Source organism: Schistocerca cancellata, chromosome 9, assembly GCF_023864275.1.
Source record: "Schistocerca cancellata isolate TAMUIC-IGC-003103 chromosome 9, iqSchCanc2.1, whole genome shotgun sequence".
Lineage (NCBI taxonomy): Eukaryota > Metazoa > Arthropoda > Insecta > Orthoptera > Acrididae > Schistocerca > Schistocerca cancellata.
In genome coordinates this window covers 358,208,861-358,280,949 of record NC_064634.1, presented here as the reverse complement: position 1 = coordinate 358,280,949, position 72,089 = coordinate 358,208,861, and the positions used below count along the sequence as shown (strand labels likewise).

The 72,089-nt window shown below is 39.3% G+C and overlaps 1 protein-coding gene across 1 annotated transcript; it reads right to left on the bottom strand.

Moving 5' to 3' along the window:
* Positions 1-28,792: 28,792 nt before the first annotated feature.
* Positions 28,793-69,165, bottom strand: LOC126101412 (aldo-keto reductase family 1 member B1-like). Its single transcript, XM_049912074.1, has 5 exons — positions 69,091-69,165; positions 52,942-53,109; positions 42,369-42,485; positions 37,521-37,712; positions 28,793-29,002 (listed from the first exon to the last, which is right to left on the bottom strand). The coding sequence occupies exons 1-5, from the start codon at positions 69,163-69,165 to the stop codon at positions 28,793-28,795; spliced, it is 762 nt and encodes a 253-aa protein (XP_049768031.1).
* Positions 69,166-72,089: the final 2,924 nt, after the last annotated feature.

The following is a 72,089-nucleotide window of genomic DNA, read 5'->3' as shown; positions in this document are numbered from 1 at the left end:
CACTACAGCATGATTTTAATGAACAAAGAAGGTAACATGTTTTGCTCAGTTCTGCATTGAGATATTCAATATGCTTATTCCATCTGATGTTACTCTGTAGCCAAAGTCCTAAGAATTTGGTTGGTTGGTTGGTTGTTTTGGGGAAGGAGACCAGACAGCGAGGTCATCGGTCTCATCGGATTAGGGAAGGACGGGGAAGGAAGTCGGCCGTGCCCTTTGAAAGGAACCATCCCAGCATTTGCCTGGAGCGATTTAGGGAAATCACGGAAAACCTAAATCAGGATGGCCGGACGCGGGATTAAGAATTTGGTTTCAGCATTGTTACCAACTGGTTCATCATTGATAGAGACTGATGGGATAAACATGTCCTTGTTAGGAACATTGTGGAATTTTAGAGCAATGGTTTTTTTACTGTTTATTACAAGCTGATTACTCTGTGCCCAGCTGCTAAGTTGTTTCTTGACCATGTTTACTGTCTGCTGTAACTTTTCATCATCATCTCCTTTTAGTAGAATCGTGGTGGCATCTGCAAATATGCTTGTTTTGTGTGCATCAACATTTAACCTCAGATCATTTATGTACAGAAGAAATAGAAGGGGTCCCAATACTGATCCTTGGGGTACACCACATTTAATTTGTTTATAGTCAGATAAGTGATTAGATACAGTTTTTATTTCAATATCTGTGTGCTTGATGCACACTGCCTGAATACGATTAGTCAGGAAGGAATTGATCCACTTGTTGGACAGACCTCGAATATCATATCTTTCTAGCTTTGATAGGAGAATTTTATGGCCCACCATGTCAAAAGCTTTTGACAAGTCAATAAAGACTCCTATTGTTTCCTGTTTTTTGTCCATCAGGTTTAGGATGGAATTGATGCACTCATAGACAGCAGTTGTCGTTGACCTCTTATATCTGAATCCAAGTTGTTCATTACATAGGATGCTGTTTTTATTTATAAATTTCATAAGTTTCTCATACATAACTTTTTCCAGTACTTTAGAGATGCAGGAGGAAATTTTGATGGGTCTGTAGTTATTTACATTGTCTTTATCCCCTTTTTTATATACAGGAATAACTTTTGATGTTTTTAACACATTGGGGAAAGTGACCAATCACATAAGTTTGTGAGTACTTCAATTAGGTTTGATGCACTCTTCTTTAACATTGTTGCAGGTACACCATCAATACCTGCCAATTTGGAATTTTTTAGTCCTTTTATTGCTTTAGCTATTTCATCTTGTGAAACAGAACTGATGTAGATTGATCCTCTACGTGCACTTATTTTATATTCGTTTGCTGGGGTGCTCTTAAAGTTGGATTGTAACATATTTTCAGCAACACCTGGGAAAAAGTTGTTAAATGTGTTGGCTACTTCTAAGGAGTTTGTTACTTTTTTATTTTTATGTGGTAGTGTTATATTTTTGCAAGGTTGTCTGTATTCTCCACATTCTTTTTTTATAACACTCCACATAGCCTTTGATTTATTAGCTGAATTATAAATGATGTCATCATTATGCATTATTTTTGCTGCTTTTATTACTTTTCTTAATATTTTGGAGTATTTTTTATAGTATGCACGTACTACAGGTGAGGAATTTTTTTGAGTTACATATTTCATGAAGTAGTCTTTTCTTGTGGCATGAAACCCTTATCCCCTTTGTGTTCCAGCTGTTTGTTCTAGAGTTCCCCTGTATGGTTAATGTTTTCAGTGGGAATGCAAGTTCAAGGAAATGGGTTCATGTATCAATGAAAGTGTTGAATTTTTCATTTATATCATTCATTTTGTACACTCATAGCCATTTTTCTTTCTGTAATAAGTTGTTGAAGTAGTTTACATTATGCTGATTATAACTTCAATATGCTGTTCTGAAAGACATGTTGTTAATAATACTGCTTTGTACTTTTATGCTTAATATTTGAGCAAGATGATCACTAAAACCTGCATTGAAAATTTTTAGTGAGGTGTTGTGTAAACTCTTCTTGACTAGAAACTGATCAAGAGCTGTTTGGCAAGTTTCTGATACTCGGGTAGCTGCTTTTACTTCAGCCTTTAAATTGTAGGACATTGCAAGGTTCAAAATGGTCTCCCTATTTCGACTATTCGTGAGGAAGTCAATATTGAAGTCACCATAGACTATCAATTCACAATCCATTTTATTTACTTTATTTAGCAATGACTCCATTTTGTTTAAGAAAAGTTCAAAATTCTCGGATGGTGATCGGTAAACTGTAGCAATAACCAGGTTGAACTGAGTAATTTTTATAGCTGCAATTTCATAATCCTTTTCAACATTTGCCCTAGTTAAGTCAGGTAGTGTAATAAAATCTAAATTATCCTTGGTGTAAATTGCTGCCCCACCCTGCTTGCTGTTTTTCCTGCAGTAGTAAGCAGCCAAGACAAATTTGTTTATTTTCGTATTCTGGATTAATTCAGTGTTAAGCCAGTGCTCAGGAATGCATAACACTGAGATATCATTAAGGTCATGTGTTAATAGTACATTAATTTCATCAATCTTATTACGCAGGGATTCCACATTATGGTGATAAATTTTTAGTTCGGGCGTATTCACGATTTGGTAATTGGGAATCATATTTACAGCATCACATACCTCTAGTTTAAATTAAGAACGTCAGCAGTGTTGTATTTTCATTCTTCTTTCTTGTTTATTTTGTTTTCATCGCAGTTGTTGGAAGGATGTTCAGGAAGCTGATAGATTGTTCTATCCCTTACAAGTCTTTCTTTAATTATTTCACTAACACGATCACAAACAAACCTTTTCCCTTCATAGTTCAAATGCATTCCATGCTTCGTGTGCAGATTTCGATGCAGCTTGCTTATATCCAGTACATCGCACTTAGCGTATTGAGAACACAGTTTTCTTACTTTAATGTTTGTTTTCCGAATTTCTTTGTTTACACACCAACTATAAATCAGATCATGCCTATGAGGAAGTGTGGCAACTACTGTGTTTCTGCATTTATTAGCTTGTATAAAAGGCTGAGCCACAGCAAGGATGAGATGATAAATGTGGTAAAACTCATCATGAAATAGGTGGTAAAAGTGTGCTTACATATCAGTGAAAAAGCAACACCAAATACTTGTTGATAGCAATATCTGAGCAAGGAAACTCTCACTATCTGCAATCAGACTGACATTTAAATAAATGAATAAATTTAAGTATCTATGAAAATGGTTTACCCTACACAGTGACATACACCTTATTATAAAAGAAAATTTAGAAGAATTCAAGTGTTATTTTGGCCTATGAAGTACACTAGGACCCACGTAGTTCACACTCTGGACTAACAAGTAAGATCAATGCACATAACATTATCTTCCAACCAGTTGAGCAAAAATGTGGTCTAGGAGGATGGCTGATACAGAGCAGCTCAACATTTTTGAAAAAATGCTTAGATAAATCCTAAGTCTAGTAAAATATGGTAAAGAATGGAGATGAAAGACATATGAAGAGAGACACAGCATAATGAGAAGTCAGTGACTTAAAAATACATTGAGGAGCAAGCTAATCCAATATCTGGCCACATTACAAGAATAACTGATACCAACTTTCTCCATAGGGCATAGATGCTAAGCCACTGACAGGCACTATAAAAAGACTGTCACAAAATAAACTTTCAGCCAACAAGGCCTTTGTCAAAAATAAATACAGACACCCACCCACCCACCCACCCTCCCTCCCACCCACCCACCCACACACACACACACACACACACACACACACACACACACACACACACAGTCTCTGTCAGATGAAGCCACACTCTGAGGCAAGATGAGAGGGGTAACTGAGTGGGGATAAGAAGGTGGGTGGAGCAGGGAGGAGAAGGATAGCAGGGTAGGAGCAGCAGACAGTGAAGTGCTGTTGAGGAGCGTGCTGAGATGAAATGGAGAGAGGGTAGGGCACATAGGTGCAGTCGGGAGGTTAGATGGATATCAAAGGAGAGGGGGGGGGGGAGAAGGGGGGTAATGGAAAAGGAGATAAATAAATAGACTAAGTGCATTGGTGGAATAGGGGGCTGTGTGTGTGATGATGATGTTTGGTTTGTGGGGCGCTCAACAGCGTGGTTATCAGCGCCCGATGGGGCTGTGTGTGTAGTGCCAGTATGGGATCAGGGAAGGGATTAGATGGGTGACGACAATGACTAACGAAGGTATTGTTACATTCCATCCTGAATGTTCCATTGTATGATACCAATGTTCTCTGGGCTGTATTGGAGCAATTGCCACAAAACCATACAAACTTAGTAAATCAAAATATTATGCTGGTGGGACAAGCACAAAAAAGTCTTAAAGAGTTGGGTACTTCATGAAGATTGTGGCTCTAAATTGACAGAGACAGAAGTAACTCACCAAAAGTGCATGGCCTTTAGTGTCAGTGACTGCTTAGTTATTATATTGATGATTGACAATAGGTAACTTTGAGAGGCATATCTTAAGTAACAAAGGGTGAAAATGAGGATGTGTCAGTGATTGGTTATAACAGTCCATTTTTTGTGGCGGTTTCAGCCAGCAGAGGAAGGTGGGGCACACTGTAAAAGAAAAGATATTTTCTTAAATTTTGAAAAATGTATTTGTGAAAGTATTAATTATTCTTTTCATGTATTTACCTTTTAGGTTCTCATAATGTTCATTTAAAACTCAAAGACATGATGTGGCATTGACGTTGGTGTATTTATTGAAAATATTAAGTTTTAATGCATTGTAACATTGTGCCTCAGTGCAAGAAAACAGACATAACTCATATTTTTACCTACTTCTGACCACAAGTGCAATTAAATGCCAGAAAAAGTCAATATTTACAATCTTTGAAAGTAATAACAGTTTTTTACAATAATCATTTAACATTAACAGTTTTTATTGACATCTAATGTAAGACATCCATACTGCCTTTTGGCTTTCTCCAATCAAACAGGTTTTGGTGGTATACACATTTTTCTGACATATATGTTGTGTCAGCTATGTGAGGATATACAAATGTGCATGTATTTTTGGCTTCAAATGGAGAAATACCACTTCATAGACACCACCATCATTCTTATTCCTGATCAGTTTACCAGTAAAGTGTACTGGATTCTTGCCAGAATACCATAGTAAAACATAATCATTTTGGAACAACTGGCTCCATTTTGATGTTTGATAGTGCCACTGAGTAATCTAAAGAACCACAGATTTTACCTTCCATTGTTTCAGGCAAATCAGATTCTTTTGAAAATGGACTTATCTTGGTGATTTTAGTTTTATTTTCCTTTTCATCTTTTGCTGCCACTTCAATGATTTTCAAACATTTTTTCAACTTGGTTATGTGTTGCAGTGCAACTCATTCGCCTCTTCCTCCCCCCTCCTCCCCCTCGCTGTCCACCACTACTTTCATTTTTTCATATCTCTAAAAATATCAGGACCAACTAAATTCTGACCTGGTGCATCTTCCTCATTGGTGTATTAGAAGGGTCTTCATCTGATTCACTAAAACCATATCATTGTCAGGGGCTTGTGATGTCCATTTGCATGTCTTTTACAGTCACTTTACTTTCTGGCAGTTGGAAGTAGTTACAAAAGTATTGTGGCCCCATTATATTGGCTTCAGACTCCTTTTCCTCTGTTGTGATACCTGTGTCAGCCTGGGAAGTTACTTAAGATACCACCTATTGCTGAATGATTTCAGGCTCTTCTTCTTTGCTACGTATGTATTCACTTTCTGTTTCAAATGAGTACATTGCCTTGTTACAAGTGGTTTTACTCCAAGTTATAAAATATTTGTCTTGTAGAACATCTCGTGTGGATTCTGGTTGTCAACCAGTGGCCATCTTATTTTCATAGAGATGTCAACAAGCAAGTCTCCAAGTCCCCGGAGATTCAGTGAATTAGAGCATATCTCATAGGCAGGACATTAGTGGCTCGGAATAATCACTTACTGCACCATGCCATAATATCATTACCTGCCGCTCCATTTCACAGGTGTGCTGCGTTCACCCCAGCGTATGGTACATGTACAAACCTAACAAAAATCTCAAGAACAGAAGACAGTTAACTGATTTGTTTCTTAGTTTGTTCTGTTAAAGACTAAATTAAAATCATGTACGAATAATGAAATTAGTTTTGTAGTACCTTCTCTGGTACCTCTTCATAATTGCATATAATGAACTAAAGGAGAAAGTTCCTTTTTAAAACTTGCAGACATCATTTTTCAGATTGAAAGGGTGAGGTATAACACATTGTTTTGAGCCAAAGCGGACTGTTATCAGCAGGCTCCTAGAATAGGGATTGCACTGTTCATGTTGCTGCAACAGTGTTACACTGTGCCCCACACTGCAGCTTTATATAATTTCATAATTTTCAAAAAAAAGAGCAAACCATTAAGAATTTTTCACAGTACGGTATAATACACTAATATCTGTCTATGGCCATCATACTCAGATACACAACCATTTTTTATGTCTATAAACAATTTATCAAGCTATTGGCAAGTGTCATACAAAATATCTTTTTTATTATCACTAGTGTCAATAATAATAGGCAACCAGTTTGTTTTTAAGTAATCTAATTTGTCTCACATACTTACTCAGTAAATGGAAAGATCCTATAGTTTTTGTTAAGCGTATTTATGTAGATTATGTCATCACTGATGATCTTAAAATCAAATATCTGGATGTTTTGCTCAATTGACTTCTTGTTGAAGGGCTTTGGGATTGGTACTGCACCCAGCTGAAACTGTAAGAAAAATTCAGTAATATATATTGACTAGCATAGAATGATGGTAATGAGAACTTGTATTAAATAATTAATATATTGTTGCCCCAAAGTGGAAATACAAACATACATGATTACTCACTAAGTAATTTGTATTGTCTGGATACTTGTAGGCATCATAAATGCCAACAAAAATTATAATGTATTATTTCTCATATTGGTAGTGCAGCCAATTAGTAATTAATTTGTTTATTAGTTTGTTCCATTAAAGGCCAAATTAAAATCACATATTAGTGATTAAATTAGTTTTTAGTGCCTTCTCAAGTACTCCTTCATATTTGCATGTGTTTCTTTCCTGTACATTAATTTGTTTGTCATAGATTCATTGTATAATTCACAAACTCATTCTCATCAAATTTACATGTTGATCATAGTGATCGGATGATGACCATTAAAAGAAGTGAACAGTTACAGCAAGACCCACATTCCACCTTGTGAAAATGGACAGTTTGGTACACTGTCTCCATTTACTGCCATATGTGAGATAGCTGATACATTGTCTAAAGTAGATAACTCTACATGTTGCGGAAGTGGTTTTAAGATCTTGGTATTATTCCACTCACTTCTCACTATATTTAATCATTAGTGGTTTTTGCTAATGATAGTAAAAATCAGTTTTAACTAAACTGTGACTTACACAGTCACAACACAAAAACAATTTTTATGTTGACTTAGCCTCTTTGTCCATCATTTAAAATTAAGTTATTTACTCTCTTAGTAAGATATTCAACAGGTTCTCATATAACAAAAATCAAGAATCTGGGAATCCCTACCCATTCAAAAGAAAATGAAAAACATACCTTATTAGCCACTCACTCTACAAATTATCTAAATATCCATATTCAGGAATTAAAGAGTTCTATTAGCTACATGTGTACTGTGGCAGACCGAGACATAACATAACAAAGTGACTGATATCATAGTTAAGATACTACAGAATCAACAGTGATGTACACGTGGTGTGAGGAGATGGGTCTTCACCAAGGGCTCAGGCACAGAAGGGGCTGTGTTACACTGTACTATTGTGACACTGCAGCTTTTCAGCGGTGCATTCAGGCATGACATCTTTTTTTATGATGACAAAAAATTACTGGCAGTGTATGGACTGTTATAAACAATCACTGACATATCCTCATTTTCACCCTTTGTTACTTAAGATATGCCTCTCAAAGTAACCTACTGTCAATCATCAATATAATAACTAAGCAGTCACTGACACTAAAAGACCATACACTTTTGGTGTGCCACCATATCGAACTGCACAGGTGGAGATGTTCATGGAACTAGAGGATATTTGGTAAACAAAATGGACTGCCTATTCCCCTGACTTAAGTACCACTGAGCACTTCAGGGATGTGATGGGGAGATGTATTCCAGCATTGCCACATGCACCAGTGACCACTCAGCAGTTGCCAAACATGCTGGTAGAGTAATATAGTACCCCACCACAAGATGTATATGTAAAATAATGGAAAGGCAACCACTTACCTATAGTAGATCAATGTATGGGGCACATGAACACATAAGAGAAAACAGCATTCACACTAGGTTTCAAGCACTAACTCTTTTTGGGCACACACACACACACACACACACACACACACACACACACACACACAGAGAGAGAGAGAGAGAGAGAGAGAGAGAATCCCAAACGCATACTCCCATGGCCACAAAAACACTAATTATTGATACTTGACTACCGAAAGCAATAACTGAGTATCAATAATTAGCCTTCTCTGTGGCCACGTGTGTGTGTGTGTGTGTGTGTGTGTGTGTGTGTGTGTGTACTATTGGTAGAAAAAGAGCTAGTGTTCAAATGCTAAAGTGAATGCTGTTTCCTGTTATGTGTTCCTGTGCTCGACACATCAATCTGCTACAGGTGGGTGATCACCTTTCCATTACTTTAAGTGTACCTCTATCCAGGAATTTCCATTATTATTCTAGCGCAAGAACTCCTTACCAATTTTGTGGCCAACATAGGAGCATCTTGCAGACCATGCACAGCCATCCATGGTGGCCACACACTCTATTAAGAACCATGTCCTGCCTTTTGTAATACCCAGCTGTAAAGTAGTAGGATGGGATGATTGTTAATGAAAACTGTGATTCACAGTGTATTAAAGCACTGAATTCTATCCTGCTATGTTTATGCAAAGTACTACAAACACATGAACATATATTGCAACACTATAAATTCAATACCCTGGCATCATTAAAATACCTGTAACATAATTATGATAACATATAACAAAAGTGTGTTGAAATATAGCTACTATCCAAAAATATGTGCAACTAAAATAAAAGAACCTTAAAACTTGTTTTTATAAAATTTGTACACAGGAAACGGATTGTAATTCTTGTTCAGCTAAGTGTAAAGATGTTGGATTCATGTTAGCATCAAAATCAAACTTGGTTTGAAAAGTTATTGAGGTTCATAAATTAAACATTATTGTAGAAGATTATTTAATGTTTATTGGCAATGGTACCTATTATTTTAGCTCATTAACCCTTTTAGAAAGATAGTGACAAATTGTAGATCTGCTTGCATCCACATATGTTGCATATATTGCACACGCCTTTTCTTCCCCCCCTCTCTCTGTCCTTCACCTCCTCCACCCCTCTCTGTACATCCTCATCTTCTCCTCTCCTTATGTCTGTCAGTTCCCTCCTCACCCCTACATACACACACACACACACACACACACACACACACACACACACACATACATATACACAGTTTATGGAAGCTGAATTTATGATGAGTCGTGACTTGACTTGTTGATACTGGGAAGCTCCCCTAGCTATATAGAGCAAAAAGTACTGATCATTCTTTCATGAAAGAGGTTTTAGTCAAGGCATTGGGAAAGAAATTAAAGGTGAAGATTACTATTTATGAGGATGACCTATTGATGGCTACCAAAAGGTTGGACCAAGATTGTCACATTCTGTGCAAACTATTTCAACATTTAATAAAAGGAGGACTGATTCTGATGTGGTCAAAACTGAATATGTTAGGAAAGAGTAAATTTTCTTGGAGATATAATGTGTGGTGTTCAAATTTTGTCTGTTCCTAAGGAGAAAAGGGCAATTAAAGAGTTCCCAGAGGAAAACAGCCAGAGATAGCTTAAGTCATTCAGGGGGCTGTTGAGCTTTATAGAAAATTTGTTTCTGGACAAGTGTTAAATAACCATATTGTACATGCACTATTGAACAAGAATGAGAAATGGAAGTGGACCAACAAATGTCAAGAGGTTATTAATAGTGTTAAAGAGTCATTTGATGAAAAGAGAATGTCATTCCATCCAGATATAAATAATTCTTTTTGTCTTTCAACTGACAGTAGTTTTTCTGCAATCTTATCAGAGCTTTTCTAGCTGGTTAAAGTATATGATATGTAGTTCACTGAACCATTTCATTTGGTGACAGAGTACCATTGAAACGTGAAGTAAATTAAAATGTATTGAAGTAAGAAGTTTTAAGTACTGTGTAGAGCCTGTAATAGAACTGAGGATAGCAGCATGGCCACTCTTGCTCCTGGTCCTCTGTGGGAGGCAGACATGCACCCAAGAGACCAGAGAGAGACCCCCTCCACAACATCCACACTTTGTTTACCAGAATCTCTTTCTGTGCTGCTGAGTAGCCGAGAAGTTATTGCTTATCGTACATTTCAGATATGTGAAGTGTATAACAGAAACTGGGGTTCATCTTACTATATATCTACAATACCATTGGTTCTTAGGACAAGGAATCGCCGTAAAGTAAATGAATCAGAGTCTATGTACGTATAGATTAAAGGTGCACTGAATTGTGCCAAGATTGAAGTTGTGGGTGATATGACACATTACTATAGAAACTGAAATAAAGTATTTGTGCTTTCCTTGAGAAAATAATAATAATAATAATAAATATTACATAACAGCAAAAAAGAAACCTATTGGGTCAAACCTATTGGGTCATATTGATAGGTAGAGCTAACAGTTTGATGCTACCAAAGGGCATGAACCACTAATATGAAATGAGTGATATCCCATTTGTTAAGGGGAAATATGGTTGATATAGAAAGCCTTTTAGCAGTTGCGTGTGCAACTCATATCTCACTGAATTGGAAGACGATTTTAGAGGAGCCAGTGGAGGCAACAAATGGCTGGGGCACAGAGTATTTATTCTTAATTGGTAACATGGAGTTTTCTCAGGGAAGGAATCTGTCCATAGTAAGGTTTGCATGTGGTCCTCCCTTCTTACTGTAGCATTTGGGAACTGTGGGCAGTGCAAAAATGTTTAACGGTGATAGTGTACAGTAATGCAATTGGCCAGAAGAAGAATATGATGCAGCCAATTGGATATGTGGTCATGCCCAGGGACATAGTTCTGGAAAAAGAAAAGAGATCTCCTTGGAGGGACAGTTTTTATTGGGACAGCAACAGTGATACTTCCTGGTGGGCATCTGAGCCAGACATCAAGTGCTGGTTACGACAGAAGACATACATCACCTGCCTCATACATGCTGCCAGCCTACAAGAGAAGAGACCAGCCATCTGCAGCATGCCTGCCTATTCCCTTCACAGTGCTATGAGACACCACTAATAGAACCCAGTATGTTGTCAGCATCATCGACAACAGAACAACTGTCACCTGGTAAAATGCACTATACCTATTGCTCTCATGTAAGTCTGCTTCTCCATTTGCTTTATATCTTAGCAACCACAATCTAAATATCCCTGTAGGGGTCCTGAAAATTTCATAATTGTTAATGGGCAAATTATTATTTCTCTTTCTTATGAATAAATAGAATTTGTAAATTTGCTTGAATAAACATGGTCCAAATGCTTTTTGCTTCTATAAATAAATATTTATGACTAATCTCTTTACATTCTTGCAGCTGGCAGTCCTATTCTTTTATGCACTTTCATCATCCATACTCATGTGCAATTTAATTTAATAATATATTGGTGGAATTTTGACAACAACATAAATCGGTGCCCAACATGGAATATGTCTTGTCATTAACTGCCAATTGCACATTATTTTGTTTTTTTAAATGCACAGATCATGTTTCATTGACATTTTGATTTTCTAAATTAAAGCAATTCTTGTTTTATATTACTGTAAATTAGTGAAGTGGTATGAGAATTAGTTAGCTATAGACTTACAAACATAATGCATGAGTGTACACTGTAGACTGCCTGTATATGATAATGATTTCAAGTAGTGGTTCAATTGTGAGTGCCTATGCTTCATATTTTGTGTCGGTTGTGTTGTCTTTGAGTTGTCTATCTGCATTGTATTGATCTTGTTGTCTTATTTTGGAGGAAATTAGGATAAATCAGTTGTTTAGCTTGACAGAGTAGCGGAACTGAGGAGTGAATTTAACTGATATTTAGAAGTGAGTAGCAAATGAAGATAATTTCAGACATGGCAAGGATTGAACTTGATTGTACAATGGGGAGTTTGGAAATAAATCTGACTAAATTTAGTCAAGGCATAATGATAGTAGAGAGGTAAATAGTGAGGGAGCAAGTCAATCCAAAAACTTGATAGAGAATGAAATATTACCACAATTATTTTCAATGTTGAGGGGTGATGTGGATCATAGAGATGAACAACTCATTGTGCAGGTGAATACAATATTCTCAGAGACACCTATAGAATGACTGATGCTCTCAAACAGGTCTGGGAAGAGTATAATCACAAATTTGTAGAAAAATACTGTGACAAGATGAATTGCATTGTGATTTCACACATGAAATGACTAATGCAAAGGAGGAGCACCAACGAAAATATGAGAGAGTGGTACTGAAGCCAGATGCACAAGAGCAAATAATGTGTGACATCTGCAAAAAAATCATGGATAGTGCCAATGAGATTGATGACACTTCAAATCACGTTAGTGTTGTGTAGCTAACGTTAGTAATCAGGAGACTGGTTTGTGACAAAAAAAAAAAAAAAACAGGTATGCTGCAACGTGAAATTGTAACCAGAGATAGCAGCAGCCCTTCAAGAGTGTGCATCACTACTAGCTCACCAGTAATTGATAGTTTTGAGGTACCTGATGTGGGAGAGTGTGATGTTACATCTTTTGACACAGCATCAGAAGATTCATTCCTCATGATCTTCACATCATTAAGTGATGCACAGGACATGAGAAACACGAAATCACATAAATATATATTCAGAATGGATGCAGTCACTCCAAAAACACAATGATAGATTTAAATTAGTAGGTGTCAGAAGACATGAAATTTTCAGATACAAAATTGACCTTCTTGATAACATGTACACTGATGAAACAAAATCACAATGCCAAGAAGGAGTTGTACAACAAAGATAGAAGTTGGTAGGAATGTTTCTACTTTGAAAGACAATGTCTATTCTGATTTTGTGCCAGTCACATAATAGTGGTGCTAGTAATGCTACTATTAGGAAACAAATCAGGTTTGCTTTAAATACACACTGTAATGGCTATGAGCATTAGTTACTCTGAGTTTGGGTGTGGTGAGTTGATGTTTGTCAAGAATGCCTTTAAGGCAACAAAGACGGCATTATCAACACTTCACTGAACCAATACGCCATTATCAATACCTCTACTGAGATTGAACGAGGTCATCTAACAAAGATAAAAGAAGCTGGATGTTCTTTTTCTGATATTACAGAAATATTTGGCATGAATGTTGTCACTTTACATGATGCTGGCAGTGGTAGTCACAAGAATGTACAGTTGCAAGAAGACTGGGCTCCGGACAACCCTGTGGCACTACAGAGAGGGTGGATCACCATTTTGGCAGCACCATAGTGCATCTGCAGCAGCAGTTTGAGATGCAGTTGGCAGCACAGTCACACAACAAACTCTTACAAATTGGTTACTTCAAGGACAGCTCTGAGTCAGAGGGGTGCAATTTAATATGACAGCAGGAACACTATGTTATTATCCCATGCACCCTCACTGCAAATTTGTATGTCAGTCTGGTGATTTAATCTGTTGTGCTACCATTCATGAATAGCATTTCAGTAAGTATTTTTCAACAGGGTAACACTTGCCCATGTGCCACTCTTGTAACCCAACAAGCTCTCCAGAGTGCCGATGTGTTGCCTTGGTCTGCTCGATCACCAGGTCTGTCTCCAGTCAATCACATGTGGCACATCATCGGATGGGTGCTCCTGCCTCATCCACAAACAGTATTAACCATCCCTGTATTGACTGACCAAGTGCAACAGGAATAGAGCTCCATCCCACAAGCTGACATCCAACATCTGTACAACACAATGTATGGACATTTGCATGCCTGCATCCAACATTCTCGCAGTTACAATGGTTATTAATGTACCACCATTTCACATTTGCAATGACTTATTTTGTGCTTGCATTAATCTGTCATCTTGCAATGTTGATCACCTAAATATGTTACCTAGATAAGTGTATTCCAGAATTCTCTTTACTGTACATTAATTACATTTTGGTGTTGTGATTTTTTTCCATCAATTAGGCAGTGAACTCTCAGGTCTGAGCACTGGCAAACAGAATTTGTCAATAATCAAACAGATAACAGAATCAGGCAGAGGTGTGATGATGGAGAGTTTGTCTTAGTACAAGGGTCATCCACAAAGTAAGTTCTGATTCTATTTCTATCCATGGCAGCACTACGATCGCAGTTCCGAGTATACACAACTCAAGGAGAAGACACGTATGTCATTTTCTTACTGCTGCTGCTGACATATGCTTTGTAGTGCTTCTTTATAGTGTCAGCCATAATTGAAAATGCCATCGCATATGAAATCAGATCTGTGATTCGTTTTCTAAATGCAAAGAAAATTAAACCAAAAGAAATTCATTGGCAAATTTGCAAGGTTTACAGACAAAATGCGATGAGTGGTTCAATGGTTAGAAGATGGGTCAGACTGTTCAGTGAAGGACATGATCAAGTGCATGATGAAGAATGAAGTGAATGCCCATCTGTGGTTACTGATGAACTGGTTCACTCAATTAAAGAGAAGATTAGGCACAACCGTAAGCTTACACTTAGTGCCCTTGCTATGGAAGTTCCACAAATCTCACAATCACTAATTCATGAAATTGTTACTGAAAAAGTGAAATTTCGAAAACTTTGCTTATGTTAGATACCTAAAATTCTTACTGAACAACACAAAAAACAACGAATGGGCAGTGCACTTCAGTTTTTGACATACTAGAATGTAGAAGGCGATGGTTTTCTTTCTCAGATATCATGGAGGATAAACTTGGGTATCATACGACACCCCTGAAACAAAACAGCAATCAATGGAATGCAGGCACACATCATCCCCAATGAAGGTTAAGCCTAAGCAAATCTTGACACCTCTAAAAGTCATGTGCTCCATTTTTGGGACAGATAAGGCATTTTTCTGATTGAGTTCTTACCACGAGGCCAAACAATCAATGCACATGGTTACTGCGAGACCATTAAGAAATTGCACTGCGAGGCGGCATTTTCAATTATGGCTGACATTATAAAGAAGCACTACAGCAGCAGCGATTTGAAAATGGAGTACATGTCTTCTTCTTGAGTCAGAGTAACTGCTGTGCATGCTTGTAACTGGAATCGTAACACTGCCACAGATAGAAATAGAAATGGAACTTATTTTGTGGATGACCCTCATATTATGTTAACTGAAACTACTGAGAATGTGGAACAATGTCAGAGAAACAGTGAAAATACTTAAAATTGGTGACTGGGTTTCAGACTGATAGTTAATTTAAGTAGAAGATGGGAACAATTTTAAGAACCTATATTTATTCAGACAGGTCAGCCAGTGAATTTATATGAGATGAGCTATGTTTGTGACCATTATTTTGAGTTACAGACTGTTAAATAAGAGTACTGTTAGCATTACACACAGATGTTAAAATATATTGCCTTAGTTCTTTCACAACCCAACACAGGGAACTTTTGTCCTTTGCAGTGTCCGAAAAGCATTAGTTTACTTTGAATTCTTGACTTTGAAACACAAGAAGAGACATGAGTGCAGCTTATGCATCACATTTATCAAAAATGTTTGATGCTGACTGCCAAATGTTGATTCATGAACAAAAATGAAGATTGGATCTGCAGGAGGACAATGATCTGAAGCACCACAGCAGTCCTTGCAGCAGCTGGCAAAAGGATAAAGGTGTGTAAGAACTGGATTGAGCCTCAGTTACCTGACACTAATTCTATTGAAAATATATGGTCTTACATCAAAAAGAATTTTCAGGGAAGAAATATCTTCACTTTGAAACAACTGACAATGCAGATTTGATAAATTTGGAGGTCTCTTCCATATGAATGTGTGGAAAACTTGGTATCAGGCATGCCTCAGAGATAGCAAGCAATTATAAGTGATGTGGGTGACTGGACATATTATTAATTGCAATTGTATTTTTCTTGTGTTCATATATGATGTATGTATATGTTTCAGTTTGTTGTTAAATATATTCTCTACTGATGAATGTGACATTGATCTTACTTAATAGATTGTATAAATTATGATTGGCTGTGTCAGTGTTTGACAACTAAAGGCAGTGACAATTTTGTAGGGTAATAATACCTCCAATTTGTTTCCAAACATAAGAAATGTGGTAAATTTGTGGTGGTAGCATTAAAAGTCATGCAAAAGAGTCCAGGAAGGAGAAATTAGAAAATTGAATGAGATTTTTACAGAAGTAACTTATCCAGACCATGGGAGCAGCATAGTATTATAATTTGTCATTTTGTTGAGGAAGTATTGGAGGTGATTCATAAGGGATGTAATGGGAAGATAGCTTGGGAACAGAAGCATCACCTTTAACATTGAATGAAAATGGGCCTACATGATGTGTTGAACTGAATTGTTAAGGAGAACAACATTTTGTGAGATAGATATTATAATTTGTTGACTAAAATTATTATACTATTTGCAGGAATTTGAATTCCACACCAGATAAGAAGTTAGTGTGAGAATGCACTGAGGTAACTCAGCTTTGAAAGATGTATCATGGAGAGAAAAGCATGTAAATTCATGTGTATGGTGGGAGAGGCCAGAATCTGAAAGAATATACCATTCCTGATAAGTATATTTAAGTCTTGATGGCTAGGAATTTAATGATTGAACAAACAGATGCCATTTCTTTTGCTGTAAAAGGAGGAATGCAAGGATGTAGGCTGGTTTGTGTTCATAGGAAAAAATTGGTCATAAAAATTGCAAACTAGCCAAAGTATAGAGAAACTAGGAAGTTGCTCCATTTGTGAATTGAGACATATGTTGTTCAAAAGTTTTGTATCTATGATTAGAGGGAATGAGAGAAGTTGAAATCTTCAGTACAAGAAACATGAGGGAGTATAATAGAGGAAAAGTGAAGTTGATCTCAAGTATGAACGAGGGAGCACTTTAGCTAATGGTGTCATATAAGTTACTGGTGTGAATGTTACCTGTTTTTTAATATTAGAGTGATAGATGAAAGAGGCAAAAGTCAATGACTGCTGCATAAAAAGAGAGCAAAAGACATTTACCAGTAGTGTACAGATCAAGTCGTAGTGACAGATATCATGAACAATAAACATTTAAAGCGAAAGTACAATCCAAATGACTTTGAAGGTGAAAGGAATATATTTATGCAGTGAAAATAGTGAAAAGACAGTTACTTTTGATTGTTTTGTGTGGATAAAGGTACAAATGTTTGTAATGGTATAAATCATAAGACATGCCCAAATTTGGCTACATGCTATAAAATGCAGATGATCCCTGTGAGACAAATACAGAGTGAAACTAATTGAAAATGAGTGGAAAGACGATTTAGGTTTTAATTTGAAGACCACTGTGACTTAAATGCAACATCTTTTGGTGCTGTTGAAAATTTGGACCATTTAAGACAGGAGTTGTGTACTGGACCTATGGCCCCGAGGACAGTACGTTGGACATCCCCACTGCCAGTAGAAGGTAGAAGTGGCAAAAGGGTGGGACACAGGATATCTATTCTTAACTGACAACATGGAGCTTGCCCAGTGAACAAATTCTTCTTACCATAAGGTATGGTCCTCCCTGCTTGCTGAGAGAATTTGGCAACTGTGGGCAGTACAAAGATGTTTCACAATGATGGTTAAAAATAATGTGATTGGCTGAAACAAGACTATGAGCCAACCAATAGAATGTATGGCCACACTTAGGGACATAGCTCTGGAGCGTGCAAAGTTATTAGCTTGGAGGGATACCAGTGTTTGGGATGGCAACAGCAATACTTCCTGGTGGGCATATGAGCTGGACATCTGGTGCCAGAAGCAGCCAAAGACACGTGCTATCCACCACATATGTGCTGCCAGGCCATGAGATATGTGACCAGCTCCTGAAGCTACCTGAAACTCACATGCCTACTCCCTTCGTGATGCCATGAGAAGCTGCTAACTGATCCCAGTCCACCATCATCTCTGCCAACAACAGAGTGACCATCACCCAGTAAAACACACTGCAGCTCTCACTGTCATCTAACCCTGCCTGCCAGTTCCATTTGTCTCATAGCAACCACAATGTAAACACCATGGTAGCAACACTGAGAATTATGCAATTGATAATGAATGAACCATTGTTTCTTTCTCTTATTAATAAATGTAATTTGGAAACTTATTTGAGTAACTGTGGCCTAAAGGCATTTTTCTTCTATAAATAGATATTTATGACTAATCTCTTTACATTCTTGTCACTGGTGTTCCTCATCCTATTGAGTAGCTTGCAATTGCTGCACTAAAATGAAGTTTAATTTAATAATATGTTGATATAATTTTGACTATTACAAGCCTTAAGAAATTCAAATGCTTCCTACTTTCTTAATGACTAGCAAATTGAATCATGGGCAGTTAATATATTGTCAATATTTGTTCAACAGTAAGATATAGAAATCTGTGACAACAAAGAGTCAGAGAATGTAGTGGCAGATGCTTTATCATGAGTACCATTTGATTTAGAAGAATGGAGGAAGAAAACAGAAATACATGACCATCTAAAGACTGATATTTTGAAGGGAGTTAAATATGCAAAGGATGTAGTGCAAATTTGCAGATAGTTATGTAGATTCCAAAGTGAAGGTGTGTCTTAAGATTGGATAAGTTAGGTTATGAGAAAGTAGAAAAGTTATACACAGTGCCTCATGGAATTTCATTTAGAAGAAGACAGTTGAATTCATGGAATTGGAAAATTTGTTGGCCTGAATTGGCTTTAGATGTTTTGGTGGATTACATCCATTTAAACTATGGCCATGTATGAGACACAACACATTTAAAGAAGTTGAAGGAAACAGTAGTTTTTAACAGCATGTTCAAAAAGATAAATGAACAAGTGTGATCCTGCAATATATACCAAAAACTGAAAGTAATTATAATAATAAAGGGCTAATATTGAATATTTTACCTAAATAAATTTTGCAGTTTGTGTCAGAGGATATATATGGCCCCTGTCTACTAAAAAAAATTATAAAGCTGCTTTTGTTGTGTTGAATGTATTTTCAAAATTTGTAAAATCGATACTTTAAAGAGATCTACTGCCAAAGAAGTTTAGGGAAAGAACAAAAAGGATTATTTTTATAATGATGGGAAATCTAGAGCAATCTATCTGACAGTGGTGTTCAATTTACTTCAAGCATTGTGAAACAAGCAATGGAAGACCACAGAGTGGAAGCAAAATATATTTCAGTTTACTGACCAGATAGTAACCAGTGGAGAGATGCATGTTGGAGATTGGATGTTTTTCCAGGATATATTGTAGTCCTAAGCACAATACCTGATTCAGTTATCTAGCATGCATAGAAAATGTAATGAACAGTACAATTCATGACAGCACTGAGATTGTGCTGCATGAGGTATTGAAGATGATGCAAATGTTAAATTGTTTAACTGAGAAAGTTCTGTTCTCACTTAGAATTAAAGATAAAATAAGAAAAAGCAGACATAAGGAGGCCAAAATAAGAAAGGAGAGATGTGACTGAAGAATAAAATATAAATTTGGAAATTCAAGATCTTATTCTGATTAAGATGAAGGAAAGTCTAAGGAAATTCATTTAAGAGATACTTAAGTTCTTTTTAAAATACAGGAGACTTTACCTGGTTTCAGAGAAATCCAGACCAAATGAACAATGCCTAGTCTATCCAAAGTTTAGAAAGAAATATTGCCAAGAGACATATGGAAGATCTGAAATTATACAATAACCCTATAAATACTTGGTGTCCATAAATTATGTTTGCAATTTAAGACTTTAAGAACTTTTAAACTGTACCAGATATTGATAACTGGTTTAATTGATGTTTTGCTGAACAAGAAATACAAAAAAAACTCAGGAAAATACTCTCTCAGGTACATTAGTTCACTTACGTATTCATCACCTTCCCATTAAATAAATCTGTTCATTGGCATGACATTAGCCTTCAAAAAGTGAAGACACACTGATAGTAAGTGATGTCCATATAATTGGAAGAAATACAAAAATATAATATGAAATTATATTTCAAGTAGTACAGGGTGCCCAGGTTCATCCACAGGCTTTAACACCTGAAATAGCTGCACTTTATACAAGAGATTGTGCACAAGTGTGACAAAACTTTCAAACACAGTATGGAAGGCAACCACCATCCAAGCCAACTATTCAGCCTTGGCATACATCATTTATGGAAACAGGTAGTGTTCTCCATAAAAAGGGAACAGATTGCCATCTGCTTCAGATGCCAATGTAGACAAGGTATGGCAGACATTTGCAATGAGTCCAACAAAATTGGTGCATATGGTGTCCAGAGACTTGGAAATGAGATGATCAACAGTGCACAATCTCTTGTATAAGAGGTTATGGCTATAGCCCTACAAAGTACAGCTGTTTCAGGCATTAAATGGCCTATGGACAAACCTAGACACCCTGTACTACTTGAAATATAAGTTCATATTAATTTTTTTTTGTTTTTTTCTGATTATACATACATCATTGAAGAGTAATGTCATACTAATAAACAGACTTAGTTAATGGGAAGGTGATGAATATGTAAGTGAACTTATGTACCTGAGAGAGTATTTTCCTGATTTTTTTATATTTCTTGTGCAGAAAAACATCAGTTTCAGTTTTTGTAATTTTTCTTCTGTATTTCCATAAGCATGATAACATTTTGAAGAACCTTAAAATGTGGCAACAATACTTATGTAGACTTAATGTAGTGAATCATTCATCTCTGTTACTATAAGTTGTAAGTTAGTGCATGGCTATTTTGAAAGGTACTGAAGTATATTTTGGATATTACAGGTGTCTTTGAGATGAAATATATGAATATGCATATTATTGTAGTTAACTTTCGTTGTACCATCTGTAATGTGTGTGTGTGTGTGTGTGTGTGTGTGTGTGTGTGTGTGTGTGTGTGTGTGTGTGTGTGTGCATCATCAGCAACATTGCAATAATGAAGAGATAGTAATTGAGAAGTCATGTTGTATAAGTTTGAGTAATTACTTTTCATGTAGGTGGGAAGCTGCCAATTTGAAAATTCCTCATGCAGACATAAATGTAATTTTCTTCTTCTCAAATTTTAATTTGTATTTACTTTTCATGTATCTGGAAGCTGCCATTTTTTGGGAGTGCTGTGTGTAATTCAAAAGATTGCTTGTTTTGAATGACTACATCTCTGTAAAGCTTGTGTGGAGATGATATCTTGCAGTCTGTGTGGAGAGGAGCCAGTTCAGATGGGTATTTCCACAAGCGATCAGTAGTGTGAACCTTGTGAAAACAGAGAGGTGGGTGAAACAGAATACTAAGTTCATAATATGTGCCCGCCTGTCTCCCATTTTTCACTACTGGAGGGTAGTGTCAATTGAAGGATGACATTGACTAGGCAGGTAATATTGAGCAATCAAGATGGGACTGGACTACTGACAGAAGAATCAGCAGTCAGAGAGAGAGAGGAGTTAGGAATAGTGAGTCAAGTGGAGTGGGGTGAAAAAAGTGATGAGAATTAAAACAGGTTAGATAGTGAACTAATACATGTTTTACACAATTGGATACAAAGTAAGGTTATAAGTTGCACAATATGAGTGGAAGAAGATGAATAATCTATTTGGTTTTTGTGTCATTGGAAAGTGCAACTAACGTTCTAAATATAAAGTAAAGTAGAATTGGACAAAAATTACCTTAATAGTTATATAAGACAAGTGTCCCAATTCTGTTGGTACCCAATTATACAATTTTTTATGAGGATTAGTAAATAACAATGTAATGACACATAATAGTCAATATCTACTGTAAATAAAACAACTGTATTTATTATTCTTCCAGTTACAAGGAATTTTCATTCTAAATTTGGTCAGATTTCACTACACCACATTCATCTTTTAAGTGTGAGAAGTTTAATTTTTTGTGATTAAAGATAATGCATGTTAATGGCAACAAGTGCACTGTTCACCATTTTGGGATTTGAAGGATTATGTTTACAGAAAAGATCATTTTCCTATGTGCTTGTTTATTGTCAGTTGTGGGAGAAAGACTAGCTAATTTTGGTGTGGCGGAAGTTAATAGTGTAGAGGTATCGATATTTTAAAATGTATTTTGTTACCACCAGATGGTAATTATTCCATTACAAGTACCATACTCAGAAATTTTGGAACAGAATGTGGGTTTGGTAAGGTTACATGTAAAAGTAACATCAGACGGCTTTACCATAGCTAACCAATGAGTAGGCAGCTGTGAAATGTCAGGAGATGATGAGGAAATGAGTTACTGGTGGCTTTACCCCCCACAGTAACAGGTAGCTGGCAGTTATTGTGAGCTTCTGGCTGTCTCATGGTCACACAGCAGATATCCATTAGTCATATGCTAAAAGCACAATCTCAGTACCCATTTGCACTATATTTAATCTACATAGCTCATAAGACATTCGTCTGAGAGACAAGTACAGTGATATAAGTGACTTAGTTGTACATTAAAAACTATAGTAGCCACAGCATATCTAATCTGACAGACAATTGACGGCACCAGTGTCAGGCTGAAGCAGCATTTGTGTTACTGGTTAAAAATAGTCAATTGTTATACAGTAAAGTGATTGTGTAAAGTATGTTTTATGTGTAAGTTCATTCCTTTATAACTCTTCATCCAGGCAACCGAAGATTCCCTGATATGATGTTTTGTTTTTAAATTATCTCGTAAAATCGCATCAAGTGCAGTAGGCCGTATTCTGCTAATAGCAAATACTGTCTAATATCAAGTAAAACTCATGATACATAACAGTTAAAAGTTACATTTTATTGTGAATAAGTTAATTAACAGTTAAGTGAATGATGAGTTCTTTTTTAAGTTATAATAATCAACTTTTAATGTTGCAACATACACCTGAATCGCTTACCTGTAGGCCTAATTTTTGTGCTTATTTTGAGCTTAGTAAACTAAGAAAATTCATATAGTGTAAAGTGTGTTAAGTGTTTTAATTCTATGTGTTTAATCTGTAGTGAAATGCGTGATAAGTGTGGATATTGCTGTAAGGTAGTCAGATAGGGAGTGGTATGTGTAGATTGTGGGCTGGAATTTCACTGGGGTGACTGCAGTGGAGAATTGGATAGGGAATTCAGTGAGGCCATCCCATGGAAATGTAGGCTCTGCAAAAAAGGTAGGAGAACCATTGAACAAGAGGCAAAGATTTGTGCCCTGCAGGCTGAATTATTTAATCTAGATAGGTTGAAGGGGAAGAAAGGTCATGGGAAATGGGTAAGGGTAACAAGTTATGGGAGAAAGGGAAACACCTCTGCAGCTTCCGCTATAGTACCCAGTAGCTTTGACTTGTTACCAGAAGTTGGAGGGAAGAGCCTCATCTAGCTGTAGGTCACAGTAAGTTGCAGTAGACTTCTGGTAAAGAATCTAAGTGTAGGTCAGTACTGAAAGAGTAAGAAGGAAAGAGTCTTGCTGTTATGTAGAAGCCATGGGAGAAGTGTAAGCAAGATGGTACAAGATAAATTAGGAATGGAGTATTAGGTCACAAGTATTGTGAAGCCAAGTTCTAGCCTAAGCCAGGCAACAGAGGTTGTAGGGAATTGCTGTAAAGATATTGACAAGGGCATTTGGTTATCATAGTAGGTGGAGCAGATCAGAGCCTGACTAAAGATAGAAATTACAGCATTAGGGGTGACCTGAATGAAACAGGAGTAGCAGCTACACACACACACACACACACACACACACACACACACACACACACACACACACACACACACACACACACACACACACAAACAAACAAGTGTGAATTTTGTGGAGATCCTGCAGTGCCACGACCAGCCATAGGTTAATATTGCTGTGAGCTGTGTGAAAACAGACTTAAGCTGGCTGCTGCTAACTGAAATGAAATTGCACATGAGTGCAGTGCCTGTTGCTACGATTTGGAGATGGGAATCGATTAGATATGGCCTATATCTTAATAAGAGAGGGAAAAATAGGTTGGCTGAGCTTCCTGCAGAAAATATAAGAGGCGGGGAAGGGGGGGAGGGGGAGGGCCTCAGACAATACAAGATCCCTGTGGTTAATGGTGTCAGAGTGGTGCCTCTTTAGATAAAGGTCAGCATTCAGGCACCCCCTGATAAAACAAGTTAAAATAACAGAAGAATCACACAAAATGCATATAAACACACATAAAAGTAAGGTTAACTTATTTCGTCAGAATATTAGGGGACTGAGTAATAAGATAAAAGAGCATCTTGGCTGTTTAGAAAACTTAAAGAGTGCTGAAAAAATAGGCATCCAGTGAATATTTCAACACAACATAATGACAGGGTCAGAGAAGTTAAATATAAACGGTTACACTATGGCATCTTACTCATGTAGAACAAATATGGGAAAGGAGAAGTTGTTACATATATTAAGATAGAACATTAGTTCAGAAACATTGAGACAAGTAGATTTTATAGTTAATAGCACACAAAAGTGTGTTCTTGTGAATTAACATGAAAAATAGTTCACTTTTAATTCTAACTGTATATAAATCCCCACTGGGAAATTTTGAACCACTTGTGAGAACATGGGTGGATAAAGACAGTAGGATCCTAATTGATAATCTTTTCTTTTATGAAGCTCAAAGAAACAAAATAACCATATATCCAGTAACAAATGCTCTCTCTAATCATGATGTACAATTAGTTGAAATAAATGAGATAGTGCCTCACATTTAGAATAATTAATTACTCCAGAACAAATGCTTTTAAGAATAGTTTACAAGAGATGACCTAGGATGAAATTTATAATGAACCAAATGCTGACATGGAATTTAATCTGTTCCATGATACATTCATATCATTATCTGAAAATAGCTTTCTGTATAATGTAATCAAAAAGGATATTAAACAGCCATGTGATAAAACATGAATGACTAGAGGGATTAAAATATTTTGTGAAAAGTAACGGGAATTGTATCTAAAGGCAAAAACAAATAAAGCTCCTGCAGTAGTTACAAACTATAAAAACTACTCAAAATTACTAATAAAAGTTCTTAAAAAATAAAGGAAAATGCATATTATGTCAGAAATCATTAATTCCAACAACAGGCTTAAAGTATATGGAGTGCAGTGAAATGTAATGTGGGAGAACCAGCAAAAGAAAAGGATAACATCACTATTGACTTAAATGAAAGGGCAATAAATTATTAGCCACAGCCAACAAATTCATTTAACAGTTGTTTCTTAAAGACAGTAGAAAACACAGAGACAAACAGTTCAAGAGCAAAAGCACAGCAGTATGTTGAAACAGAAATTCTCATCAAATTTAATCATATGAACATATCATCAACATCTTCCTCTGAAATTAAGAAAATTATATATTCCCTCAAAGATAAAAGCTCATATGGATCTGATTGTATTTCCAGCAGAGTACTAAAGATTTTTTCCCACATAAGACTGAAATACCCCTTTGTTAAACATCTCTATAAGAAAGATCGTATGAGAGATGTCAATAATTACTGATCTGTTTCTCTACTGACATCATTTTCCAAAATTTTTGAGAAGGTGGTGTATTCTAAAATACACCTGGACAATAATAATATCATCAGTAAATAACAGTTTGCCTTTCAAAAGTGTTGCTCTACTGAAAACACCATTTACGCATTCACTCACCAAATTTTACAAACGTTATGTAACAAAATAGCACCAGTTGGTATTTTTTGTGACATGCCTCAGACATTTGACTGTGTGAATGACAATAACATCCTAGATAAACCAGCCAGTGTGACCAACCAGTGGATAATGGCGTATCTAACCAAAAGTCTGCAGAAAGTTGTACTTAAGAACAGTGCATGGACAGAAAGATTGCTTCTTACTGTAAAGAAGACACATCAAGTAGCAGTAAAGCACAATTAAAAGACACTTACATAAAGCTTGTTCACAGTCTTCTTCTGTAAAGAGAGACACACACACACCATTCACACTCACAAGCAAGCACACCGCATGCACACATGGCCACCTATTCCAGCATCTCGGGCCAGAATGCCCAAGATGCTGGCACTGGCAGTTGTGTGTGTCATTGCTTGCATGTGTGTAAATAGTATGTATCTCTCTTTTACTGATGAGGACTTTGGCCGAAATTTTTATGTAAGTGTCTTTTAATTGTGTCTGCCTACAACTTGACGTGCCTTCTTTACAGTAAGTAGCAAACTGTCTTTTCCTACATTGTTGATATTCCTACCTGGAGTATCCATTGTTTGAAAGTTGTACTTAGTATCTGAACCAACGTAATCAGGGGAGATTCCTCTGGCTGAGCAGAAATCACATATGGAGTTCGCCAAGGCTCAGTCTGACGTCTGCCATTGTTCCTCACATGTATAAGCAATCTCATATCTAATATACAACAAGCAGAATTAGTTCTTTTTATGGATGACATAGTATTGTAATCAACCCAAGCATTCATACAGCAATAGTGTCATTCATTGGTTTTCCGTGAATGTTCTAACTCTCAATTTTAAAAACACAGAATATGTTCAATTCTGAACATCTAGATCTACTGCACCAAATTAAATGTGTAATGTATAGTGAGGAAATAATAAATAAGGCAGACACTTCAAAATTCCTAGGTGGCCATATTGATGAGCTAACTTGGAAAAGCACATTTTGGAATTCCTAAAACAAGTTCGTTCAGCCTTATTTGCACTTATAATAATTGCAGATCTTGGGGAGAAATAAATCAGTAAGTTGGCATAGTCTGCATATTTTCATTAAATAATGTCATATGTAATAATGTCCTGGGGTAACTCATCTTTGAGAAAGAAAGTCTTCATTGCTCAAAAATATGCTGTAAGAATAATATGTGGTGCTCATCCTTGATCATCTTGTAGAGTCATCTGTTTAAGGAATTGTGAATCCTGGGTACTGCTTTACATTATATTTATTCCTTCATGAAGTTGAATGTGAATGCTACAATGCAGTTGAAAAGGAACAATGAGTGCATAATTTCAATACCAGGAGGAAAAATGAAATTAATTGCTCCACATTAAGGTTGCCCTTTGCATAGAAAGAGATGTACAATGCAGCAATTAAAACTTTTGATTATGTACCCAGTTATATAATATGTTTGACATACAGCAAAGTAAATTTTTAAAACAACCTGGAGAAGTTACTGCTTGACAACTTCTGTTCTGTAGAAGAATCTCTGTTCGTGTAATGTGTGAAAGGTGGTGGGCAGGAATTATTAACTCAGATATGTATATTTAATAATAATGATAATAAGAATAAAAACAAACCAAGCAAAACAAAAATATTCTTATAAATGTTAAGCATGTAGCCATATTTAAAAATTAATTTGTAACGTGAATACAAAACAGGCCATTACAATTTATCGTGCAACTGATCCATTGAACCTAAAATTAACTAGCTAAGATCAAAAGCTGTAAATGTGTGAAGTTACAGAGCCATATGATATTTAAAGTGTATTATGTATTAAAATATGAAACAAACTGCTATTGTTGTTTGACCATCCAAGATGGATGATGCGCTAATGATGCATGTTTGATATTTCTACAGTTTTTTGCTGTATTATTCTCACTTTGAATGTCAAACCATAACACCAATTTATTTCAGGTTTATTAATATCAGAAACTGTGTGCTCCATGGTCATATTAATGAGATCCAAGAAAGGAGGAAGAGCAGCATCAATTATAAATGTTTAATCTGTTTAATGCAGATTGATTTCAGCTAATATGTTGCTATCTTCAGTCCAGTTATCTCCAAGTCATGATGACCCATCATAAATTTATTTGATTGTTTATTATGTAATTGCTCTCACTGAGACCAGTTTAAGATCCATGTTGTTCTGCAGTTCAACATATTTACCACTAAACAGTGCATGAGCTGATTACTGTTCAGTCTATAAGTTCCACTTCAGGGAAAGTATTCGATCACTGTAGCTGTGTGCCATACCACTACCTATAATTATAGAGTACAGATGATGAAATAGGGTCATGCAGTTCCGTAGCCTATGACCACATGTGAGTGACTGACCCAGATTAAATGATGCCATCCTACATATAATTTGAAAGATGTACATTGTTAAAAAGCTTCTCTTGACAAGACAGGAGTGAGAGTATAAAAGGGCTGAGGGTCAATCACTCACCTGCAGTCATAGACAACAGAATTGCATCATTTTGTTTCACAGTCTGGGCAGTGGTCCACCACACTTATACAGTAATAGAATATTTTCCATGTAGTGATACTTAGAGACTGAGCAAAGAGCAGCCGATGCACAGTCTCTGAATGATGCTATTAATCTGTATTATTCAGCTAACAATGAAATCTGAACTTTAAATGATACTAAACAGTTAGAAACATATACCAGATAACTTATCTGATAAAAATGCCAAACCCAGCTTACTGTCATGCAAAAGATAACACAAGTGAAAATTTGAAGTGGGGTTCATTCTCAAAGAGCGAATGTGTGCCAAAACATGAATAAAGCATTTTGCTCATTTTTTTCCAGTGTAAACAATGCCAACATAAAAATTATTAGATCCTCTTTAGTTCTTATCGTTATTATTAATTTTAAAGCACATATCATACCACATATCTAAGAACAACTTGAGCAACTGTCTTCTTGTACTTGGCAGCAAGTAACTTCAGCTTTGGGTTATTCAATGTTGGCACTTCCCCTCCTGGCATTATCATAGATGGATTTGCAAGTGGACAGTAGGCAGTTACTGTTATGTCCATTTCCTTGCAGAAATGAATTAGTTTCTTCTGGTTAAGATAAGGATGGCATTCAATCTGTAACAATTACAATTCAAGTTGATAATTACACATTTAAAATAATCACTGTGAGATGGCAGCTTTCCAGTTCATGTGAATAATAAGACAAGAAAGCTCCTTATTTTCATGCATGATATAATGTATGCAATTTTTATGCGTGTATACAGTTTGTTAAAATTAATTATGGATGCTTAACCACAGAGTTCTTGGATTCTGTTACAGCATACAGTTATCATATTTGATTTCATAATTTCTTGATTCCTTTATTCTTTCGTTTCTTGTGACCTATTTCCAGCCAATTCTGGGTCAGGACTGGTATAGTATGTCTCCAAGGTTCATGAAGAACCAACAATCTTGCATACAGGCTATTTTTACAGAGAGGTCACCACTCACAAAAGCATTTTAACACTAGTACCAGCACCTGCCTGGGGAGGAATCTGTATACCCCTCCTGCCTACATCTATTGTTCATTTCATGGTCAAATGCGACATTGTTTTTCAAAGGGTTTTCACGTTGTATGTCTGAGGCAGGACATGGGGACCAACCCAGTATTTACCAAGATGTATGTGGAAATTCACCTAAAATCACATCCTGGTTGGCTAGTACACTGGTCATTGCTGTTAATCTGTGAGGCATATTCCATTCTGGACTGGTGCACGTCCCCATGTCCTGAAAGTGGGCTGTCCTTACATGCTCAGCCATCTGAGATATTCAGTTTCTTGATTATCATGGTTAAATACTGTACTACACATAGATGAAGTTTGAAAATGTATAATAATATATGGAAATAAAACTGTGATCTAGACTATGTTATTCAAAAAAAGATAACTCCCTAATATGATGAAATAAATTTTACTATGGTAGATTGTTTGGAGAATTGTCTCTTGGATCATAATGGACTACAGGTATATAAAATTTATGTAATATGAATAAGACTGATTGTTATGTTATTTCAGTACTGACAACATTATTCCCAAAAACAAAATTTATTTAAAAAAAACATAATGTGGTCATTACATAAACTGTCACAGTTTAATTGCTACATGTTCTGTTTCAGTGCAATGTCTTCCACTTTGATAATTTAAAAAAATTGTTATTTCAGGTTGAAATATGAGAAACTTAAGTATAGAATCTTCATAGTAATGTTTCTTGGTGACACTTTGATGTATTACAATCCAAGGGACCATAAGTAAAACATAATTTGCATCTCAGAAATAACCATAATAAGAGTTATTTTATGTTGAGTAATAAGCATATTTGTGCCTTTGATCATATTTTTGTTAGTGACAAACTGATCTAGAAGGCAAAATGATAATACATAATCTGTGCTGCATTTTTTGATGTAGTTTACATCTTCATTGTTATTTAATAACTGAAGATTGTATTTTTGTATTCAGCAGATAGTGGTATTTGTTTTGTCTCTGTGAATTGTGCCATATTTAATAATGCAGCATCATCGAATATCATGGGCAGTCCAAGAAGTATTGACCATGGCAAAGTGATATCATAAGGTGCCAATGAGATGCTGGGAAGAAGCTGTGCCTCCTTTAGTTCTGAGGTACCACCACTGCACCTCTGCCCTGGAATAATGTCACCAGAGGCCAGAAGGGCAGCTCTGTTTGAGGTCAGATCCTGCCCACTTTCTGGAAGTTCCTGTTGCAGTAACGTAATTGTGCTGTTGACTTGCCATGACACAGCCCATATCAACCATTGGGGAGTGAAGAGACTTCTGTTTGCTGTGAATTGTACCTGCATGCCAACACTACCATAACTGTGTCGGCAAGTGTCTAAGAACTTATCTTTTGTAGTGGCTGAAATGAAGCCACAGTATTGCCATTCTGAATGTGTATCAATTCACCACTCAGTAATCTTAGCTCATTTAGTATGTTCTGAACTACAAATTTACATGTGCAGTTTCATAGCTGCAGATGAGCCTGGTGGGAAAAGATAAGTTTTATTGTAATTAATGAAGTATTACTTATTCAGAGTGTTCTATTTAACTGCATTGTTACCAGCCACTCAGTGTCAAAGAAGCCAGACACAATAAGTAAAGCAAGTGTTTTTCAAGCATGTAAATGTTTGTTTTTCACTAAATCCCAGCTTGTCATGGGCTCAGGTGCACCTTCAAAGTATACTTGCAGAAAAATGAGAATGTAACTCTGTGCTACAAGTATTTAAAGTTATCTCCAAGAAAATGAATTCTTTGAGGTTATAAATGCTCAGCAAAAATACATTGAAAAGTATCAACTTCTGAAAGACAAAACGAACTAGAATACTTGGAAACACACAATAGTTATTTGTCTTCAAGTAATTCCTGGCACACTGGATGTTGTGGAAGGCAGGTTAGTGATATCTAGTTGCCTATACTTATAGAAAGCATGATCATCAAACAAGGGACAATCTACAAAAGTGCATTAGAAGTTTTCCATAAAGCAGACAATAACGCTTTACAAGTTTTAACTACAAATGTGTTGGAAGAAACTTGAAAATAGTGTGTCTGAAAACAGCTTACAAAGAGTGGACAGAATTGTGCAGAATATTTGATGGTGTCTCTGAAAACCAAGCTTACAACTTTAGTTTGTAGTTCTTTAGTTACAAAAAGCCTCCTGAAGATAATTGTGACTCATATTTCAAAGCAGAAAAATCTGTGGAGTGAAATAAAACAGGAAGGATAACATAGAGAGTCCATAAATGCCTGATGTGTTCTTGATTTTTAAAATATTTGGTATACTACCAGAAGAAGATTTTTAATTCAATCTAGCTGAATGGCAATCTCTAGAGATGACAGGACAGCTGGAAGTCTGAGAAATCAATGGCATGCATGTGAGAAGCCTTTTAGAACAAAGGAGGATGATTTTAGTAAACAAGAAGCCCTCAATACAGATTTATCAAGGCTGTCATCATCTCAGGAATGGAGAAGAGAAGAAAATGAAATTAGTATGCAATTACTGTAAGAAACATTACCACACACTTAAAGTGTGCCAGAAGTTGGCAACTGATGGCAAACCTCAAGAACCAGCTAACACAAATACATATGTGATACTTCTAACTATAACACTACTGGCCATTAAAATTGTGCAGCAATGAAGATGATGTGCTACAGACATGAAATTTAACCAACAGGAAGAAGATGCTGTGATATGCAAATGATTAGTATTTCAGAGCATTCACACAAGGTTGGCGCTGGTGGCGACACCTACAACGTGCTGACATGAGGAAAGTTTCCAACCAATTTCTCATACACAAACAGCAGTTGACCGGCGTTGCCTGGTGAAACATTTTTGTGATTCCTCGTGTAAGGAGGAGAAATGCGTACCATCACATCTCCGACTTTGATAAAGGTCGGATTTTAGCCTATCGTGATTGCGGTTTATCGTATCATGACATTGCTGCTCGCGTTGGTCGAGATCCAATGACTGTTAGCAGAATATTGAATCGGTGGGTTCAGGAGGGTAATACGGAATGCCGTGCTGGATCCCAACGGCCTCGTATCACTAGCAGTCAAGATGACAGGCATCTTATCCGCATGGCTGTAACGGATCGTGCAGCCATGTCTCAATCCCTGAGTCAACAGATGGGGAAGTTTGCAAGACAACAACCATCTGCACGAACAGTTCAACAACATGTGCAGCAGCATGGACTATCAGCTGCAAGACCATGGCTGCAGGTACCCTTGACACTGCATCGCAGACAGGAGTACCTGCGATGGTGTACTCAACAACGAACCTGGGTGCATGAATGGCAAAACATCATTTTTTTGAATGAATCTGTTTACAGCATCATAATGGTAGCATCCATGTTTGGCGACATCATGGTGAATGCACATTGGAAGCATGCATTCGTCATCGCCATACTGGCATATCACCCGGCATGATGGTATGGGGTGCCATTGGTTACAAGTCTCAGTCACCTCTTGTTTGCATTGACAGCACTTTGAACAGTGGACATTACATTTCAGATGTGTTATGACTCATGGCTCTACCCTTCATTCAATCCCTGCAAAACCCTAAATTTCAGTGGGATAATGCACAACCACATGTTGTAGGTCCTGTACAGGCCTTTCTGGATACAGAAAATGTTTGACTGCTGCCCTGGCCAGCACATTCTCCAGATCTCTCACCAATTGAAAACATCTGGTCAATGGTGGGTGAGCAACTGGCTCATCACAAGATGCCAGTCACTACTCTTGATGAACTGTGGTATTGTGTTGAAGCTGTACCTGTACACCATCCAAGCTCTGCTTGAGTCAATGCCCAGGTGTATCAATGCCGTTATTACGGCCAGAGGTGGTTGTTATGGGTACTAATTTCTCAGGATCTATGCACCCAAATTGCGTGAAAATGTAATCACATGCAAGTTCTAGTATAATATGAATACCCATTTATCACCTGCATTTCTTCTTGGTGTAGCAATTTTAATGGCCAGTAGAGTATATCCTCTCTGATGAATTCTACAAGTGTGGCTTGAAAAGTTTTCAGAACAGAATAGAAAAAATACTTACATCACTGAAACATTTTTTTATTTTTCAATGTAGACTCCTTGTATATTAATGCACCTGGTCAAACTTGGCCTTTTTTCATGTATCTTTTGTTGCAGTTTGTTCCAGGAGGCTAGCATAGTATTCTCCAGTAATTGTTTGCCTAGTGGGGAGATAATCTACAAACAGGATCCCCTTCTCATTCCAGAACACTGATGTGATGACCCTTCTTACCAAAGGAATTGTCTTTGCTTTCTTTGGTGGTGGAGTATCAGCATGGTTCCACTGCTTTGACAGTTGTTTTGTCTCTAGAGTATAGTAGTGCACGCAAGTTTCATCTGTGGTCACAAACTGGTGCAAAAATCTTGTTCATTTCGCCTAAAATGAGCCAAACTTTCTTGCGATATGTCCATTCTCATGCGTTTATGATACAGTGTCAAGAGTCACGGCATTCATCTTGCAGATAATTTTTTTCATTTCATTTTTTCATTTCTAATTCTTCATTTAAAATATGATATACCCTTCCAGATGACATCTGGCAAACATGAGCAGTTTCATGCACTTTCAGTTGGCAATCCTCCATCAACATTTTGTGCACTTTTGCAATGATTTCTGGAGTAGTGACACATCTTGGTCGACCAGTGCATGGATCATCATCTAAGCTCTCTCAACCAAATTTAAATTCATTTGTCCACTTGGCAACAGTTGAATATGAAGGAGCAGAGTCCCCCAGTGTATTCTGGAAATTGGCATGAATGTCCATTGCTTTCATACCTTTCTTTATGAAGTACCTAATCACTGCTCGAATCTCGATTGTTTCCATCTTCGCAAATCTCTACACAGGAACAACAACAGAGCCATGTCACTGCCACAGCTCTCTTCCAAGAGCACTGATGTGGCATGTGTTTACAGGCAACAGTCCAATGAATATCATGTGAACAACTTTTCCCAGCGCCGACCTCTCGTGGTGATTCCAAGAACTTTTCAAACCACTCTCGTAAATGCTGAAACAATGACTGGTACATACAATGATGCCACAAGTCACATTGCAAATGACAGACATGGTTTCAAGACATTTCACCATTTTTTCAACAAAACACTCAGTAACTGCAGCTAATGCTTACACAATTGAAGCTCTCAGAAATGGTGCAATAGACAGTGAAGCAGCAGTTAGAGGAAAATGGGACACAATTACTAGTCAAATGTGTGGTACGTACCTCAGATTCAAAAGAATCTGTTTTACCTTCTTGCACCTAATACAAACATCCAGAAATTAAATTCGTACCAACTGTAGAATTTGCAATTTCAAGCCTGACCAAGTCATTAGGCTGATAGGTGTCCATGGTCACTTTAGAGGACTTTTCATGCTGGCTATGAGAAGAGTGAAGCTTAGTACCCTCAGTGAAGTCAGTGTCACTCACAGAGACAGTAATTTTCAGCTCTATCATGAAAGATCTGGACATCAGAACAAACACCATGTTAAGTCCAAACTTAACAGTGAGCTAAATATTGAGACAGAAATGGACAGAGAACTGTGTAAAGGCTGTAGTAATGGTGAGGCTTGTCATTTCCCATTCAGGAATAAAAAGAGAACTGTGGAATCAGGTAAGCTTATTCACACATATCTGTATGATCTGTTTCACAGTTCAGTGTTGAGGTATCAGTATTTTGTACTTTTCAAAAATGATTGCATAAAATTTATGGTTGAAAATTGAAGAAAAATCTGGAGTTGTAGAAAAGTCAAGTCAGTTCATAGCTGAAGTAAAAGCTGCTGGACATACCATCAAGGAACTTTTGCTTGACTATGGAAAAGAATTTGATAACTGACATGTAGAGGAAATTCTTCAGAAAGAAAGTATTATTCAGCACCTCACAATGCTGTACACTCTTGGACATAACTGATACAGTGAAAGAGAACAACACAAGTGCTGGAAACAGCCAGAGCCATAATGCTTGCACATGGACGTATTAAAAAAAAAGCTTTGGATAACACTGCAATTTATATCCTGAACCAAACCGGACTTTCCAATATTCCAGGGACATCTCCATATGAGTTGTGGAATGGCAAAATGCCGGGAATGAAATACATGTGTGTGATAGGCTGCACCTGTTACATTCATATTCCAAAACAAAAGAGAAGGAAGATGGATGAGTAAGCAGTGAAATGAATTATTATTGGATATGACCACAATCAAGGCTACAGAATTCATTGTGGAGAGGAGTGCAAATGCATCAAATCATAAAATATCATCCTAGAGGAGAGGCTGCTGAAGAGCAAGAAAGGTTAAATTTTTCTAGCAAATTTATTTAATCATCAGGATCCAGCATCTGAGACTGAGGACCAGTCTGTTATTGACAACAAGAGTAGTGAGATTGATAGTTTATTGAATTTAGCTGAATACCCTCAGAAGGAAGACCAAGAAGGCATAAGGGAAGAAAACTTACCATGTCTGCATGATCAATTAATCCTCAGAGCTCCACAAAAGTTTAGTGATTATGTAACGAATGTTCCAACATTTTTACCAGGAACCACAAATGTACAGTAAAGCCATGTAGTATGTTCAGAAGTATTGCTGGAATGAAGCCATGGATTATAAAATAGAAGCTCTTCAATAAAATAAAACGTGGGGCTTGGCTGAAATACCACCTGTAAACAGTACCAATCCCCAACATATGGGTTTACAGATTGAAACCAAAAGTTGATTGCATAAAGGCAAGATTGGTGACTAAGAATTACTTCCAGTTGAGATGAATTGACTATGACTAAACTCTTTGTCCTGTAGCTAGAATGTCTACCATTCGATCATTACCCACTGTTGTTGCTAGTGAGAACATGAAACCTGTACATATTGATGTTTCAGCTGCTTTTCTTTATGGCAATGTGAAAGAAACTACATACAAACAGCAACCTGAAGAATGTGATGATGAATCTGGAAGAGTATACTGCTTGAAGAAAAATCCATAGTGACTAAAATATGATCCTTGTTGCTGGAATGAGAAGTTCAGTAAACATGTCACTAGACTGAGCTTCAAGAGGTGCAAAGCTGATTCTTGTCTTTTCATGACACATGATTTCGCATATGCTGTTGTATCAATAAATCTTGAAAATCAAACAGATTGTAATGTAGTCAGTATTACAATTATCCTATAATACCTGAGAGACACACAAGTTACATGCTTGTTTACAAAAACAGTTCTAAAAATGGATTTTGAGAGTATTATATTGATGCTGATTATGGTGCTGATCTTTGCCCATGATGTTCGACATCAGGTATTCTTTATTTGTATTCTGAGGCACCAGTCCATCCAATTAGTCAAAGGCAAGCTTTTGTTGGCATTTTCACAACTGAAGCTAAATCTGTGGCTGCTTGTGAAGCTGCTTGAGAAATTGTCTGGCTCAAGAAGCTTTTAATGGAACTGGGCCAGTTGAAAGCAATACCAGATTTACACATTGACGACAAATCTGCTGTCTGGCTTGCCCAAAATCCTGAGTTTCACCAAAGAATGAAACATATTTGTGTAAGGCATTTCTTTGTTCATGAATCAGTTAGTGCTGGTGAAATTACAGTTTCAAAAGTGGACTGCGAAGAACATCATGCTGACATACTAACAAAACTGCTGTTTTCTATTAGATTTCAGTATTTGTGTAATAATAATGGAGTTTGTGTGTTATTATACAAGGAGGAATGTTGAAGTATTTTACATATTTAGTGATATTTAATAGCTCACACTTGCAACATCTGTTGGTATGCACCTGTGTACTCTGTGAAGGTCTGCACTGTGCAGTAGTTAATGGGAAACTGTTTTTCAAGTATGTAAATGTTCATTTTTCACTACATCCCCAGCATCATTACTTCATATATGTTTCAGGTAAAAGATTCACCTGTTTCAGTTATGCCTGAGAAAGCTCTTTTAAGATGTCATGGACCATCTTACAGCTATCACGAATTTATAATTAGAAGCATTACTCTTTTATTAAAAGCAATTCAAGAAAATATGGAACTCTACCTTGCTTTCTACACTAAACAAAATATTGTTAAAATATCTGCATTTTGTTACCTGATTTATAACTGGCTTAATGGTAGCTGCTTCAATTAATCTGCTGAGCTGCTTACTATTGAAGTTGGAGACACCAATGCTTTTTGCTAGACCTAAATTTACACACTCTTCCATTTGCTTCCACGTGTCCAAATAATCAATGTCAGTAGTCACTGCAGTACCATTCTCTAAGGGATAAATGTCATCCCCTTCCTGTTAAGACAATAGCACTCAGTTACTCAGTTACAAAAGCAATTTCAGTAGTCATTGTGATACCATTCTCTAAGGGATAAGTCACCCCCTTCCTGTTAAGACAATAGCACACAGTTACAAAAGCTAATACACTACCAAAAATAGTCATCTGTATCAAAAGGAATTTCACCTAAGAGAACTACAAAATTATGGTACACAACTGCTGGGATTATTAAATATCACCCTGAAGTAAGTAAGTGCCAGAAATTCTGTTTTACAATTTTATAAAAATAGTAATCTGTCACTTACCAGTCTGAAATTATTACTCATGGCATTAAATAAACTCACAGAATATACTGATGACACAGAAAAGAAGAAAGAATAACAGTATAGTACATGTTAAGAAAATACTGTTTCATTGGACAGGTAAAAGATGAAACATGCAAGGAAGGATTACAATATTTAGAAAGAATTTAATTAGATGCAAAAAATGCTCAGCTTAAGACATACAAATGGATCAGAATAAATCCATGAGTACAAAGATGGCTCCTACTTATATCGGCTTGTCCTTGAATTACTTACAGAGCAAACTTCCTAGAATGCAAGTGTCGTTGTGCCCTCTTCCTGGTACATTCACAACACTTCCATCACATGAAGTTGAGCTAAATTTCCAAACATAAATGTATTACCTTCTCTTAGTTTGATTTTTAATCAAGCCTGTATGCTGATTCTCATTATATATATTTTCTGATCTTACAATGTTGGCATTTCATATCAATCTCCCTTTCTTATAAATGAAATGGCCAAGCATATACCTACAGGAAGAAATGTAAAGAAATAATCTATGACAAAACACACAAGAAATATTAGTGACCCAATTTTTTTTCCATACATAGCCAGGGCAACAGTCAGAATGTTTCACAAGAAACACATTAATTCTTAAATTTAGGGAGCATACTAATTGAGTACAAATAGTTAATAGGCAAGGAGTCTTCAAACTACTAGACTGAATTTTGTGCTGGATTGGAACTCAAATCTGGACCCTTGCTTTTTAAGGGCGATCCTCTTACCGACTGTGATGCCCAGATGAACTTACGACCCATTCTCAAAGCTCCAGTTGTGACAGTGCTCTGTCTCTCCCACTTTCCAAATTTCATTGTGGATTGATTCAAATAATAAGTAGACACAAGCAACATAATAAAGGAAACCAAGTCCAGATCAACAACAATCATAAACGTGCACAGGCAGGCTCTCACATAACACAGGAAGAGAAAGAGACAGTAGCTGTTGGTACACATCATTACATATATTGTCACAATCAGCTCCTTGGTGCTAGGTATCTCCCAACATGTCCTCATCACTCTTCTCTTTAGCTACCGTTGCTGTCATTGTGCAAAAGCTCTTGTATTGGGAAAAATATTTCTGCAGCCCTGTGTGGCTTATGTGTTTCTCTAATTTACTTCTATGGGCACCAGGATGGTTAGCATGCTAAAATGAAAACATCACTGAATTTCCTTCCAAATTATTGTTCAACAAAGTATTGTTTGCTCTCCAATAACCATGCTGTCAGTGAGACATTAAATGCTAACTACCCTGTCTTCCTTCCATTTGCTAATTGTACATGTGGTATTGTGCCGGGTGTTCACCTGTCTGGCAGTCTGAACCAATGTGTTTATGGAATGTGGTGCTGTTTTGCCAGTGCCCCTTTCATATGACAGCCTTTCATATTGTCCTGTGAGAGCTCTTGGCTGAGGAAGCATGCTTGGCAGGTGTAGAGTCTCCCTTCATCGTGTAGTGTGATTGGGTATGCAACTCCTACAGGACAGTGACAACTGGTGATAGTGAATGTCAGAGCCAATTCATTGGACTAGCAGGTTTCTTCAGTTTTATGTCACATAGACTATAGGATTTCTGTGGCTGTGGAAGAGGGTGCACAATGGATTCTTGCAGGGATATCATTGATGAATAGAGCAATAGCAATGAATTGGAATTGTGGGTGTTGTTTTACATTGCTTGTCTTTCAACCTGACCATTACTACTTTAGTTTGCTACAGTCCTTATCACATTGTTGAATAGGGATCTGACTCAATACTTTGGTTGTGAGGTCTATATCTGCTTAGGTTCAGGCATCATTTGTGTTTGACTAAAATTATGTGTGTCTCATTGTATAGGCTTCTGCATTGGACAGTTGTTCATTTAACTGCTAATTGAAGTGCTGTATGCAGCTTGTGGTCTAGTGACTAGCATTGATGCCTCTAGATCACACAGTCCTGAGTTCGGTTCCCAGCCAGGTCAGGGATTTTCTCCACTACTTTAGTTTGCTACAGTCCTTATCACATTGTTGAATAGGGATCTGACTCAATACTTTGGTTGTGAGGTCTATATCTGCTTAGGTGCAGGCATCATTTGTGTTTGACTAAAATTATGTGTGTCTCATTGTATAGGCTTCTGCATTGGACAGTTGTTCATTTAACTGCTAATTAAAGTGCTGTATGCAGCTTGTGGTCTAGTGGCTAGCATTGATGCCTCTATATCACACAGTCCTGAGTTCGGTTCCCAGCCAGGTCAGGGATTTTCTCCACCCCGGGACTGGTTGTTTGTATTGTCTTCATCATCTCATCATTCAGGACATGGTGAGACTGGAAATGGAACAATTGGGAACTTGTACAGGTGCTGATGACCACAATGTTGAGCTCCCCGCAAAACCAACATCATCTTCATCAATTAAGTTGCTTGCTGTGTGAGAGGACTCCAGTTTCTCCCTACTACAAGGTTGCAGGGTCGTGCAGTGAATGTTGTGTTCATGTCTGAAGATTGAAGTTTGGATTGCTTCTCTGTGCCCGTAATTTGTTAAAATATCTGTCAGCTGAGCATCATGTTGGCCATTATTGTGGAGAAGCCACGATGTGGATTTGCCCAAACATTGGTTCATGTTTTTGGTGCTGGCTGTTGCAGTCGGAATAACTAGTGTTTTTATGTTGTGGATCAGTATACTAGTGGTGTAAATTGGTAAATGTAATAGCTAGCCACTGTATGTCATTAAAGTGGCTGGGATAATTGGCTCCCTGTATATCTACATCCATACTCTGCAAACCACCACAAGGAGCATGACAGAGGGTATGTCCCATCGTACCAGTTATTAGGGTTTCTTCCCCTCTTCCATTCACATATGGAGTGCAGAAATAGTGATTGTTTGAATGCCTCTGTGAATGCTGTAATTATTCTAATCTTATCCTCACAACCTCTATGTGAGTGATATATAGGGGGTTTTAGTATATTCCTAGAATCATCATTTAAAACTGGTTCTTGAAATTTTGTTAGCAGACTTTCTCAAAATAGCTTACATCTACAATATGTGATCAAAAGTATTCGGACACCTGCCTGAATACAGTCGCAGGTTCAAATTGTGCCTTGGGCATGGATGTGTGTGAAGTCCTTAGGTTAGTTAGGTTTAAGTAGTTCTAAGTTCTAGGGGACTGATGACCACAGATGTTAAGTCCCATAGTGCTCAGAGCCATTTGAACCATTTTTGAACCTGCCTGAAAAAGACTTACAAGTTTGTGGCACCCTCTATTGGTAATGCTGGAATTCAATATTGTGTTGGCCCACCCATAGCTTTGATGACAGAATCTACTCTCACAGGCATACATTCAGTCAGGTGCTGGAAGGTTTCCTGGAGAATGGCTCGGAAGGTAGAGCACTTGCCTGCGAAAGGCAAAGGTCCTGAGTTCGAGTTTTGGTCCAGCACACAGTTTTAATCTGCCAGGAAGTTTCATATCAGTGCACACTCCACTTGAGAGTGAAAATCTCATTCTGGAAATACCCCCAGGCTGTGGCTAAGCCATGTCTCCGCAATAACCTTTCTTCCAGGAGTGCTACTTCTGCAAGGCTCGCAGGAGAGCTTCTGTGAAGTTTGGAAAGTAGGAGATGAGGTACTGGCGGAAGTAAAGCTGGGAGGACAGGGCGCGAGTTCTGCTTGGGTAGCTCAGATGGTAGAGCACTTGCCTGAGAAAGGCAAACGTCCCAATTTCGAGTCTTGCTCCAGCACACAGTTTTAATCTGCCAGGAAGTTTCATATCAGCGCACACGCTGCTGCAGAGTGAAAATCTAATTCTGTATATGGACTGTCAAAGTAATACCTGGTTGATCAAGTACCATGAGCATCATAAGCAAACATAACACCTAGACATGAAGTATGATTTTAAATGAGAAAAATTCAATTGAGCATCTTCAAGCTGGAACATATCAGCTCTGCAGGTCAGCAAGCATGTATTCTCACCTAGCTATTTACTAGAAGCAACTTTGATAAACTATGACAGCTAGTTCTTACTGTCAACACTGAAGATCTTAAAGACAAAAGACACTTACTAATTGAAATGAGATTGTTATGGTAATCAATTAATAATGTTTTGTTTGTTTCTCTGATATTCATAAATATTGTTATATTTTCACACTTGTATTTGGCACACTTTCCAGCTGCTGATACTATGCTGCCATCTGAGACTTGCAGACTGAACTCAGTGGCAGAGAGACTGCCTTCTTCATGTAATGTTTGTGTGCATTAAGTATCACATTTTTGTACCTGTTTAATGATTAAAACAGTGTCATTTTCCTGCAGTGAGAATCAGAGTGTTCTACCATGACTCCTTTATCAGTTGACATATTTGATCAACTCACCCTGTATGAAAATGGCCGGTGCACAAGATAGAGGTCAATATAATCTAGCTTAAGATCTCTTAATGTCTTCTTGCAGGCTGGCACAACCAATTCTGGGCTATGACAGGTGTTCAACAACTGAAACAATAATTTATTTCCCATAAATTTCAGACACAGTTGCAATTCACTTAAACTGTATTATTTCACTATGTAGAAAAAGAGCTTCAAGTAATTTTGACACATTTCTGTTTTAAAAATACTATAGTGTGAATATATAACAGGACATATTTACAGCATGGAAAAAATAATTATGTCTCAAAAACCGTTCAGTGTCCTGAAGTTTTAGATGTAGCATTCAGTTCCATCAAATTAATAAGGAGTATCAACATTATTTTTTCTACTACATAAGAACAATAAAAATAAATATAGCATATGAAGCACAAAAAATAAATTAATCTTGGAAAAGATGAAACTTGTCATTCAGTTGTGAAAGTTAGAGGAAGATATAATAGAGGAAAACACCTAAGACACCGTATTAGGCTAAAATGACATACTTATTCTTTTAACAATATTATAAAAGGATAGTTGCTACTCACAATATGGGAGAGATGCTGAGTCACAGATAGGCACAATAAAAAGACTGTGAACAAAGCTTTCAGCCAAACAGGCCATCATCAGATTAGACAACATACAGACACACACACACACACACACACACACACACACACACACGTGCAAATGCAACTTGCTACACATGATCACAGTGATTAGCCTTGGCAACCAGAGATTATTGCCATGTGTCTGTGAGTTGTGCTTGCATGTGTGTGTGTGTGTGTGTGTGTGTGTGTGTGTGTGTGTGTGTGTTTTGTCTACTCTGATGAAGGACTGTTTGGCTGAAAGCTTTGTTTGACAGTCTTTTTGCTGTGTCTATCTGCAACTCAGTATCTCTGCAATATTGTGAGTAGCAACTGTCCTTTTATAATACTGTTATTTTTCCATCCTAGGTTTTTCATACTTTATTATACTTATTGTTTTCTCTCATCAGCAATGAAGTTCACAGTAATAATAATGTTACCATATGTTGAATCTGGCAGTATTGTTCCTGTGTTAATGTTACACTTTAGGCCAAAACTTGGTTAGAGGGAAAAAAGATATACAACTAAATAAAGAATAACAAACCATAACCACATATCAGTGATCAAATTTGGTTTAAAAAGCTACTGTTCACTATCAGAACAGGTTGTTGTTGTCATTGTTGTTGTGGTCTTCAGTCGAAAGAGTGGTTTGATGCAGCTCTCTGTGCTAGTCAATAGCCCCTTTATCTCTACTGCAACCTACATTCTCCTTAATTTGCTTACTGTATCCATCTCTTGGTCTCCCTCAACAATTTTTAGCTCCCTCCCCCCTCCAATTCTCTCCAATACCAAACTGGTGTCTCAGAAGGTGTCTTATCAACTGATCTGTTCTTTTATTCTAGATGTGCCACAAATTTCCTTTCTCTCCAATTCTGTTCAGTATATCCTCATTAGTTATGTGATCTATCTATCTGATCTTTAGCATTCTTCTGTAGTACTGCATTTAAATATTTCTGTTCTCTTCTTGTCTAAACTGTTTATCATCCATGTTTCACTTCCATACATGGCTACAATCCAGCCAAATACCTTCAGAAAAGACTTCCCAACTCTTAAGTCTATATTCAGTGTAAAAAAAATTCTCTTCTTCAGGTATGCTATTCTAGCCACTGCAGTACCAGCACAGTAAGGCCATTTTCATTGATGTTGCAAAAGGTTAAGGAAAATAATTCATAATAACATTAAAATTCTTTATGAGAAAAAGTCTTAGTAGAATATTTACTTACAATTAATTTTAAGCAGCAAGTGTAAGTACGATGGGTGCTAAGGGACCAGTTTGATAATTGCATAATAAAGATGCTAAGTAAATAAATAAAGGATAAAAGTAAACAGTTAGACCCTGTTCTAAAGCTGAAATTTGTTGTTTACTCGTGTATTTTATTTTTTCAAAATTCTTTACTATTTTTTAGTAATGAAATACATTGTTTTGTGTAATATCCAAACAACAATCAGTTTATAAATCATTGTAGTAGTGAAGTTATAGTCCACACAGGATATGGTGGCCAATGCATTGTTAACAGTTTTCATCCAAAGCACTGGGTGAGTTCATTTGTTTGTTCAGAAGGAGAGGCCAACAATGTTTTCCACCTTTTGGCTGGTTGATGGTGACATAATCAAGGTGCACACCCTAAAATCTTTTTCAAACAATTTTACAGAAACTATATAGTAAAAAAAGAAATTGGTTTTTGCATTGCTTATAGCTTTATATGTCAGGTCCATAGTAATATGATCATGATTTCACGAATGGCATCAGCTTTTGTGATATTTACATGGAAGTAAGACACTGCATGAAATTTGAAAAAGTTTACAGTTAAAAACAGGAGATACTATGATTTAGCATTTGATGAATATTATGTAAAATGTTAATTCGTGTGAAATTTAGCTAACATACCAAATTTTTCTTTAGTGTTGGGTGGAGGTCCCAATCTGACATCAATCTCAAGAAAATTTCTCTTACATAGCACACTCATTTGCGATTGCATCCTGCCAGTGATAAAGCAAGAGTGAAATATCCACAACATTCCTTGTGTTTCATACAGGTTCAAGATATCAAAATGATAGCACACAAAGAGGAGAGCATTTTGCCATATGGTTATTATTCAAATCTCCATTATCTGCCTTGTTATTCCACATAGTACAAACCTTTCAATGAAAGAATGTAAATTTTAGGGGCCGTTGATAGCTGGTGAAATGAGAAATGCTACAGGTTTTGGAACAACATAAGAGAAGAGATTCCATGTTTGTTTTGTATGAAGGATGTGCTTTTTCATAAGTTACTTACCTTACTTTTCCTCAGTTCCTCACTTAATAAACTTAATCAATGGCTGCTTCAGAATTCTCTCGAAATTGTCAATATTGAAGTCACCATAGACTATCAATTCACAAGTTACAAATGGTTAACAAGCCAGGCAAAAATAAATTGATACATTTTCATTGGAAATCTTTTTAGATGCTAGCCAGAGCAGAGGTGACAGATTGTTTTGATTGGTCACCATGAAAGTATGGGCATGGAGTGGCTCTGCCTAATATTTACAAAAAAATGTTAACAAAGGCTTCAGTTCATGAATAGTCGAAATAGGGAGACCATTTTGAACCTTGCAATGTCCTACGATTTAAAGGCTGAAGTAAAAGCAGCTACCCGAGTATCAAAAACTTTCCTCAAGAATCTATGGGCACAATGATCAGATTGTTCATGCCATGGATTCACAATCGAGAAACTGAGCACAGCTATCCATGGCTCTAGAATCGGTATGGCTCCACTTTCCTGTTAGTACCTTCCAGAACCTCACTGACTCTCTTCCTGCACATCTTGCAGCGGTCCACACTGCAATAGGTGGTTACTCAGGCTTTTGATAGGTGGTCACATTATTGTAACTGGATAGTGTCCATCAAAACATTATAATCACAGTCAAGCTACAGTGGTCCATTAAAATGGTATCATAATGTAAAGTGTTAAAAAATGTCATTAGGAAGGTAAAAAGCATAAAGTATGCAAATAGAACAGTTAAGTCTCAGGAAAAAATTAAAACCATGTGGTCAGTCATGAAGGAAGCATCTGGTAAACAGCACAAGGTCGTATGGATAACATCAGTTCATAGTAAAATTGTATTTGTTACTGGTAAGTCAGATATATGTACAGTGTTTAACAATCACTTTCTGAATATAGCAGGTGAACTGAATAAAAATTTAGTTTCTACAGGGAATGTTAGAAGACGACTTTCCAAGACTGCCACCTGATACACCCCTTCATGATACTGATAAGGGTGAGATTAAGTCAATAATTAAATCACTGAAGACTAAGGACTGTCATGAATGTGACAGGGTGTATACCAGGAGACTAAAGGAATGTGCTGCGTATGTTAGACCAGTACTTAGCCATATTTGTAATAACTTCCTTTCCCATAGAAATATTTATTTTCCTGAATGATTGAAGTACTCAGTAGTGAAACTGCCACATAAACAGGAAGAAGGAGTAACATAGACACTTTTAGATTTGTTGCTGTGCCATCATTGTTTGCAAAAGTCATTGAAAAAGCTGTAGAAATAAGGATAATTTGCTATCAAATATACAGTTTGGTTTTAGAAATGGTCTAACATGTGAAAATGTTATATTATCTTTTCTCTGTGAGGTACTGGGTGGATTAAACAAAAAGTTATGAATACTAGGCATCTTCTTTGATTTAACTAAGGCAAAAGTTGGACCATTATGGAATAAGAGAGGTAGCTCACAATTATTTCCTCTTCTACTTTAAAAGCAGACAGCAAAATTTCATTCTCCATATTAATGGGAATGGGTATGAGGTGGCATCTGATTGGTACATTGTTAATAGGGGGTTGCCTTAGGAGTTGGTGCTGGAACCACAACCATTTCTTATACATGTAAGTGATATGTCTTCTAATATGACAAGTAATTCAAAAATATTTTTGTTTGTGGATGACACTAGCTTAGTAGTGAAGTATATTAAGTGCAACATGGGCAATGTATAAAATAGTGCAGGTGAACACCTAAGTTCATGACTTTTAGAAAGTAAACTGATGCCAAATTACAGTAAGACTCAGTTTTCACAGTTTATGATACACAATTCAATTAAAACTGACATTCTGATAACACAGAATGGACATGTAATTACTGAGTTTGAACAATTAAAGTTCCTAGTTGTTCAGATGTGAGGTAAGCTGTCATGGGAAGCTCATTTTCAGGATCTTATTCAAACACTGAAAGCTGCTATATTTACCACCAGAACAGTATCTGCAACAAGTGATAGTCATTACTAACAGCACCATGCTGTGTGCTATCCAGAGTCTTTGTATTATGTACAGAACTTTCTTACTGCAGCAACATTAGGATCACTAAAAACACATCACATTGCACTTTCTTCACACTGTTCATTCCTTCTGTAGGAGCATATCACTGCACATTCATTGGGACTATCACTAGGACTACCAACAGCACCATGCTGTGTGCCTTTTCTTTCCCCCACATGTAACATGATCGTACTACATGTTCACTGGGACCAGGAATCTAACCGTGCCGTATGCTTTCTCTGTGGTGTTTGTCCCACATGCAAAGTCATATAGAATGTTCCCCAGAACTGTCAACAGAACCACACTGTGTACTATTATACAGTGTTTGTCCTACTTGTAAGAGGGTCTTACTGCATGTTCACTGGGACTACTAGCTGCACCGACCACTGTATTTTTCTTCAGTATTTGTCCCACCTGTCGCACAATATTACTGCAGATAAATTGAGACTATTAACAGCACTGTGCTGTCAAATTTCTTTACAGCATTTGTCCCATCTGCAGAGGTGTTGTACTGCATGTTCCCTGGAACTACCCCCAGCATCACCCTGTGCTCTATCTCTACAGTGTTTGTCTCACATGTAGCATGATCATACAGCACATTCACTGGGACTATCAATAGAACCATGCTGTGTGCTACTCTACATTGTTTGTCCTACCATATAACAGTATCCTACTGCATATCCACCAGGACAAGTGACAGCTCAGTGCTGTGTACTTTCTCTAGTGTTTTTCCCACCTTTTGGAGGGTCTTACTGCACATTCACTGCAACAACTAACAGCACCACACTATGTGATAACTTTACAGCGTGTGTCCCATCTGTAGCAGCCATAATACATGATCACAGTTCAATCCCACATCTGGCCATCCTGATTTAGGTTTTCCATGATTTCCCTAAATTGCTCCAGGCAAATGCTGGGATGGTTCCTTTGAAAGAGTATGGCCGATTTCCTTCTCCATCCTTCCCTAATCCGGTGAGACCAACAACCTTTCTGTTTGGTCTCCTCCCCCAAAAACAACAACAACAATGCAATCACTTGAACTACTAAGAGAACCATGCCGTGTATTTCCTTTACAGTGCCTGTCCTCCTTGTAGGAGGGTCTTACTGCATGTTTTGTGGTACTACCCACAGCACTACTCTTTTCACTTTGTCTTGTTGTTTGTACCACCTTCATCAGTGTTTTATTGAATTTTCAGTTAGACTGCTATTACCACCACACTGTCTGCTTTCTTCACAGTGTGTGTCTCTCCAGTAGCAGGGCCATAATGCAGGATTACTGGAACTACTGACACCACAGACTATGTGTTTGGTGTAGTGTTTGTTCCATGTGTATGGGGATCCTACTTCACATTTACTGGAAATTGTAACTGCACCACACTATTTGCTTTTTGTAACCTCCTTGATGATAATGCAATACAGTACCAGAAACTTATGAAGAAGTTGTACATAACTCAGGATGAGCACTTCACCTGAGCAGGACATACACTACCTGTCAAAAAAAAGTGAAGCATCCAGAAGGGGCAGAGGAAACAAAATGAAAGATCACATGTGATGTTTCAGTGACTAGCAAGTCAAGTCAGCCCGCCCAGCCAGCAACGTGGTCTAATGCACTGCTTCCCAAGAAGGAAGGTGTGCCCATCCCCAGTAGGAATCTGCCTGGTGGATCAGTGGCTAGGTCTGGTGTGCCGGCCAGCCTGTGGATAGTTTTTAAGGTAATTTTCCATCTGCCTCTGTGAATGGAGGCTGGTTCCCCTTATTCCGCCTCAGTTACACTATGTCGGCAATTGCTGCGCAAACACTGTCTCCATGTACATGTACACCATAATTATTCTACCACACAAACATTGGGGTTACACTTATCTGGTATGACACATTCCTGGGAGTGGGGGTTTCTCTGGGAGCTGAACTGCACAATAACCCTGGGTTCGGTGTGGGGCAGCGGTGAGGTGGATGGACTACTGTGGCCTGTTGTGGGGTTGAGTACCACTGAGGGCTATGGTGGGATGAAGCCTCTCCATCATTTCTAGGTCCCTGGTTCAATACACACAATACACAAGTCAAGTCAAATTTATAAATATCTTGGCAGTAGGCATCCACTTCTCAGCTTAATGGAGCACCCCCTCTGACTGGGATGCATGCAGTGATTCAGTTGGGAAGTGTGGTATAAAGCTGTTGCATCTTCTCCTGAGACGAGCTGGCCCACAGCTGTTGTAACTGCTCCTTGATATACGGGACACTGACACTTGGACAGAGTTGATGCTCAGGCTGGTCCAATAGGTGTTCTGTTGGAGGACAGATCTGGGGACCTTGCTGGGAGTACCTCAACATCATGCAAACAGTTTGCAGGAACATGTCCCTCGCATGGATGAGCATTTTTCTGTTGTAAATTAGCACATGGCACTGTCAAAATTTCCTCAACCATTATCTTCTGTGACCTGAAATGATATTGATTGTTTTCCACATCATGACTCCAGGAGTAATTCTGTTGTGCCTCTTCAAAACATTGGAAGAATGGAAGCTCTCTCCAGATGACCACCATAGTCAGCAACAGTGGTCATCCAGGATAGTGAAGAACTGTGATTCACTGCTGAACACAGTACAACACCATTCATCAGTAGTCCATGCTTCCAAATAATGGCACCACTGCAAATGCAGTCATTTGTGTTGTGGAGCTAATGAAAGCTCATATGTGAGACAGTAACTGACTAGTCTGGCTACTCTTAGTCTCCAACCAGTTGGGTGTGGGATGACACAGAATGTAGCAGGGAGTCCATTACCTGTTCTCAGATGGCAGGCAAACATGAGAAGGTGTTACGATGTGCTTGATGCTCAATAGGGTGATCCTCCCTCATGGTGGTAAGACACAGTTGACTGGAATCTTGACGATGAGTATGTCTGCCCTCATTTTCCCATTCAGTCCAATAATGGACCACTGTTACCTCTGAATGTGCCACAAGTATGGATACTGCATAGTTCAATCAGCCTGCTAAATGGAGGAGCCTTTCAAACCGTCAGGTGCTGATAACGCTGTATCACACAGGTACCCTGCACCTCCATATTCTTACCAATAATCACTCAACATTTGACGTTGTTCATGTCACTTGTATATCCTACCTGGTCTGGTAACAATATCAAACATGAACAACACTAATGCACTGTGGTTGCCATTCTCCCTGTTACAGAAAATCGCAACTCTATTCATCTACATACCCGCCATGGTTTAAATGTGCAAAGTTATGTAACATCTGGCCAGGCCTTCTGGATGCTATAACCTTTTTGTCAGGCAGTGTTCTTTTTCAGTTAGCAAGAAGACTTCTGGTAAGTTTGCGTAGTCATAGTTTCGGACAAACATCCCCGATTGCTATGAAATTTAACACTATATGAGTAGTGAAAATTCTACTCCATTAAAACTTTTTGTGAATTTATGTTTGCTTCATATATGCCCCAGCTGCCTGTTGAGCACATTACTGCCTCACATGCCCATTTACTATGCTTGTGGCCAGATGAGTCACGTGAATACTCACATACCGCTGTTTGCCTCTGGAAAAAGCAACTTGTACTCCACACACAATACAGTACCCTGTTGCATTTAACAAAAGCTGAAACACTTCCATCTTCCTCATACATTTTCCCTGAGAGATTAATATGTTTGGACATTTTTCTCCATCGAACAGTGAAGTAGATTCACTCATCACTCACGGTTACTGTTCTTTCTCCTTTCATTTTTCAGGTTGCTCTTGTTCTCCCTCTCTCAATTCTTCTCATGCACATTTCTACCATGACTGGCACTCGACAGCTACCTTCTTGTAAATAATGATTCTTATTCTACTCTTCACACACAAAAGTAAACTGTGTTTCTCCTGCTAAGTCTAACATAAACCATGTTTTTCCTCCTAAGTCTATTAGTGTATTCACTATTACTAAGTCTTGGATTCCACTACACAAATGGAAAGGAGAGTCTGCAAGTTTCTTAAGGTATTCCATATCCAGTTGAAGCCATTCAGTTATTGGGTCCAGTTGAGATTGAGAAGGTGTTGACTGCAACATTTTGCATGCTGTTCCAAATAGTCCTAGGCATTTCCTATGGGATTAAGATAAGTTCATTTAGGGCCCAGTCAACATGCAATAGGTTGCCTCAGTGTTCTTCATAGCAGGAACATATGTATTAACTTGGTTCTCGTCATGTTGGAAAAACGAATTGTCCATAGCATACGCATCATGAAGATGCAGAATAAAAGGATACACCTGCTCTCTAACAGTACTATAATAAACACCTGCATTGTTTGATGTGGTTGTGCATTGTCTTCCATAAAAATGAAATCAGAGCTGAATGTACCCCTGAAAAGACGTACTTTGAGATGGAGTACAGTGTCACAGTGATGTTAACTGCAGAGTGTACCATGTTCAAAGATTTAGAGGTCAATTATGCCATGTGCATCATTATTTTCCACACCATAATGCCTGGACCACCAAAACAAACAAGTTTTCAATGCTCTTGGGTGCATTACATATCTCCACCTCACACCATATTATGGTATGTCCATAATCACTTCTCAGACTGAATCTGCTCTCATCTGAAAGGAGTTGGGTGACCCCAGACCCCCTTGGTTCAATCCCAATGCTCTTGACATCAGGCAAATTGCTCTGTGAATGTGCAGATATCAATAGAATGCAGTGTACTGGTCATTGGGCAGAAATACCATCCACATGCAATCACTGTGCCACTGTGGGGAATCAGACTGCATGCTTTGCAGGCCTGTTAAATGTAGTCACTATTGCACCTGGCTTTTGAAGTGGGCCCTTCCTTGCCTGTTTCACAATGTAGCGGTCATTCACCGTAGTTGACCACGTCATCTCCTTATGGCGACAGTGCCCTTGGTTCATAATGCTCCCCATGCACGTGAAAAAATGCTGTAAGCAATACCAAACTCCCGGGCTACACTTTGTCCTTCTTCCAGTTTCTTGAACACTCTACCCTGTCTGAAATCATCCAAATATTGTCTCCAGACCACACTGTAATGAAGAACACGAACACCGTGCACTGTAACTGCTCACTGAGTCACACGCACTGCCCTTTCCCATTTCTTCAACAGCCTGTTGTTATGGAGTTTGCTCGATTTGGCACTATAATCATGCTGACCCTATATGATATCCAACTTTTTGTACACAGCTTGGAGATCTCTAGCAACATGCTCCTGTACTTTCATTCATTTCCACAAAGTATTTCATATGTTATGTTATTTTATCTGTCTTGTCCTTATGTTTTGCACAGCAGTGTGTTTTACCAACCATGTACATGGAAAAGTATAGCACTGCAGATGAAGCCCACAGGAAGTGTGGTGTTTCCACAGCTGTCAGTCTCTTTTGTTTGGCACTTGGCCAGTGATTTTCGTGCATTTTTCAAACAACGTGGTTCTTTTAGAGGAAGAAAACACGTGAAATATAAATAATGTTATCATTTCATGTATGGATTAGTTATTTTTACCTACATGTCATTAATTAACTGCTAAAAAGGAGTGATACTTCCATAATACTGGTTTGTGTGAAAAATGGCACATCATTTTTCATTATCTTTCTGCATTATCTGCATTTTACTTGACTTTCTGTACACATCCAAAAGCCACCCTGTATCTTATTATTTCTGCTTATGCCCTTACCTTGCTAGTAACGAACACATCTTCTCGCTTGACTGTCCCTTCCTTAAATTTCTCCTGCAGTGCGTCACCCACACCTGATTCATTGTGGTATGCAGCTGCAGTGTCGATATGGCAATAACCGACATCAATTGCGTGTTTAACTGCCTCCCCGACTTGTTCTGGAGTTGCCTGCAACATCACAAAACATATAACTGATCAGAATGAGATTTTCACTCTGCAGCGGAGTGTGCGCTGATATGAGACTTCCTGGCAGATTAAAACTGTGTGCCCGACCGAGACTCGAACTCGGGACCTTTGCCTTTCGCGGGCAAGTGCTCTACCAACTGAGCTACCGAAGCACAACTCACGCCCGGTACTCACAGCTTTACTTCTGCCAGTACCTTGTCTCCTACCTTCCTAACTTTACAGAAGCTCTCCTGCGAACCTTGCAGAACTAGCACTCCTGAAAGAAAGGATCTTGCAGAGACATGGCTTAGCCACAGCCTGGGGGATGTTTCCAGAATGAGATTTTCACTCTGCAGCGGAGTGTGTGCTGATATGAAACTTCCAGGCAGATTAAAACTGTGTGCCCGACCGAGACTCGAACTCGGGACCTTTGCCTTTCGCGGGCAAGTGCTCTACCAACTGAGCTACCGAAGCACGACTCACGCCCGGTACTCACAGCTTTACTTCTGCCAGTACCTCATCTCCTACCTTCCTAACTTTACAGAAGCTCTCCTGCGAACCTTGCAGAACTAGCACTCCTGAAAGAAAGGATCTTGCGGAGACATGGCTTAGCCACAGCCTGGGGGATGTTTCCAGAATGAGATTTTCACTCTGCAGCGGAGTGTGCGCTGATATGAAACTTCCAGGCAGATTTAAACTGTGTGCCCGACCGAGACTCGAGCTCAGGACCTTTGCCTTTCGCGGGCAAGTGCTCTACCAACTGAGCTACCGAAGCACGACTCACGCCCGGTACTCACAGCTTTACTTCTGCCAGTACCTCGTCTCCTACCTTCCTAACTAACAGGCTGTGGCTAAGCCATGTCTCCGCAATATCCTTTCTTTCAGGAGTGCTAGTCCTGCAAGGTTTGCAGGAGAGCTTCTGTAAAGTTAGGAAGGTAGGAGACGAGGTACTGGCAGAAGTAAAGCTGTGAGTATCGGGCGTGAGTCGTGCTTCGGTAGCTCAGTTGGTAGAGCACTTGCCCGCGAAAGGCAAAGGTCCCGAGTTCGAGTCTCAGTCGGGCACACGGTTTTAATCTGCCAGGAAATTTCATATAACTGATCAGCCAGAACATTATGACCATTGACTTGTTATCGATATACACCTGTCCAGACGATAGCAGCATCACCTGGCAAGGAATAACTTCTAGTCAGACACATGCATGGTGCGTGATGTATCAGTGACGTTCTGCCCATGTGTGCAATGAGAAGACGCGCAATCTATCTGAGTTTGACGGAGGGAAGGTTGTGATGGCCTGGAGGCTCAGCATGAGCATTTTGGAAACTGCACGACTTGTCAGATGTACGAGGAGTCCTGTTATGAGTGTTTTCAACATGGAGAGAAACCAAGGTGAAACCATGCGTAGATGTCCTGTGGTTGGCCACCCCTTGCTGCAGGACAGACTTGTAAAACAGGACAGATGGCAAACTGTGGCACAGCTAGCATCAGACTTTAATGCTGGACAGAGTACCAGTGTGTCTGGGCAAAAAGTGCACTGAACACTCCTGACGATGGGCTTCTGCAGCCGACGTCACATGCATGTGCCAATTTTAACATCATGACATTGGCAACTATGAGTGAAATGGGCATGTGGCCATCTGCACTGGACATTGGCACTGTCGCAGAGCACTGCATGGTCTGATGAATCCCAATACCTTCTTCATCATGCCGATGGAAGGGTGCAAGTCCGTCATCTTCCAGGAGAGCAGCTCCTTGGCACCTGTACTGTGGGATGGAGACAAGCTGACGGTGGTGAACATTCACGTGGACATCCATGGCACCAGTGGAGATCATGCAACACACAATGATTGCCAAGGACTTGTTACAGACCACATATATCCCTTCATGACGATCTTGTTTCCTGCCATCAGTGGCATTTGTCAACAAGATAATGCGCCATTTCACAAGACCAGGAACTGGATGCACTGGTTTGAGGAACATAGTGACGAGTTCCAACTGATGTGATGCCCCCTTGTGTTAAGTGGCTAATTATTCATGTTATGTTGGCGGCACAATTTTTTTTCTATGATTGAGATACATTCCCTGATTATTTTGGGTAGATTTTCCTACTTTATTGCCGGAATTTGACGTCCATTGGCGTGGTGCCTAGTAGGTCTGTCGTAAGGCTTATGTTTATAGTACAGTTTGTTCATATTTGCTGCTACTAAAATCCATCGCTCTTTCATTGGTGAAACTTCTGTGCTGCGGTAGACCATGTTATTGTTCGTTCTTCTGTCGAGTCTTCCTGTTATACGGAGAATTTGCCTTTCAAGTGACAGTAATTTCTGTTTAATGTGTCTGCTTTCTACCCAAACAGTGGTGGCGTATCTAGCATTCTGCTTAACATACAAATGCGAATCAGTGTATCGTTGTTGGCACCCATTGTGAGTCAGATTAGGATGCGCCTGTAACCTCTTTCTCTCATACTTCAGACGTGTGGTGTCTATGTCATGGTTTTGTTCAGAGTTATTCCTAAATAGACGGCGGTCTCCTTGAGTTGCATTTTTTCCCTCACAGCTGGACTTAAGCATTTTGTAGATTCAAGTTTCTGTTCCTTGAGAACTGTCTGTGATAAAATACCAGAAGTTGTTTTTTGAAGTTTGACTTTATCCTCCACTTTTTTAGCTAGATGGTTGATGCATTTACTGATTTCTCTGTTGATTTCCTTCACAGACTGTCCATACCACCAGCAAGCTGTATCATCTACATAGAGCACCAGCCCATCATTCCATTTTGTTGTGTGTGGAATGTCAAAAGGTACATAAATTGTATAACGGGGCGAGAGAATCGCACCCTGTGGCACACATACTTCTGGGAAGAATGCTACAAACTGGGCTTCATCTTGATATATTTTTGATGACCTGTTGTCTAGGACGTTCGAAAGAAATGTGGCTAGTTGAGTTGAAATCTCCATTACAATCCCTTGAGTCACACTTTGTCGAACACACTGCCTATCTCCAGGCCCAGAGCTTAGGTCTGCTTCGTTAAGCTCATTTCTTGTATTATACTGGAACAGACGCTTAGTCTGAGGTCTATAGTGGCGTTTCCTTTCCTAAATCCTGATTGTCTTTTCAGGATGATGGTTTTTTCCTCAGCGTTGTCTGACAGTCTGTTACTGAGTATTGCTTCGAATACTTTCCCTTTTACTGGGAGTACCGTGATTGGGTGGTATGATCTGGAGTTGTCTGGTGGCTTTCCTGGTTTTGGAAGCATTATGCACTGAAGCGCCAAAGAAACTGGTATAGGCATTCATATTCAAATACAGAGATATGTAAACAAGCAGAATACGGCGCTGCGGTCGGCAACGCCTATATAAGACAAGTGTCTGGCGCAGTTGTTAGATCGGTTACTGCTGCTACAATGTCAGGTTATCAGGATTTCATTGTGTTTGAACGTGGTGTTATAGTCGGCACACGAGCGATGGAACACAGCATCTCCGAGGTAGCGATGATGGGGGGATTTTTCCGTACGACCGTTTCACGAGTGTACCGTAAATATCAGGAATCCGGTAAAACATCAAATCTCCGACATCGCTGCGGCCGGAAAATGATCCTGCAAGAACGGGACCTACGACGACTTAAAAGAATCGTTCAACGTGATAGAAGTGCAACCATTCTGCAAACTGCTGCAGATTACAATGCTGAGCGATCAACAAGTGTCAGCGTGCGAACCGTTTAACGAAACGCCATTGATATGGGCTTTTGGAGCCAAAGGCCCACTGTTGTACCCTTGATGACTGCATGACACAGTCGCCTGGGCCCGCCTGCACCGATATTGGACTGTTGCTGATTGGAAATATGTTGCCTGATTGGACGAGTCTCATTTCAAATTGTATCGAGTGGATAGAGATGTACGGGTATGGACACAGCCTCATGAATCCATGGATGCTGCATGTCAGCAGGGGACTGTTCAAACTGGTGGAGACTCTGCAATGGAATGGAACGTGAGCAGTTGGAGTGATATGGGACCCCTGATACATCTAGAAAAGACTTTGACAGGTGACACATACATAAGTATCTTGTCTCATCAGATGCATCCATTCATGTCCATTGTGCATTTCGAGTGACTTGGGGAATTCCAGCAGGACAATGCGACACCCCTTAATTCCATAATTGCTCCAGGAATACTCTTCTGAGTTTAAACACTACTGCTGGCCACCAAACTCCCCCGAAATTAACATTATTGAGCATATCAGGGATGCCTTTCAACATGCTGTTCAGAAAAGATCTCCACCACATAGTACTCTTTCTGATTTATGGACAGCCCTGCAGGATTCATGGTATCACTTTCCTCCAGCGCTACTTCAGACATTATTCGAGTCCATGCCACGTCGTGGTGCGGCACTTCTGCATGCTCACAGGGGACCTACACGATATTAGGCAGGTGTACCAGTTCAGTGTAGGTATCCACTCATTAATTTAAAGTAGTTTTCTTTCATACTTAAGTGATAAATTTATTTCCCTACTTCATTGGTGTATGCGAAGCACAGTTTTTGTATTATTAATCCGAATATGAATGCTGGTTTTTTGTTTCATTCCTCTTATGATTAAATTCTGGGCTTACAACGAGTTATTCACAAAAAGCTATACCAATAATGTTAGGTTGGTAATAAAAATTAAAAATCTGAAATCGGACAAAATTAAAATGACTGGCAAAATCTTGATGTACAGCAACGAAAATAATCGGCAAAAGCCGATATATTAATTTCCCACAGTGTGGAAAAACAGGAAATGCACTTTAAAAAGTTTATTCTATAGCACTCTGTTTGTGTACGAAACTTCGCATTTGCCACTGCTGGTGAGTTTATTGTGTTGTTTTCACGTCTTCTGTTATTTAGTTTTGACAACATATTTTTTTGATACCTCCGTTTTTTGAGTTGCTGGGATAAAGTGTAACGGATGACCAGATGAATAGGAGAAACCTCCAAAACTACACTTAGGTTGGCTGTTAGAATAGGCTTTTAGCAGACTAGGATTGAACTAAACATCCTTGTGTCTACAAAGTGACATATTACTGAGCAGTCATACCAAATGACATGTTCTGTAACACACCACAATCTTAAATCTGCGAATTATTGCTACAAATACGTGAGAATTTAGTAATAAATGGAAAATAGATGACCCCATCTTCCGGGAGGGGGGGACAGCCAACACTCCTCCTCCTCCCACCACACTCTCCCTCGTCCCCTTCGGACATAGTGTGTTTAGATGTAAGGAAGTTGAGTCAGTTAGTTAGTTAGTTAGTTAGTTAGTTAGTTGCTTGTTCCATGGATCATATTCACGATAAACGTTATGATGTGAAACGTGTCATTGAAACAAAATGAACAAAAATAGGGTGAAACAAATAACATTATGTAGATGTGACGTACTTGTAAGAGGCAAACAAATGATTAAAATATCAGAAAAATTGGATGATTTATTCAAGAGAAAGAGCTTCACTAATTGAGTGTGTCAATAAAACTTTGATCCATCTCTGGCCCCTATGCAAACAGATATTCGGCTTGGCATTGGCTGGTAAAGTTGTTGTGCCAAATTCTGTGCAAATGGCATGTTAGATTGTCAAAATCCCGGACTGGTTGGATGGCCCTGTCCGTAATGCTACAAAAATTCTCAATTGGGAGAGATCTGGCGACCTTGCTAGCCCAGTAGGGTTTGACACGTATGAAGACAACAGTAGAAACTCTCGCAATGTGCAAGCGGGCATTATCTTAATGAAATGCAAGTCCAGGGTGGCTTGCCATGAATGGCAACAGAATGGGGCATAGAATGTCGTAGACGCACCACTGTGCTGTAAGGGTGAAGCGGATGACAACCAAACGGGTGTTGTTATGGACTGAAATGGCACACCAGCCCATCACTCATGGTTGGGTCATGTGGCGGGCGATAGTCGGGCTGGTATCCCACCACTGACTGGGTCGTCTTCAGGCACGTCTTTGGCCTAAAATCTCATTAACTGAAGTATAGTTGTCTTCACTGATGCGTCGCGCTTCGAACTGAGCCTCGATGACTAGAGAAGACATGTCTGGACACGTCCCAGACATTGGTGCGATGTCAATCTGACTGTTGCTGCCATACAGCCCAATGACAGTCTGGGCCGTCATTTCTTTTTATAGTGGGCCCCTTTTGGTTGTCATCCGCGGCACCCTTACAGCATAGCGGTATGCTGACGCTATTCTACGCCCCATTTTATTGCCCTTAGTGGCAAGCCATTCCGAGCTTACATTTCAGCAAGATAACGGCCGCCGACACACGGCGAGAGTTTCTACTGCTTGTGTTCGGGATTGCCAAGCACTAACTTGCCCTGCAAGCTCACGCGATCTCTCCCCAAATGAGAAAGTCTGAGACACTGTGGGCAAGCCCCTCCAACCAACTCGGGATTTTGACACTCTGACGCGCCAGTTGGACAGAATTTGGCACTAAATCCCTCAGGAGGACATCCAACAACTCTACCAATAAATGCCAATCCAAATAATTGCTTGTACTAGGGCCAACACTGGCCTGCTGCTGTGGCAGAGCGGTTCTAGGCGCTTCAGTCCGGAACTACGTGGCTGCTACGGTCGCAGGTTCGAATCCTACCTCGGGCATGGATGTGTGTAATGTCCTTAGGTTAGTTAGATTTAAGTAGTTCTAACTCTAGGGGACTGATGACCTCAAACGTTAAGTCTCATAGTGCCTAGAGACTTTGAACCATTTTGGACCAACACGTTGTTGACTCGCTCGATTTGTGACGCTCTTTCTCTTGAATAAAACATCTAACTTTTCTGGAATTGCAGTCATGTATTTGTCTGTACATGTACATCATCTCTACCAATTTCCATCCCATTCGGATTACTCCTTCATGGTGTGTGGTTTTTTTTATGTTAGAGCATACATCTAAAAAATGACACAAATATTTTGATGGCCTTATGTTGGTCAGCTACTTTTTTCGGTAAAAAGTTCAAATTATTTCCATTGAATAATTCCTCTAAGGAATATGGAAGAATTTGTTACCAGCCGGTGTGGCCGAGCGGCTCTAGGCGCTTCAGTCTGGAACCCCGCGACCGCTACAGTCGCAGGTTCGAATACTGCCTCGGGCATGGATGTGTCTGATGTCATTAGGTTAGTTAGGTTTAAGTAGTTCTACGTTCTAGGGGACTGATGACCTCAGATGTTAAGTCCCATAGTGCTCAGAGCCATTTTTGAAGACTTTGTTAAGAAAAATATCCTTAACGAACGACTGAAAACGCTCCTGCTGTCTGTCAGACACTTTACCTCCATTTCCGTCGGTTGAGTGTCGTACAGTGTTGTACCTACTTATTTCACTCCTTTCTACGTCAAAGTGAAATTCATTAAATGGTAACGTAGATAATTTATCCTTCTGGTACTGTATGTACGTGAATATCTCGGTTACTCTCAAACTTAAATGGAACGTTCATAACAAATTTCATAAGTGAATAAGTACACTGTAATGCTGCTGTTATTATTCCCAATTACTTAAAGAGATGCGTGCGACATGTGCGCGTGGAACCCAACACATAATTCTAATTCCTTTATTTTGCGGTATGAATACTTTTTGCCAAGGTGGGGATTTACCCCAGTGTATGTTCCCATAAGACACAAATGAATGAAAATGCGTTAACTTACTGACTTCTGTGTCCTCAAGGCTGCAGTTATTCCTTTGGCAAAAGTAGCCTGACCTAAACGTGATACATAGTAGGTCTACTATATGGGTTTTCCACTTTCATTTTTCAGCAGTATGTACACCTAAGAACTCAGAATTTTCTACCCTGTTCATTGTTTCTTGTTGGTACACTAGGTTAATAAGAGGTGGGATACTTTCGTCTGCACAGAACTGGTTGAGGTGTGTATTTCAAACTTTAAAGGTAGCCCATTTGTGTGAAACCACTCAGAAACTTTCACTCAAAAACTTTCACCGATGATGCTTTGCTCGGCTTCACAACAGTACTTCTGTCATCTGCAAACAAGGATAATTCTGCATCCTGAGTCAAGTAAAATGATTGCTCGTTAACACAACGCAAAAACAGCAGTGAATCAATCATCAAACGCTGTAGGATTCCTATGGTAGTTTCTCCCCATTTGACGTCCCTCTTTATATTAACTGAGCAGCATAGAGCAACATTCTTATACGAATTAAAACAGGATTGTGCAGAACCACATACTCCATAAAAACTTCCGAGGTAGGCTGTTATGACTGACACAGTCAAGTGCCTTCGGAAGTCCAGAAGATCCCAACTGATGATACTTTATTATTTAAAGATTTTATTATGGCTGATTAAATGAGCAAGTAGTTGACTCACAAGGGGAACCCACTGCATGTCTCTCTCTGATACAGTCGAAACTTGGAATGGTGAAAGAAGGATGGAAACAAAGGTGTATCTATTTCGGCTTGGGTGCCAACGTTCAATAATTTTTTGGGAAATAGAGGTTAAACTTTCGACGCTATTTCATCGGTGTACCCGCGCAATATACCAAGTATATCAGTATATCAAGTGGGTTGGTAGTGCAATGGGCAAGAGTGCAGTTTCGAAATTTTGTGCCCCGAGTTCGAATCCAGTTTTTGTTGTCACGGAAGTACGACTATGTCACATCAATATTTTTTGTGACATTGTAAAATAAAATGGAACTGTTGACAAAACAAATATGCATATCAAATATTGCTTAAAACATTGTTTTGTCACAGATATTATACAGGTGTCCCAGGACGAACAACCAATACTCAGGGACATGACAGGAACGATCATTCGAAGCAAAAAAGTATAGAAACCTCGGTTCTAAAATGCGTACGTTCAGAGTTATGAACTGCTCCTCATCTTCGATGATGTGAAAAGTAGCTAATCTACTGCGAGTTCTTTGCTTTCCACTTTTTGGGAGGAAGTAGTACGAATCATAACAAGAAAAAATTATCTAGTAAAAATAGGCTCTAAAACGCGTATCTCAAGAGCTATGAGCACTCGTTCAGTGCAAGAGATGTGTTGCACAGTAGTGAATATGTACAAGTCCTCACATCTCATAAGGTATGCGCTTTAGAACTCATGTTTACTGGACATTTTTCTCGTTTTTTGGTCCACACTGCCACCTCTTTAACTATAGAAAGCAAAGTAGAAGAGGTTTGTTTCACAGTATCGAAGATGAGGAAGTGCTCATACCTTTTAAGCTGTGTAGAGTCCATGTTTACTAGACGTTTTTGATTCGAATGTTCGTTACACTGAATACTGACCATTCCATCTGGGACACCCGGTAAAATTAATAGTAGTTGAAAAACAAAAACATAAGGATTCTAGTATTTCGATGTTTGCTTTGTATTTTGTATTTGAAGAGAATCAGCGCATTCACAAAAACATTCAAAGCATAAAAATATCTTTAGGAAAACAACCTCGCGATCTTAAATACTTATGTTGAACGTCAGCCATGTTCAAGACTAGAACATGTCGGTATTCCGAGTCCATCGACAAACAGCCCATCGTATAAGAAGGGATCGTCTTGCCCATCCTCGTATAAATAATACATAGAAACGGCTTTATTTTTACGTAAGGTCGTCGCACTTTGTCCAGAAACTGGTGACAGGTTCCTTTTGTCAGCTTTCCAGATTTTTCGGCTGTTGCGTGCGTCTTCTGATGTCGTTCCATTAACTGGTTTACTCAAGGACCAAATTTGTCACTAACTTTTTGCAGACAAACGAAAACTGTTGGTGGCGGTTTTCTGGAAGGTGTTAATCTGTGTCAATTGTGACGTTAAATCTATTTTTAGTAAAATTCTTATTTCTTTAGCTATCAGTTCCATTGTACTTCACGATGTCATAAGCTGTATTGATGTCACACACTTTCGTGACAAGGAAACAAAAAAAGACTTAAGATGGGGTTCTATCACAGGGCGCAAACTGGGTGTTTGTGTTGTCCTCATCATTTCATCATCATCCAGGAAAGTGGCGAAATTGGACTGAGCAAAGGTTGGGAAATTGTACGGGCGCTGATAACCACGCAGTTGAGCGCCCCACAAACCAAACATCATCACAGGGCGCAAAATTTCGGACTGTTGTCCTAGCCACTGCGCCACCAATGCTCGAGTTGCTTGATGAATTCGCGTCGAAACTTCAACCTTTTTTTCTCTCAGAAGCTATTGCGTGTTGGCACCTAAGCCATAACAGATGTCTATATTTTCGTCCTTCTGTCATGCTGCCAAGTGTCGACTGTATCAGAGCGACAAATGGACGGTTCTACTTCTCCGCAGAGTGCCTTTTGAAATGCAAATTGTGACTGGACAAGTATCCCGCCACTACACAGGTGAATGACAACTCTGGAGTGCATATTCTTTTCAAAAACTTTAGAAAATGATGTAACGAGCGACAATGGCAGTAGTTATTGACATCTGTGGAGTCACCCTTTTATGGAGGGGCCTAACAGTGGCAAATTTTAATCAGTCTGGGAAACCAACCTGAATTAATGATGCATTACATAAGTGATTATGTACACTCCTGGAAATGGAAAAAAGAACACATTGACACCGGTGTGTCAGACCCACCATACTTGCTCCGGACACTGCGAGAGGGCTGTACAAGCAATGATCACACGCACGGCACAGCGGACACACCAGGAACCGCGGTGTTGGCCGTCGAATGGCGCTAGCTGCGCAGCATTTGTGCACCGCCGCCGTCAGTGTCAGCCAGTTTGCCGTGGCATACGGAGCTCCATCGCAGTCTTTAACACTGGTAACATGCCGCGACAGCGTGGACGTGAACCGTATGTGCAGTTGACGGACTTTGAGCGAGGGCGTAGTGGGCATGCGGGAGGCCGGGTGGACGTACCGCCGAATTGCTCAACACGTGGGGCGTGAGGTCTCCACAGTACATCGATGTTGTCGCCAGTGGTCGGCGGAAGGTGCACGTGCCCGTCGACCTGGGACCGGACCGCAGCGACGCACGGATGCACGCCAAGATTTTAGGATCCTACGCAGTGCCGTAGGGGACCGCACCGCCACTTCTCAGCATATTAGGGACACTGTTGCTCCTGGGGTATCGGCGAGGACCATTCGCAACCGTCTCCATGAAGCTGGGCTACGGTCCCGCACACCGTTAGGCCGTCTTCCGCTCACGCCCCAACATCGTGCAGCCCGCCTCCAGTGGTGTCGCGACAGGCGTGAATGGAGGGACGAATGGAGACGTGTCGTCTTCAGCGATGAGAGTCGCTTCTGCCTTGGTGCCAATGATGGTCGTATGCTTGTTTGGCGCCGTGCAGGTGAGCGCCACAATCAGGACTGCATACGACCGAGGCACACAGGGCCAACACCCGGCATCATGGTGTGGGGAGCGATCTCCTACACTGGCCGTACACCACTGGTGATCGTCGAGGGGACACTGAATAGTGCACGGTACATCCAAACCGTCATCGAACCCATCGTTCTACCATTCCTAGACCGGCAAGGGAACTTGCTGTTCCAACAGGACAATGCACGTCAGCATGCATCCCGTGCCACCCAACGTGCTCTAGAAGGTGTAAGTCAACTACCCTGGCCAGCAAGATCTCCGGATCTGTCCCCCATTGAGCATGTTTGGGACTGGATGAAGCGTCGTCTCACGCGGTCTGCACGTCCGGCACGAACGCTGGTCCAACTGAGGCGCCAGGTGGAAATGGCATGGCAAGCCGTTCCACAGGACTACACCCAGCATCTCTAAGATCGTCTCCATGGGAGAATAGCAGCCTGCATTGCTGCGAAAGGTGGATATACACTGTACTAGTGCCGACATTGTGCATGCTCTGTTGCTTGTGTCTATGTGCCTGTGGTTCTGTCAGTGTGATCATGTGATGTATCTGACCCCAGGAATGTGTCAATAAAGTTTCCCCTTCCTGGGACAATGAATTCACGGTGTTCTTATTTCAATTTCCAGGAGTGTATATATTGGGCCACAACTGTTAGTGTCTTGTTGGAGATATTACCCACCCCTTATGAACTTGTCTTGTTGGAGGTGTTACCCAGCCCATACGAACTTTCAGTTATTAGAGTCATAGTCCTTAGTTCAGATGGGGTTGAGCCATCAATATTTATTGTCCTCTGCACTGCTTCTTCAGTGACTTGTTTTGCTTTCTCTTATGAAATATTTGCAAAAATTCGACTTTCAACGCTCTGACCCTAGACGGGTCAATCGGGCTCGCCCGCCGCCGTGGCATCCTTCATCAGTGGCGTCACTGTGAGCACTATGGAGGGGCAAGTGGTCGGCACACCTCTCTCCCGGTCGTTGTTGGGTTTCTTGACCCTGGAAGCGCTACAGATCGGTCGAGTAGCTCCTCAGTTTGCATCATGAGGCTGAGTGCAACTCGTACTAGTCCTCTCACGAAGGAAAAATCCCAGGCAGTACTGGGAATCGAACCCGCATGCCATCAGCCTCACTTACCACTCGGATAGGTAGCCAGACATTTGCAACAATATTTTCACCTACGTTTTAGAAATTCATTATTAAAAATTTACCGAAGAGCCAGAGAAACTGGTACAGCTGCGTATCATCGTTTAGGGCCCCCGCCAGCATGCAGAAGTGCCTCAACACAATGTGGTATGGACTCGACTAATGTCTGAAGTAGTGCTGGAGGGAACTGACACCATGAATGCTGCAGGCCTGTCCATAAATACGTATGAGTACAATTGAGTGCAGATGTCTTCTGAGTAGCACGTTGCAAGGCATCCCAGATATACTCAATAATGTTCATGTCTGGGGATGTTTGTAGCCAGCGGAAGAGTTTAAACTCAGAAAAGTGTTCCTGGAGCCACTCTAGCAATTCTGGATGTATGAGGTGTCACTCAAGTCCGCCGGAATGCATATTTGACAGGAATGGATGCAGGTGATCAGACAGGATGCTTACCTATGTGCCACCTGTCAGACTCGTATCTAGCTGTATCAGGGGTCCCATATCACTCCAACTGCACACGCTCCACACCATTACAGATCCTCCACCAGCTTGAATAGTCCCTTGCTGACATGCAGGGTCCTTGGATTCATGAGGGTTGTCTCCACACCCGTACACGTCCAGCCGGCGATACAATGTGAAACGAGACTCGTTCGACAAGGCAACATGTTTCCAGTCATCAAGAGTCCAATGTCAGTGTTGACGGGCCTAGGTGAGGCGTAAAGTTTTGTGTCGTGCAGGGAACACGAGCTTGGAAAACCCATATTGATTAAGGTTCCTTGAATGGTTCGCACGCTGACAGTTAATGATGTCCCGGCACTGAAATCTGCAGCAATTTCCGGAAGGGTTGCATTTCTGTCACTTTGAATTATTCTCTTCAGTCGTCGTTGGTCCCGTTCTTACAGGATCTTTTTCTGGTCTCAGCAATGTCGGAGGTTACCGGATTACTGATATTCACAGTACGCTCGCGAAATCATCATAGGGGAAAGTCCCCACTTCATCGCTACCTTGGAGATGCTGTGTTCCATCGCTCGTACGCCGACTATAACACCACGTTCAAACTCACTGAAATCTTGATAACCCACCATTGTAGCAGCAGTAACCTATCTAACAACTGCGCCAGACACTTGTCTTACATAGGCGTTGCCGACCGCAGCGCCGTATTCTGCCTGTTTGCATGTCTTTGTATTTGAATAAGTATGCCTACACCAGTTTCTTTGGCGCTTCACTGTATCTGCTACACGTGAACTGTGCTGTACAGTGCTTTCACCCACTAACAGATATAATGTTATCTTCTATGGCTTCTTCCCCTGTCTCTCATTTCACAATATTCCATGCTGAATTGATTTTACTGAATGATATGTCAGATTCAGACAAGGTTGCATACTCGAAGATTTTTTGCCAACTTATAAAAATTTTACACAACGTCTTATAATGTGAAAGTACGCTTTTAATATAAAAAAAGACATCCCGCGAAGGAATTATCCGAATGGGATGGAAATCAGTGGATATGATCTACATGTACAGACAAATAAACGATTACAATTTCAGAAAGAAATTGGATGGTTTATTCAAGTGAAAGAGCTTCACGGACTGAGCATCTCAATAATTCGTTGGTCCACCTCTGACCCTTATGCAAATAGTTATTCTGTTTGTGATTGATTAATACAGTTGTTGGATGTTCTCCTGAGGGATATCGTGCCAAATTTTGCCCAATTGACGCGTTAGATCGTCAAAAATCCCGGACTGGTTGGAGGGCCCAGCCCATAATGCTCCGAACGTTCTCAAACAGGGACAGATCGGGCGACCTTCCTGGCAAAGTTAGGGTTTGGCAAGCACGAAGACGAGCAGTAGAAACTCTCCGTCGTGTGCGGCGGCCATTATCTTGTTGAAATGTAAGCTCAGGGTAGCTTGCCATGAAGGACAACAAAATGGGACGTAGAATGTCGCCATCGTACCGCTGAGATGCAAGGTGCCACAGACGACAACAAAGGGGTCCTGCTATGAAGCGGTTACAGCAGACCATCGCTCCTGGTTGGGCCGTATGGCGGCTGACTGTCAGGTTGGTATCCCACCATCACATTTTCAGCCTGGACTCTCATTGATTGGAGTAGAATTGTCTTCAGTGATGAGCTCCGCTTCTAACTCACCCCCGATGAACAGCAAGGACGTGTCAGGAGAAGACCCAGAAGGCGGTGGGACACCAACGTGACTGTCGCCCTCCATATGGTCCAACAACCACGATAGTCTTGGGTGCCACTTCATTTCAGTTTCATTTCATAGCAGGACCGCTTTGGTTGTCATCAGCGGCACCCTTAGAACGGTACGTCGACGATATTCTACGATTGGGTTTCCCTCCCCCCTTCATGGCAAGCCAGCCTGGGCTTACATTTCAGCAAGATAACACCCGCCCGCACATGGGGACAGTTTCTGCTGCTTGTGTTCGTTCTTGCCAAACCCTACCTTGGCAGTAAAGTCGCCGGATCTATCCACAATTGGGAAAGTCGGGATTTCGACGATCTAACGCGCCAATTGGACAGAATTCTGTACGATATCCCTGAGGAGGATATCAACAACTCTGTCAATCAATACGATATTGCAGTGCCTGTGTTGTCCGAAAGTACGGTACAATATTCCTTCGAACATGCATGCTGATCTTCCGCTTGTTGCGAGCGATTACCTTACAATGGCGTTCTAGCTAACTTGGATTGTTTATACGTTTAAGTGATGAGTACGTAATAAAATTCACTAGTATTTGATTTGTAAAGGGAGCGACCAAGCGCTCCTAGCCATGAGGACGTGACGAAACAGCATCCTTATGATAGTTTCCGTTCCGCTGTTATTCCATCTTAGTCTCTCGTACGGGTCGCTTCTAGTCTTCCCAACAGCGGGTCACCCTGCTGTCACACCAGTAAGAAAGTGCCACCTTCTACCATTCCACACAGTAGCTTGCATTGTGCCCCAAGTAATCACGTTGGTAGAAACTATTTTTTATTGCAAATTTCGAGTTCTAAAAATTTTTTAGTGCCCTCTTATTTTAAACTTTTTTCCTCCTTTTAGATGCAGGCAAATTTGAAACAAGGGTCTATAATGACGTGATCCACCCACCACCAATTTTTACGAAATTAATGGTAGCTTGGTTGGTTGATTTGGGGAAGGAGACCAAACAGCGAGGTCATCGGTCCCATCTGGTTAGGGAAGTGTAGGGGAGGAGGTCGTCCGTGTCCTTTCAAAAGAATCATCCCGGCATTAGCCTGAAGCGATTTAGGGAAATCACGGAAAACCTAAATTAGGCTGGACCCACGCCTTTGTCACCCTTGGTTCGCCAATGTGATGTAGACAGTATTTACTGAATAACATATCTTGGCTAGGAGCGATGGGTACATCTATGACCTTTTAACACTGTGTATGTATTTCGGAGACGGCGTTTATTAATTTTAAAATCCACGAATTTGAGACACTCTATATTACTCTTTACCAAGTAAGTTGCAGATACCCAAAATACAAAATACTTTGTGAGTTCATGTTCAGAGAGTGCTCCTTTTTAAATGTTTACCTGCCAGGTGCCGAGCCCGAAAGCCGGCATGCTCCTGCCGTCGTTGAGCTTCACTGTAGGAGCGAGCGAAGGCATGGCTACGGCGAGGATGCACACTTGTGACTGGCGCTGATCAGCTGGTAGGCGCGAAACGGTCCGCTAATATAAGAGTACGTACAACGCGGTGTTGCACTCGCGGCGTTCCGTTAGCAGGCAATTACCGACGTGTGAAAGGGCTGGGGAAGCTACGAGCACGTGCTGAGTGGAAGGAGAAGCTTGTTTATACAGGATCACCTCATCAATGTTTGCCTTCTTTCACGATGATTGTTCAAGAAAGTCATCCATTTTTGTTGCTATATTCAAACACAAGGATAAGGTTCAGTAACAAACGTTAATTCGTATCTGCTGTTGCCTTTGCTCCTTGTCTCCATTCCACGCCAAGCACAGAATTAAATACGTCAGTCACAACACCTAACATAAAAGCATCAGTTGCAAAGGAGCAGCCGCGCGGTTAGAGGCGCCATATCACGGACTGCGCGTCCACTCCCGTCGGAGGTTCGAGTCCTCCCTCGGGCATGGGTGTGTGTGTTCTTAGCATAAGTTACTTTAACTCAGTTTAAGTAGTCTGTAAGTCTAGGGACCGACGACCTCAGCAGTTTGGTCCCTTAGAAATTCACACACATTTGAACTTTTTTTTCATCTTCCTAGAAACACATTTCTGTATAAAATCATCCTTTACATTGCCTTCCAACTCCAACTACCGAAGACCTAAAAAGTCTCCTCTTTGCGAAACCAGGCTCCCGGAAAACCTTCTTTCTTTCAAACCATGTGCCCACGGCAAGATCCTTCAACCCATCTCATCCAGACTCGTCCACGGGCACACGAACAACAACATCGTCTCTCCGTCATCAAGTGTGGTCAACTTCTGCAGCTACCCTAGGCCCCATACCTCCAACAGAACAAATGCCGATCCTCGCGCTTTCTATCTCCAGATATGGAAAAAGCCTACGACTCCTACGACTGTGTACACCACTGTGGTCTCCTGTTAAAATTTTGTTATTTAGTACTTCTACCCAAGGCCTAACTGCATCTTTTCAAACTAAAAGTCCGGCAAATCCCATCTATCAGCAGGGGTCCCTTACAATTCATCCTGTCATCGCTCCTTCACATCCTTTTTTTTATGAATTTGTCCAGCTATGGACCGCATACAACTTAATACTTATGGTGTTTCTTCTTCTTCCGTTCTTCCCAGTACTTCTTCATTTTCTCGCCAACTGCTCGTCTCTGCTCATCTGTCCACACTCTCTTGGGTCGAGGTTTTGGCTCATCTTCTTCATAGTTTGCGATTTCTATAAGTAGCCTAAAGTAATTCCTGTCACGTGTTATTTCTTCTGTAACACCTATTTTGTTGGCGTCTTTCTTTACTGCTTCTATCCATCCTACAGTTTTTTTCAGCTTACTAACGTAATTAAAAATTTTCTTTGTAATCCGTGTTTCTTCCATTCTTTTTAAATGTCCATAAAATTTTAGCCGTCTCTTCCTCATTGTATCTGTGATCTTTTCTGTATTTTTGTATAGGTCTTCATTTCTCCTTTTAATCCACCTATTTTCCTTGTTTTTCTCAGGACCTAGAATTTTTCCTAATATTTTTCTCTCTTTTTTTCTAGTTCTCTTAATTCGCCTCTCTTATTCAATGTTAGGCACTCTGATCCGTACGTTGCTTGTGTCCTAATAACTTAATTATAATGTGTAGTCTTCGCTTGTATGGATATTGATTTCTTATTGTAGTAGTTTTGTGTTAATTTATATGCAAATTCTAACTTTTTTATTCTTCCTTTATTTGTTGTGTTATCCAGTGCATTGGCTTGGATCCACTCCCCCAGGTATTTGAATCTATCAACTCCTGTAATTTATCCATACTTTGTTTTCATAAACTTTTCTGTATTATGTTTGTATTCTATGTACTCGGTTTTTTCATAGGATATTTTTAGCCCAGTCTTTTCAGCAATCTCGTGTAACAGATGAAGCATAACTGTTGCGTCTGTTCGGTTTTCAGTTATCAATGCCATATCATCCCCAAAGGCTAAACATTTCACTTCAAATTTGTTCTTTCCTTGGCCCATGCTTATACCCTTTATGCTCTGTTTTTTAATGTGCTTTCCCATATTTTTACTATTTTATCTAACACCAAGTTAAAGCGAATTGGGGACAGTCCGTCTCGTTGTCGAACTCCTGTTTTGATTTTAAATGGTTCAGAAATTTCGCCTTGAAACTTAATTCTTGATGTTGTATCTGTGAGCGTTTGTTCAACAAGTCTTCTGGTGTTTTCATCTATCCCTGATTCATAGAGTATCTGGAATAGTGTTCGTCTGTCAACTGAGTCGTAGGCCTTCTTGGTCTACGAAAGTAATTTTTATTTTTATTTTGTATAGCTCTCACTTTCAAAATTGCTTTTAAATTATGAATCTGTTCTGCACATGATCGACCTTTTCTAAATCCTGCTTGATAATCTCCTGTATTAGGTCCTGCTTGTTCCTCTAGTCTATTTAAAAGTGCTTTAGAAAGTATTTTGTATGCTACTGGTAACAAGGATGTGCCCCTGTAGTTGTTGGTGTCTGTTTTATCTCCTTTTTTATGGAGAGAGTGGATCAATGCTTGTTTCCAGTCACTGGGTATGATTCCTTTTGTCCAAATGTCTTTAATTACTTTGTGAATTTTCTGCCATGCGGGTAAGCCCCCTAGTTTCCACATTTCTGCTACTATTCCATCCTCACCTGGTGCTTCGTTATTCTTCAATGTTTTGATAATCTTTTCTATTTCTTCTACTGTAGGTGATTCCAATGGTGGATTTTCATGTAGTGGTTTTTGAAATTGTAACCTGTCATTAGGCTCCTCACAATTTAATAGATTTTCAAAGTATTCAGCTAAAATTTGGCAGTTCTCTTTATTGCTTAAAACCATTTTTCCATTTTTATCTTTCAAATGTAAACTTGGTGACTGGAATCCTGTTAAAACTTCTC

What these genes read in the sequence shown, in the direction of transcription:
- LOC126101412 (XM_049912074.1), bottom strand. Translation starts at nt 69,165, where the DNA reads ATGCCTTCGCTCGCTCCTACAGTGAAGCTCAACGACGGCAGGAGCATG. An exon ending in ACCGGCCATTTTCATACAGG is followed by an intron (nt 37,713 to 42,368) that starts GTGAGTTGATCA and finishes TTGTCTTAACAG; the next exon opens with GAAGGGGATGACATTTATCC. An exon ending in TTAAGCCAGTTATAAATCAG is followed by an intron (nt 29,003 to 37,520) that starts GTAACAAAATGC and finishes TAATTGTTACAG; the next exon opens with ATTGAATGCCATCCTTATCT.